Source organism: Triticum urartu, chromosome 6A (assembly GCF_056163025.1).
Source record: "Triticum urartu cultivar PI428250 chromosome 6A, HENAU_Tu73, whole genome shotgun sequence".
Lineage (NCBI taxonomy): Eukaryota > Viridiplantae > Streptophyta > Magnoliopsida > Poales > Poaceae > Triticum > Triticum urartu.
The window spans coordinates 306,606,138-306,678,226 of NC_141878.1; the positions used below are offsets into that span (position 1 = coordinate 306,606,138).

The 72,089-nt window shown below is 46.7% G+C and overlaps 1 protein-coding gene and 1 pseudogene across 1 annotated transcript; both read left to right on the forward strand.

Moving 5' to 3' along the window:
- Window positions 1–13,901: 13,901 nt before the first annotated feature.
- LOC125516222 (fimbrin-5-like) lies at window positions 13,902–18,924 on the forward strand. Its single transcript, XM_048681705.2, has 14 exons — window positions 13,902–14,413; window positions 14,518–14,691; window positions 14,798–15,045; window positions 15,166–15,337; window positions 16,099–16,137; window positions 16,258–16,332; window positions 16,415–16,531; window positions 16,767–16,978; window positions 17,216–17,368; window positions 17,440–17,639; window positions 17,738–17,895; window positions 17,981–18,077; window positions 18,156–18,247; window positions 18,380–18,924. Exons 1-14 carry the CDS (start codon window positions 14,330–14,332, stop codon window positions 18,638–18,640), a joined length of 2,082 nt encoding a protein of 693 aa, XP_048537662.2. The 5' UTR covers window positions 13,902–14,329; the 3' UTR covers window positions 18,641–18,924.
- A 27,955-nt stretch (window positions 18,925–46,879) lies between these two features.
- On the forward strand, window positions 46,880–47,404 carry LOC147965091 (uncharacterized; annotated as a pseudogene).
- The last annotated feature ends 24,685 nt before the right edge of the window (window positions 47,405–72,089 follow it).

Consider the following 72,089-nt stretch of genomic DNA (forward strand, 5'->3'; position numbering starts at 1 on the left):
GGCTTGGTAGGGCGTAAGGGTTTCAAGGATTCTAGTGTGCGAGTGAATGTTTATCATACCATCCTTGAGCATAGTTTCTGAGATGCCAATCGTTCTATCTAGTCTTCCAAACAATCACATCATGTTACCGAAAGAATCATCCCGTATAGGTCAACTCCAATCATCACTCATGTTATTCATATCCTCATGACTCCCCAAGGGGAGGTCTAACAAAATCATATACATGTCACTATCCCCAAACTCATATGTATGGCTACCCCTAAAAATCCATGGGTAGAGCATATAAGTTGCTAAGCTTGAATTTAATCACCACAATCCAAGTGCTCAGTCTATTGATCCAAGGTCCATGATAAAGCATCTCTATCCTAAGGAAACACGTCGTAAGCCACTCCAAGATCTTGTTTCCTTCCTATGAATCAACTCCAATAGCCCATTAACTTCCATTAATCACTACATAATCCATTAATTCTACAAATCCAATGGCTATGGTGTCTCACACGAATCTTCTAATGTCCTATAGTCCCCAAATACTTGAAAGGGCTGTCTTTACCATAGTAAGTCCACCAATTTCCATTATCATGGTCAAGTAAACTCCAAGGTCAAGCTTATATCAACTCCGACAATTAATCCAATCTCCTAGTTTATTGTCCTCCAAGAAACATGGTATCATGATCGAGATCATCAATCTAAATAAAATTTACTCCGAACCATGTAGAATTACTCTACATCCATACTCCACTAGGATAACGTATTGAATCCAAATCTCATGTCCAACGAGAATTCCTATCTATTCCCCCAAGTCATTGATACAAACTCATCAAGTCATTTGTCCTCTATTCCCATATCCTCAAACTGGTCTTCCCTATGGCATCATCAGTTCTGGTGCTATATTAGGATGATAATGTGCTCGTTCACTATGTCCACTAGTTCCATAATGAACCCAATGTTGTGCAAGGTTTACAGAGGCTTAACTGGTTCTCTTGCAATTCTATGGGTTAAGCACATGGTTAAGGACTCGAGCTGGGGTATCTCGTGAAGTCTCGAAGGGTCTAAGAATGGGTTTCTAGTCTGGGGGTTAAACATGACTCTACGGGGTTTTACTTGGTCGAGGAGGCTGTAGAAAAGTTCTTCAGTGCTAGTTGGTCGCCGAAGTAGACTCCTTGGTGCATCTTGTCTTGCTGGTATTCAGTTGAGGAGAGAGATGAGAGGGATAAGTAGCATAAAGGGGGATGCCTAAAGGGGGGTTCTATAGTGCAGGTGCAAACAACGGGTGGCAAAAAGGGCCAAACAAAATAAACAAGGTAAGGAAGGTGATATAGTCGCATACTTGTTGCCTAGGGCAAAAGTGCGACCTATATCAAAACACAAACAAATAAAAACAAGCAACACACAATCATGGTTCTATTCGAACCATCATACGGACTCGACTACGCATAGGGGGTACACGACTCATCCTACCCTAGGGGTTCTCGGACTCAGTAATCGTGCCTTGAGCCTCCTGCAGTCTTCTGAGTTTTCCTCAGGTGTTGCTACATCTCTTGTAGTTGTTCGATGAAACGATCCAGGTTGAGCCTGAAGATTCTTCAACAACTTCTTGCCTGTTGAAGTGATGGGGTGAAGGTGGCTCCTCGTAGCAGGCATTGACTCGGTCTTCTGTTGTCTTCTTATTCATGATGATCCCGTTTTGTCTTCTAAGGCGTCGATGGTACTAGGTAGGTAATCCTTTATGCAATGACATTAACAAGGCATAGTAGAGGTCCAACATGTCGGTTACGTTGATGACAACATCAACACCAAGAGCAGGGGATGAAGAGAACCATTTTCCTGCTCACTATAGTGAGGCGGACCAAATGGCGAGGTTCTCATCCACCGATGGTTGCCGATACAACAACGGTAGTGACAGGATTACTCTATTAGCGATGTATATCATGATCTTGCATATCCTATGCCATGATCATCATAGGCTAACGTTGCATCATCCTGGGCAAATTCAAAGGTGTCACCGTCCTCTGGGTCTTCATGTCCTCATTCTTCAAAGGCGTATCTTCTGTTGGCATCGTCTTGCTGTGGTGTTGCCAATCTTGTGTTCAGAAGAGGTGGGTGAGTGTTTGGCAAGATGTAATCCTTCTAGGCTACCCACGAGGATTACAAGGAATCCCGTGGTCAGGGGCTTGAGGGTGCTAGCGACCGTTTGCAATAGTTTTGAAGGGAAGAGATCGATAGGGAAAGTATACCTTAGTTTTCGAAAAAAAACTGAGAAGGGAAGAGAAGTATAGATAGTTTTGAAAACTAGTAATAGTTTTGGAAATAGTTTTACCCTAACTAACGACCATGCTAACTAAGGCTTCCTACAGTCAGGATGGCTCTGATACCAGCTCTGTGGGTACCCCGACTCATAAGTCGTGGTCACCGAATGCACGTGTACAGTGATCCCAGAGATCAATGCTCACTGGACACACAGAAGCTGAATAACAAGAGTCTTACATCCATACATACCATATTACACAAGTAGGACCATTATGGTCAAGTCTTGAGTATAACATCGCAGCGGAAATCTTCGTCGATAACTTGGACCCATGCCATCTGCCTTAACCCTACAGGCATTCTGACTGGGAAGCATCCTAGCTCGCATGTTCGTCACCAAGGTACTCTTCTTCATATCATGTTCTTTCATGCCTGGCCAATAAAATAACCAGTGGCAAGCCAATGAGTACTTTGAATGTACTCGCAAGCAACCCATGTTTTGGTTCAAGATACAACAATGCATGATATAGGTAAAAAAATTGCGGAAAGCTAGTTTTGAGTGCAATGACATGTTCAACAACTCGTAAGACTTGCATCAGGAGAATTCAAGTAACCAAGAGGACAGGTTACAGATATCAACACAAAGGGAGTGGGCTCCAACCCAACTCATCCATGTCAAGTCCTTTGACTTGACCCAAGTAGTTCTTCCCACACACACTGGTTTGTAAACAAGTGGACGTAGCCCAAGAGCGGTTACCCAACTGTCCTTGACCGTGGACACGGCTATTCGAATAGTTTTACACTCTATAGAGGTTGCACACTTTACCCACAAGATCTGGGGAACTTCCGTGTCATCCACGACCCACGGTACCTCAAGTACCCGGGGTAAGCACCCGATCACTATCTTTCCCTAGATGACACTAACATGGAGTCCACTCGATTGGTAGTAACCCCCGTGCCCAACATTTCACAACTTAAAAATTGTGGAGCCTTGCTCCCATATTCATCACATACCACTGGCACGGGGTACCAACGGTGTGTATGGTTCCCCATAAAAATGTTCTTGGCCGCCCTACCTGGCACGACCCCGTCCCGAGAGAGAGCACCAACTCTCCCCCATCACTAGTAATGCGGGCTCCAAGCTAGTATCGGCCTAGGTAATCAATAATGCCCTTTCCCATATAAGGGTAGAGTGGTTGCGCATGTAAGGTTGGAATAACGGTCGCAACTTAAACCAATCTGTTTTTGAAAGCAACACACACACTTGCCTCGGTACACCACTTCGTCATCAAGTGGCTACCCAACTCATCATCTCCCTCGGGCATAAGTGGCACCCGACGGGGTTTTTGAAAAGTCCTTTGAAAATACTTTGTCTCCATCACCATGCATATTCCCATCCCTTTTGCGTAGCACTACTTAGCATCCTATCTACTCCCACTGGCATAACCCTCATAAGGAGGTAGGGTCATGCACAATGCAAGTATAAATGAGGAAGTAACAGAGGCAACCCATCAAAGTGGTTACCATCTCATCATGATTCCGATGCAACACTAATAAAGTGCTATATGACATGCATAAAAAGGGTTTCATATATATGGTCAAAGGGCTGCTTGCCTATTTTAACAAAGTCTTCGAGGTCTTCAAATATCTCTGGTCCAACTCCAAGCATTTCGTCTACTTCATCAACTATCGTCGAAAGCAACCATAATAAGCAACACAACAAGCCAGGAAATGAAAGTGCTCTAAAAATATTGATTTGACTTTTCTAGGACATCTCTGGTTATATGAAAATTAACCAGAGTGGTTTCATTGGAATTGGGTCAGTGGATATTTCTAAACATTTGGATATGATGGAATCAAGGGGTTTATGGATTTGCAAGAGGGGTACAGAAATATTATTTTGAAAAATGAGCAAGGATACCCATTTAACAAGGCATGATTTTAGAAGCATCTAGGAGTTGGTTTCACTGGATTTGGAGTTCAAATGATTTCTCTATGAATTGCAAAGTTGGCTATATATGAAGGAATAGACCACTATTTGAGGTGATATATAAAGTATTAGTAAAAATGTTCAAAAACTAAGTTTTGAACTTATAGGCATCTAGGATTTTGAATCATGGAATTTGGATAAAAAATGGGCTCTCTGTGATTTTCTAAAGTTTATCACAGAAATGGAAAAATAGGATTTGCTAATTATTTGTGAAAGAAATATTTCTGTAAAAATGTGCAAGTAGCACCATGCGATAGGGAATGAATTTAGAAACTACTAGAAATTTGAATCATCAAATTTGGACACTGTTTGACTTGTTTAGAGATTTTTGAAGTTCACTGGATAAAGAAAATGAGAAAAAGGGTTTTATACCTAATCTCACGCGCTGAGCGTAATTTAGCTGGGCAGCGCACTGGGCCTGGCCCAGCTCCTCGCGGACACCCGATGGGAGGCCACGCCGAAGGCGTATTCCCCGGTGACGCTTTCGCCGAAGGGAAGCGTAGAATGGCTGGCCCGTCTCCACTTAAATGACGTGGCCGGCCGGTGGGGTCACTGACCTGCGGGGCCCACCCGCAGGGTCTTCTTCCTCCTCCCGCGCTCGTGACAGGAGGGGATCGAGCCCCGTCTGCGCGCCGGTCGGCGCCTTCCCCCGGCGACACTGGCCACCCCTGGCCAAGCCGCGGCCACCGGAGGGGTCGCCAGGGAGCGGCGCATCAGGGGCTCCCCGGGGATGGCAGGGATGGTGGCCGAGGCGCGGCGGGCACTGGCCAAGGAGGGCGGACACCCAGGCGATGATGGGCAGGGGCACAGTGCCCCGGTGGTCAGGGAGATGGGGGAAAAGGGTCGTCGGACCCTGGATGCTTTCCTGGTGAGGAGAGGAGGAGGGGAGAAGCCCGCCCTTGCCCGAATCGGAGTGGAGGCCGGCAGCGGCACTCTGACCATGGAAGGTGTTGGAGGGTATGAGGGGGGAGAAGGAGGATGTCTGGGAGGTGCACGAGAGAGAGGGGGACCCAACCGAGGCGAGAGAGAGCTCGGGGGTAACTTAAAATGGGCGAGGCCGCGGTGCACCATGGGCAGCGTCCATGGACGTGCTCGGGTGAGCTCGTGGAGGGATAAGGAGGGCGAGGGAGGAGGGGCCCGACAGTGTTGCGTGTCATGGACGCCGAGGCGGCCTCAGGGGACACGATTCTGGCGCCCAAGGTCGACGGGAGGCCTTGGAATGGGCGTGCTACAGTGCCAGAGAGCACTGTAGCATGCTCCAGAGCGCGAGCTCTGCACGCCATGGCATTGTTTATGTGCCAGGGGCATGTCCACTAGTGTCTGGGGCTTTGTGGGGTGAGTAAACAAAGGGGGGGTGGCGTGCTTGGGGTTGCGATGCTTATGTGAAAAAGCTTCAACCTGATAAGCTCGAACCCAAATCGGAGAAATGTGTCTTCATAGGATACCCAAAGGAAACTATTGGGTACACCTTCTATCATAGATCTGAAGGCAAAATATTCGTTGCTAAGAATGGGTCCTTTCTAGAGAAGGAGTTTCTCTCGGAAAAAGTGAGTGGGAGGAAAGTAGAACTTGATGAGGTAATTGTACCTTCTCCCGAATTGGAAAGTAGTTCATCAGAGAAATCAGTTCCAGTGATTCCTCCACCAATTAGTGAGGAAGCTAATGATGATGATCATGAAACTTCAAATCAAGTTACTACCGAACCTGGCAGGTCAACTAGAGTATGGTCCGCACCAGAGTGGTACAGTAATCCTGTTCTGGAAGTCTTGTTACTAGACCATGACGAACCTACGAACTATGAGGAAGCGATGATGCACCCATATTCCGTGAAATGGCTTGATGCCATGAAATCTGAGATAGGATCCATGTATGAAAACAAAGTATGGACTTTGATTGACTTGCCCGATGATCACTGAGCCATAGAGAATAAATGGATCTTCAAGAAGAAGACTGACGCTGATGGTAATGTTATTTTCTACAAAGCTCGACTTGTTGCGAAAGGTTTTTGACAAATTCAAGGCGTCGACTACGACGAGACCTTCTCACCCGTAGCGATGCTTAAGTCTGTCCGAAGGGGTTCTTGCCTGTATTGCAAGGTGTAAAGTTGAGTAAGACTCAAAACACAACCACGACAGAAAATAGAAAGAGAATGAAATCCATTCCATATGCCTCAGCCATAGATTCTATAAAGTATGCTATGTTGTGTACCAAACCTATTGTGTACCTTGACATGAGATTGGCAAGGGGGTATGATATTGATCCAGGGTGGATCACTTGACAGCGGTCAAAATTATCCTTAGAAGACTAAGGAGATATTTCTCGGTTATGGAGGTGATAAAGAGTTCGTCGTAAAGCGTTACACCGATGCAAGCTTTTACACTGATCTGGATGACTCTGAGTCTTAATCTAGATATATATTGAAAGTGGGAGCAATTAACTAGAGTAGCTCCATGCAGAGCATTGTAGACATAGAAAAATTGCAAAATGCATACGGCTCTGAATGTGACAGACCCATTGACTAAGCTTCTCTCACAAGCAAAACATGGTCACACCTTAGTACTCTTTGGGTGTTAATCACATAGCGATTTGAACTAGATTATTAACTCTAGTAAAACCCTATGGGTATTAGTCACATGGCGATGTGAACTAATCACATAGTGATGTGAACTGTTGGTGTTAAATCACATGGCGATGTGAACTAGATTATTGACTCTAGTGCAAGTGGGAGACTTAAGGAAATATGCCCTAGAGGCAATAATAAAGTTGTTATTCATATTTCCTTATATCATGATAAATGTTTATTATTCATGCTAGAATTGTATTAATCGGAAACTTAGTACATGTGTGAATACATAGACAAACAGAGTGTCACTAGTATGCCTCTACTTGACTAGCTCGTTAATCGAAGATGGTTAAAGTTTCCTAACCATAGACATGAGTTGACATTTGATAAACGGGATCACATCATTAGAGAATGATGTGATTGACATGACCCATCCGTATCTTAGCACTATGACCGCTTAGTTTATTGCTATTGCTTTCTTCATAAGTTATACATATTCCTATGACTATGAGATTATGCAACTCCCGAATACCGGAGGAACACCTTGTGTGCTATGAAACATCATAATGTAACTGGGTGATTATAAAGATGCTCTACAGGTGTCTCCAATGGTGCTTGTTGAGTTGGCATAGATTGAGATTAGGATTTGTCACTCCGATTGTCGAAGAGGTATCTCTGGGCCCTCTCGGTAATGCACATCACTATAAGCCTTGCAAGCAATGTGACTAATGAGTTAGTTGCGGGATGATGCATTACGGAACGAGTAAAGAGAGTTGCCGGTAACGAGATTTAACTAGGTATGAGGATACCGACGATCGAATCTCGGGCAAGTAATATATCGATGACAAAGGGAACAACATATATTGTTATGCGGTTTCACCGATAAAGATCTTCGTAGAATATGTGGGAGCCAATATGAGCATCCAGGTTTCTCTATTGGTTATTGACCGGAGATGTGTCTCGGTCATGTCTACATGGTTCTTAAACCCATAGGGTCCACACGCTTAACGTTCGATGACGATTTGTATTATGTGTTATGTGATTTGATGTACCGAAGGTTGTTTGGAGTCCAGAATGAGATCACGGACATGACGAGGAGTCTCGAAATGGACGAGACGTAAAGATCGATATATTGGAAGGCTATATTCGGACATCGGAAAGGTTCCGAGTGATTCGGGTATTTTTCGGAGTACTCGAGAGTTACGGGAATTCGCCGGGGAAGTAGTGGGCCTTAATGGGCCATACAGAAAAGAAGAGAAGGGTCTCAAGGGGTGGCCACGCACCCCGCATGGCAAGTCCGAATTGGACTAGGGAGGGGGCGGCACCCCCCTCTCTTTCCTTCTCCCTTTCCTACTGCTTCCCTCTCTCTCCTCTCTTGGAAAAGGAAGGGGACTCCAACTAGGATTGGGAATCCTAGTTGGACTCCCCCTATTGGCGCGCCCCTCCTAGGCCGGCCTCCTTTTCCTCCCTCCTTTATACACGTGGGCAGGGGGCACCCATAGACACATAGGTTGATTTCTTAGCCGTGTGCAGTGCCCCCCTCCATAGATTTCCAAGTCGGTCATATTGTCATAGTGAATAGGCGAAGCCCTATGTCGGTAACTTCATCATCACCGTCAACAGCCGTCGTGCTGATGAAACTATGCCTCGGCCTCGGCTGGATCTAGAGTTCGAGGGACGTCACCGAGTTGAACGTGTGCAGATCGCGGAGGTGTCGTGCATTCGGTACTTGATTGGTTGGATCGCGAAGATGTTCGACTACATCAACCGCGTTACTCAACGCTTCCCCTTTCGGTCTACGATGGTACGTAGACAAACTCTCCCCTCTATGCATCCCTAGATAGATCTTGCGTGATCATAGGAAATTTTTTGAAATACTGCGTTCGCCAACACTCAGAATCAGATGAAAGTTTGCGGAGATTTTTTATTGAATAAATAAAAAATGCCAGAACAAAGATCCACTGGAGGGGGCCACCTGCTGTCCATAGGACAACAGGCCACTCCTACCCCCAGGGCATGCCCTGATGTCTTGTGGGACCCATGAGGCTTCGTCTGACCTAGTTCCAACACCACAAATACCGTCTTCTCAATAAAAATAATAAAGGAAGTTTCATCATGTTTTACAATGCAGAGCCTCCCTGCGACCTCCTGTTCTTCATCGGGAGAGTTGTTCTGGAGTCCGTTAGGGACTCCGGAGAGGGGGATTCGTCATCTTCATCATTATCAACCTGTCTTCATCAACAATTCCATGATGCTCACCACTGGTAGTGAGTTATTATTTCGTAGGCTTGGTGGACGGTGATGGAGTTATTCGTTCATAAGCTTGCTGGACGATATTATCTCAAGGTATAGCAAACAAGTTTGGGTCGATTCAATATGATTGTTCTTGTGAAGTCATACTCTCAATGTTGTTTTAGGACTATCATTACACTTAAGGATATCCTAATATCCTCAAAACAAGATCACAAACAACACTTAAGCCAGTCTTAGAGGCAAGATTAGGAACCTATTCTTTACCGTTTATCATTTGACATGTACATATGAGTTTTCCAGTGGATCACATATTCCATGATCGTAGCATTTATAGCACGCAATATAAACTCTTAATTATGAACATGGAAATAAAATAATACAATATTATTACCTCTAAGGCATATTTCCAACAATAGATTATGAGGACACGTTTACTCTTGTTGTAAACGCTACTACTTCGTCCTTTTTTGTGTGTTGTTGTATCTAGAGGATGGATCTCAGACAACTACCCTTTCTAGTACTAATGTTGAGTACAAGGCATTGGCCAATGGAAGAACAAAAATTATTTGGGTACATCCATAATGAAAGAACTTGCAATACGTCATGAGCAAACTCCATGTCTTTGGTGTGACAATCTTGGTGCTACTTTTCTGCTAATCCAGTTTTTCATGCAAGGACAAAACAACATTGAAATTGACTTTTACTTTGGAAGATAAAATGCTCGCAAAGAGTTAGAAATACGGATTGTGCATTCAAAGGACCAATTGCAGATGGAGTCAAAAAATCATTGCCTACAAGGAATTTAAAATAGTTCAAGCATAATTCCAACTTGCAGCGTTATGATTAAGGGTGGGTGTTAGAATATGCAGTATGTAACATACATAGGGTGCATGCATGTGTATCTTTAGAGAGTTGTTAGGAGGTTTATCTCTTTACTTATTCTCCTCTGTCTTGTTGTGTAATCTCTCACAGCTTAGATTGTATACATGTATGCCGTGAGAGAGCCACGATTCAATTAGTATAAACCCACGCAACCTTCTCAAGATTGTGAGACGCTTCATCAACTTTGGCAACTTCCATGTTCTTGTGTCTTCAACCTTGGCAGAAATGAATAGGGTCACATGGAATTGAAGAATAGTCTCTTCCTTCCAGTCTCGCAGAAGATAACAAAGTTGTGAAGCCCAATTTGCTTCAGTGACCAAGCGCGGAATCAAAACAAGGCAGCTCATGCATCTCTTTCAAGTAAACATTTTGTCCTTGTGACAAAACACACTAGCATAGTAAGTTTGTCGTCCCATGGTCCAGAATTAAGTTGAAGTAGATCTCCTCTCTCTCTAAGATTGTGATTTGGACCAGTGAAGTACTCCTTGCCCCGATGAATGCCATCTCCTAAAATGCATGAGGTTCAGTGACATCTCTAAACTTGGGAATGAATGGTTCCGGGCACAGATCAACATCTTCATGAGGTGTTGCTCTGATTTTCTCTCACATGGAAATAAGTCTTGTGCGAGTAGCTATCCTATTGCGAGAAATTTGAGGGACAACAGCTGGAGTTTCGATGTCTTCACTGACCATTGCTTCAACCACATTTGTTTGAGGTACGTTAACTGTGTTAGCACCAAAATTTTCTTAAGCACTTGGTTCAACATTTTCTTCTAAAGATAATCCTCATGTCTCCTATACCTACACTGGTTAATCATTTGTCTAACCAACAATAGTCATTGCAGCCTCCTTAGCCTGTGCTTTTTGAGTATTGTCTTCATCTGCTCCACTTCAATGAAGAGATTTCTAGAGGTCCTCAAGGCAATTTGGTGGCCCTTTGATTTCTTCATTGATTTGACAAAGAAGCTTTTCATTGCTTCCAAGTCTAGTGGCTTCTTGTTAGCACCGGAAGAACCTATAGTAGTGTCAGAATTAATGTTGTACAGCTGAGACAAAGGTATATTATCTGCATCATTTCTTCATGTTGTGGTTCTTCATCAATAGGTGAGGCATTGTGAGGAGCATTTTCTTTACAAGCTCCATATGCAACAATATCTTCAGGTGCTGCAACAGTAGCATTTTCCCCAACAATGACAACATGCTCTGCTTCATCTATAGCTTGCTCAACTACATATGCTTCCACTTAAAGAGAATGTTGTGCACGATGATGAACAACTCTCTTGGTTTCCTACTTTTTTTGGAGTAGAAACTATTGGATTTTCTCCACCTGGAGATTTGGTGGACTCCGGGAGGGGTATCTTCTTGCGAAGGCATTGCCTTCCCCTTCTTTGTTTTTGGTTGGGAAGTTCCTATAGAAGCTTCTTGCGAAGACTTTACTTGTTGTTCTGCAGCCAATCTAGCAGCATTTTCTTTATCCTTTTGTTTATTCTCATTGTATTTCCTCTTTTCTCCATGAAACATATCAGTTGTGGACAATGTGAGATCTTTTACGTCTCGGTACGGGTGTGACATTTCAAACATGTTTATGCTTTTCAAATAATATACATGTGACATTTCAAAAAATGTTCACGTGTTTCAAGAAAATGTACAAGACATTTTTGAAAAATGTTACACAATGCGAAAAAAAATGTTTTGCACCATTTAAAAAATGCATGTTACATTAAAAAATGTTCACATGTTTCAAAAATATGTTTGTGACATTTTTAGAAAAACATTTATACAATCTCCACTACTTTTAAACAAGTGAGTTGTGGCAGAAACATTGAACATCAACCCTTCATTATCTCAGACCCGATGGCCTACATTGCTCTAATGACATTGTACCAATTAAAACACCATAGTTAGTATTCCAAAAAGAAACAACATACAATTAATCAACTCACCATAATTAGCATTCAAAAAAGAAATATCGTATTGATCAATCAAATAACCATAATTAGCATTCCAAAAATAACAACATCTCCAATAGAAGATGCAAATTTGGAGATGTAAAAGTTTACATCTCCAAAAAGTGCCTTTTACGTCTCCAAAAAAGAGGCAACTCCAACTGATGATGTAAATTGGTGATGTAAAAGTGCAACTCCAATAGATGATGCAAATGGAGATGTAAAAACTAGAATTGGGCGGCTGAGCGGCAACGACCATAACAGGATGTTTGAATCAGGGCGGCGATTGTTGGGCAAAAGTTGTGCGGTGAGGTGGAGGCGGGTGTGGGGGCTGGGCGGTGGCTTGGCAATGGCGGATGAGCGGCACAACAGCGGAAAGCGATGACGGGGACGAACTGGGTGGCGGTGGCGGAGCAGTAGAAAATATGGCCTATTCGCAGCATGCGGGCTGAGCCGCAGTGTAGTGGTGGCTGGGCGGGTGCTTGGTGGTCGGTTGGTGACTGCGGCGATGACGAAAATGATGGTGGGGATGAATGGCTCGGCGGGGCTGGAGCGGCGAAAAATATGGCCGATTCGCCAGTGTGCTGGTAGAGTGGCGACGCGATGGTGGAAGGGATAGGCCACGGGGTCGCGATAGGGTCTGTGACGCCCCCGATTCAATTGTACACTAATCATACACGCAAATGTGTATGATCAAGATCAGGGACTCACGGGAAGATATCACAACACAACTCTAGACAGAAATTAAAGTGATACAAGCTTCATATTACAAGCCGGGGGCCTTGAGGGCTCAAATACATCAGCACGAAAACAAACGAGTCAGTGGAAGCAAAAATATCTGAGTACATACATAAGTTTAACAAGTTTGCCTTAAGAAGGCTAGGATAAAAGCAACAGTGATTGAAAAGGCAAGGCCTCCTGCTTGGGATCCTCCTAACTACTCCTGGTCGTCGGCGGTCTCCGCGTAGTAGTAGGCACCATCGGGGTAGTAGTAGTCATCGCTAGTGGCATCTGACTCCTAGGATCCATCATATGTTTGCAAAAACCGGAAAGAAGAAAGTAGGGGAAAAGGTAGCAAAGCAATCATGAGTACTCATCTGAAGTACTAGGAAGCATCAAATCTATACTAAGTATGCATTGGTACTAAGGGAAGGGATGTATCTGTGGACTATACTGCAGAATGCCATAATAGAGAGGAAGGTCTAGCCTATCGAAGACTAGCATCTTCAAGCATCTTGCAGCATTTAGAAGAGTGCAAGATAGCATATTATATTTAGCAAGTAGGTTGTAGCATTAGCACCCGGAGATCCTTTCTTGACTACCTGTGAAAAAGCAATCCCGGAGCGATCATATCCATTTCACATCTCAATATCCAGTTTCTAGTTGTAAAGATCGGAATACAACTCTAGGTCGTCCTGTTACCGTCGACATGGCTACTCGAATAGATTAACTTCTCTGCAGGGGTGCACCACATTACCCGACACTCTCAATCACCTCTGGTCGGACACGCTTTCCTGGGTCATGCCCGGCCTCGGAAGATCAACACGTCACAACCCTATCTAGACTCAACAGAGAGGCCAACACGCCGGTCTACATCCTAAGCACGCATGGGTCTTAGGCCCATCGCCCTTTGCACTCCTGCATGTTGCGTGGACGGCTAGGATAAGTCCTGGCAACCTCCATTACAAAGGTGGTTGCTTTACGTGGACCACCCGGGCGCGCGCCGTTCAGTGCTGACGTTTGAAAATCACAGAAAAATCTTCTACTCCACGTTGTAGGCAAGAGCTATTACGCCCGCGGCGAGAAAAATCCGAGAGCCGTCCAAACCCGTGAAAGATGAGCATGTTGGAGAGAGAGAGAGAGAGAGAGAGAGAGAGAGAGAGAGAGAGAGAGAGAGAGATGGCACTCCTCCGTCGTCTCCATGGGAGAAGAGGAGTGGAAGCTTCACGTTCTAAGATTAGTTATCTACTTTTCTATTCTAGGCATCTGCGGGAGGCTGAAAAAGGAGGCACCATTTTAGCTTTTCCCTTTTTCTTCCTATCCTATGGCTCCCTGCAATCCAACCACACGTTCGCTTCCCCACAGTTCTTGGGGTCCGCCGCAGAGCTGGGAGCAATGCATGCGGAGTGAATATTTTTCGGGTGCTGGAGGAAGGAAGACAGGAAGAACGAAGATCAAACCCTTTCAAAAAGAATTTTTCATCGCAAAGGTTGGTGACGATCCGTTGGGGGGGTATTTTTCCCGCAAGTGTAATAATTCCATCAGTTTTGGTCCTATTCTTCTTGATGCATATACTGCAAACACAGTGCTGAATTTGATCAGAGAGGTTGGTGCTAATTAGTCCTAGCGATTCAAGGTCGTGGTTGGACTATCTTTATTCTAGGTCTCAATAACTGCTGAATTGGTGCAAGAATTAATTTAGCACGAGAGTGAAACTGAATTCGGAAGACAATGTCTAGCGTTGGTGTTCTTGTCTCTGATCCATGGCTCCAGAACCAGTTCACCCAAGTGCAGCTCCGAACGCTCCGAACAAAAGTAAGCACTCCTTGAGGCCATTCTTGATGCTTTCTGAAAAATCGTGTTGTTTCCTTTTCATAATTGTGTAATCACAATGCTACCTCTTATGTTCCACGGTATAGTTCACTTCCGCAAAGAGATCGGATGCCGAGCAGGTAACTATAAAAGATTTGCCGCCGGTAATGGAGAAGCTTAGGGGCATTCAAGAGGTTCTGACTGAGGAGGAGATCATAAGTTTTCTGAGCGAGTCTTACCCCGATATGGACCAGTCAATCGAATTTGAGCCATTCCTTAGGGTACATTCGATCATCTTGGCATACCTTCTGTTGATTCCACATTTTCACTTATGTATGAGTTTTTTTGTTTTTGTTTGATGAGCTGTACAATCTTGCAATATGTTAGGAGTACTTAAATCTTCAAGCAAAGGGAGCCAGCAAATCAGGAGGCAAAAAGAAATTGAAGGGATCAGTGTCATTTTTGAAGGCATCCACCACTACTCTCTTGCACGTCATTAATGAGTCTGAAAAAACTTCTTATGTCAATCATATCAATAATTTTCTCGGGGAGGACCCTTTCCTGAAGAATTTCTTGCCATTGGATCCAGCATCAAACGATATATTTAATCTTATTGGGGATGGTGTTCTACTTTGGTGAGATGTTCTTTTAAATGCTCACAGTATTCTTTTAGTACCACATCATCTCTTAATTTTGATTTCTGTTAACAAATTTTCTAAGGTAGTTATTCCCTTACCTTATTAATACTGAATCAGCAAGTTGATCAATGTTGCTGTTCCCGGCACAATAGACGAGAGAGCAATCAATACAAAGAAGGAACCGAATCCATGGGAGAGGAATGAGAACCACACTCTTTGTCTCAACTCTGCCAAGGCCATTGGTTGTACTGTTGTTAACATTGGGACACAGGATCTGATTGAAGCTAGAGTATGTTTCTATATTTTTATTGCATCAACACAGTTTATTACTCTATTTCTCAAGTTCTTCTTTTCCTTCTGTTCCTATTTAAGTTTGAACTAGCAAAACAGTACAGAAGTTGAGCTGGTTTTCAGGGAAGGGTAGATATATAATGACATTTCTTGACTAGGTTGTGCATATCTTGAATTGCACAATGTACGCAGTTGTACATTTTATTAAATGAATCTTTGGGGAGTATTATATTTTGAGGCTCTTAACTTTTTTTGGTATTGAGAAATTCTTGGACAGAAAAATGTTACATATCACTACTAGAAACATAACTGTGCTTTGCAACGGATAAAAACATAGCCGGTCGTGTTAAGGCTTTGTCATCGGCCTCGTCCAGTTCACAGAATGATTTATATATAATGTCTCTGCAAGCATTAGTTCTCAGCTCCATTTTTACTTGGAGATTTTTCAAGGAGGTGGTTAAATTGTTTATATAAATACAAGCTTTTGTTTTTTTTGTGTGTCAATTAGTTTTCTTAGTTGTTACAGGTTTTTTAGGAAGGTGGAAACGAGAGCATGCTTAATTTATTAAATTCTTGGAAGCCTGCTCGTATTTCAATAAGTTAGATTTTTAGAATTTTAGGATGGTAGAAAAAAATCTGATGGGATATCGGGTACTATCGCCAACTCACATTTTATGTGAGAGTAAAGATTCGTAGCAATATATTTATTATTGTTAAATCATTTTACTTTGTACTGCTGAAGTATTTTTCCTTTTTCAGCCTCATCTAGTTCTTGGTTTGCTATCCCAAATCATAAAGGTGTGTTTTCTACAACCACCATTACTGAGTTAGTTACTAAATAATTTTTCAACAATATAGTGTTACCTAGAACATTGATGAATGCTATCTTTCTAATTTGTTTCGTTGGACTTCTCTCAGATACAACTCTTAGCAAATTTGAATCTGAAGAATACACCTCAGTTGTTGGAGTTGGTGGCTGGTGATAACAGCAAGGTTCAAATCATCAAGAGAACTTGTATGTACATGCTTGTGCATTAGCAAAGTCTGGATAATTATGTTACATGATGTTATACAGGAAGCAGAGGAGCTTGTCACCTTAGCACCAGACAAGATGTTGCTCAAATGGATGAACTTTCATATCAAGAAAGCAGGGTACAAAAAAACTGTAACAAATTTCTCTACTGATGTTAAGGTATGTATATCAATTGTATGGATATTACAGAAAAACACCTGAAAAATGCACAACCACTAGGCAATTTTTTCATATCGACGGTAAATACTGTGACTTTTGTTTTTGCTTGGAGTAAACACTGAATTTTATGGCATGTTTATATAGATCCGTTAAATCATTCTATGATATTGACGACATTTTCAGAAATGCTAATGCAAAAGATTTCATTATGCTATATCGTATGATGTATTTGCAGGATGGTGAAGCGTATGCTTACCTTCTCAGCGCCCTTGCTCCTGAGCATAGCTCAACAACCATGATAGAAACTACAGATCCTAAAGAAAGGGCAAAGAAAGTCCTTGAAACTGCCGAAAAGCTTGATTGTACAAGATATGTAACATCTAAAGATATTAATGAGGGTTCAGCAAATCTCAACTTGGCATTTGTCGCACAGATATTCCAGCAAAGGTACTGATCTCTCCTTGTCCTCTCTTCTGATAAATCGGTTTTGCCACTTAGGGTTGTATGCAATGCAAGAAACTAATAGAAATGTCATCAGTTTGTGAGGATTTGTTCCACCTGTTATTTGTGTTTTAAAACACAAATAAATCAAAACAGCTATACAACTGTGGAAATGTCGATGTTTCAAACATTTTGTCCAGGTTAATTCATATTGCATTATGAAATGATTTTAAACCTGTGCAGAAACGGTCTATCATCGAACAACGTGGCTCGTGCCGTCCAAGATACTCCGGATGATGTTGAAGCATCGAGGGAAGAGAGAGCATTTCGCTTGTGGATCAACAGTCTTGGAATTGCAACTTACGTGAATAATTTATTTGAGGATGTTAGGACTGGGTTAGTCCCATTTCCACCAGCAGCTTCGCCTTGAAATATATTTTTGTCATCTAACAGAAGTTCATTTCCAGATGGGTTCTTCTGGAGGTGCTTGACAAAATTTCTCCAGGATCAGTTATCTGGAAACAAGCATCGAAACCTCCAATTATCATGCCATTTAGGAAGGTTGAGAACTGCAATCAGGTTATCAGAATTGGGAAGGAGTTAAATTTTTCTCTTGTGAATGTAGCAGGAAATGATATTGTTCAAGGAAACAAGAAGCTAATCCTTGGTAAAAAAAATTTACCCCGCGTATGCTTTAGTTGATCTTATTTCAGTTTCTAATCTTGAATTCTGTATAGTATTTGATTTCAAATAATACCCTGTCAGCTTTCCTGTGGCAACTCATGAGGACCAGCATCCTACAACTGCTAAAGAACTTGAGATCCCACTCTAAAGACAAAGAGATTACAGATGCTGACATTCTGATCTGGGCGAATAATAAGGTCAAGGAATCAGGAAAAACATCTCACATCGAAAGCTTCAAGGTTGATCGACATTCCCATTTTATTAAAGTTTAACTTGTGTTGTCATGGCCATGGCCTTAAGCAAGTGTGTTGATTGATTCTCTAGGATAAAAGCTTATCAAATGGGATGTTCTTCCTGGATCTTCTAAGCGCTGTGCAAAGTAGAGTTGTTGACTGGAATATGGTGAAGAAGGGGGAGGATGGTGTGTACCCTTGCTCTGATTCCAGAGTCAATTTCAGATTTTTCGCATTTCCGTTGTCATTTGCTTTTGTGGTTGCAGATGATGAGAAGAAGATGAATGCAACATACATCATAACTGTTGCTAGGAAACTTGGGTGCACCGTGTTCTGGTTGCCAGAGGACATAATGGAGGTAGCCTATGAAAAATTGTTTGTCGCGCTAACTTGAGAGATGAACAGTGACATTTTTTACAGGGATGAATAGTAACATTGGTCCAGTCATGGATCAAACAGTGACATTGCCTTTTTCATTTTGTTATGTCAGGTAAATCCCAAGATGATCCTCACTCTTACAGCAAGCATCATGTACTGGAGTCTGCAGAAGCATGGACCTTACGAAGGCCCCGGGCCAGCAGGATCCACAGCGTCACAAGAAGCTCTCCCAGAAGAGGAGGAGGAGGAGGAGGTGGAAGAAGAGGAAGAAGAAGAATTAGAAGCAGAAGCAGAAGCGGAGGCAGAGGCAGAGGCAGAAGCAGAAGTAGAAGAAGAAAAAGGAGGAGAAGAAAGCCTTGAAGATGGTGCCTAAAATAAAATCCGACCTGACCACATCAGGCAGGGGGTGGTTTCAGTACGGGAGGGATAGCAAACGACAGCGCAGGAAGTTAGTTTTGATCTACTCTTTGCGTGCAAATGCGCAGTGATGAGCTTCTACTCTTATATTTTTTTGGAAAAGGAGGCTTGCCCCTGGTCTCTTGCATCTGAACGATGCATACAACCATATTATTAAAAAAGTCTCAGAATATCATAAAGTCTTCAAAGTATTACAACTCACAAAAGGAGTGAAGAAAAATAAAAAACCGCAATGCCACAACCGGTATGAATTAAAGGACTAGGGCCCTAGACTCCTATCATGTTATGTGATCACCATCCAAACTGGTTGAATATAGCATGTGCTATCATCTCCCATTGGTTGCACCCATTAACCAGTTGTAACACCCACAATGCGGCTATATCTCCCACGTGTCGGGGCACGACTTAGAGGCATAGCCGCATGGTAGGCTTGTCGCAAGAGGGGTAATCTTCACACATCCCATGTACTGAATAAGAAAAGGATAAAGAGTTGGCTTACAATCGCCACTTCACACAATACATAAATAATCCATACATCATCCAAAGTACAATCAAAGGTCCGACTACGGAACCAAAATAAAGGAAGACAACCCCTAATGCTAGATCCCCGATCGTCCCAACTGGGCTCTACTACTGATCATCAGGAAAAGAAACATAGTAACGACCCGAATCCTCGTCGAACTTCCACTTGAGTTCGGTAGCATCACTTGCACTGATCTCGTCGGCACCTACAACTGTTTGGAAGTATCCGTGAGTCACGAGGACTCAGCAATCTCACACCCGCGAGATCAATACTATTTAAGCTAATGGGTCCGAGAAGGTAGTGAGGTGGAGCTGCAGCAAGAACTAAGCATATAAGGAGGCTAACATACGCAAATAAGAGCGAGAAGAGAAGTTACGCACGATCGAGAAGCTATAAGTGATCAAGAAGTGATCCTGAAGCTACTTACGTTCAAGCATCACACAAGACCGTGTTCTCTTCCCGGATTCCGCCAAAAAGAGACCATCACGGCTACACACGCGGTTGATTCATTTTAATTAAGTTAAGTGTCAAGTTCTCTACAACCGGATATTATCAAATTCCCATCTGCCACATGACCGCGGGCACGGCTCTTGAAAGTTTGTACCCTGCAGGGGTGTCCCAACTTAGCCCATCACAAGCTCTCATGGTCAACAAAGGATAATCCTTCTCCCGGAAAGACCCGATCAGTCTCGAAATCCCGGTTACAAGACATTTCGACAATGGTAAAACAAGACCAGCAAGACCACCCGACTGTGCCGACAAATCCCGATAGGACCTGCACATATCTCGTTCTCAGGGCACACCGGATGAGCAATCCGTCCAACTAAGACCAACCCTCAAGTTTCCCCGAGGTGGCGCTGCAAGGGGCTCTAGTTTGGACCAACACTCAGAGGAGCACTGGCCCGGTGGTTTAAAATAAAGATGACCCTCGGGCTCGCGAAAACCCAAGGGAAAAGGCTTAGGTGGCAAATGTTAAAACCATGGTTGGGCCTTGCTGGAGGAGTTTTATTCAAAGCGAACTGTCAAGGGGTTCCCATAACACCCAATCGCGTAAGGAACGCAAAATCAAGGAACATAACACCGGTATGACGTAAACTAGGGCGGCAAGAGTGGAACAAAACACCAGGCAAAAGGCCGAGCCTTCCACCCTTTACCAAGTATATAGGTGCATTAAAGTAAATAAGAAATAATAATGATATCCCAACATAATCCATGTTCCATCATGGAACAAACTTCATCTTCACCTGCAACTAGCAACGCTATAAGAGGGACTGAGCGAAAGTGGTAACATAGCGAAACAACGGTTTGCTACGAAGGAGGGTTAGAGGCCTGACATGGCAATATGGGAGGCATGATAAAGCAAGTGGTAGGTAGCGCGACATAGCGATAGAGCGAACAACTAGCAAGCAAAGATAGAAGTGATTTTGAGGGTATGGTCATCTTGCCTGCAATGTTCTCAGAGTTGTCGAAAGCTTGATCCTCGTTAGCGTACTCAACAGGTTCCTCGTTCGCGTACTCGTCTCCCGGCTCTACCCAAAGAAAGAACACAAGCAATGGAACAACAATCAATCACGGTGGAATGCACAAGCAACATGATGCAATACAAGGCATGATATGCAAGACATGATATGCAATGCATATGCGTGCTCCGAAAGGGAAAGAATGATCAAGGCATCAACTTGGCAAACCAAATATGCCGCTGGAAAGATGAGATGATTTTGGTTGAAATCGATATAAAGATCACCAGAAACGGATGCACGATTTGCAAATGGCAAGCAAAACAAGGATGACGCAAAACTGCGATTAACAGCATGATGCCATCTAGAATGCAACAAGAAACTAAGCTACTACAGTCCAACATAGCAACAAAGCATATGGCAGTGATGTACAAGAGATGCTTGACAAAACATGAACACTGAGATATGGCTAGATCACAGAAGAAAAGGCTCAAACAAGCATGGCAAAAGTGCAAAAGTTATCAGCTTCAAGGACTTTGTAAAAATACTAACATGTCAAGAACAACATCAGGAAGCAAAGTTTAGAGCAAGCAAACAACATGCTACATGAACATATCATAGCAAACAAAGGCATGACATGACTCTACTAAAGGCATAGAACAAAAGTCCCTTACTGAACATGAGCCAAAAAAGCACAGAAGATATGATGGCATCCATGTAAACATAGCAAGTTTTATTAACAGTTTCAGACTTGGCATGCTTGGCAAAACAGATTATGATAGCAACTTGGCATGCTTGTGTCACTCATCATAGTGCACCAAATGACATGGACTAAATACTATCATGGAGTAGGCATGAAAATGTAGCTAACCATGTGCCAAACAAACTCATAGCATGCTTGAAATAAATCACCCAAAAATGACAAAACAACATCATGGTGTAAAAATGGCATGTTCATGAACTTGCTCAAATGCAAAAACCTATGCCACCACTAGATTGGTGGGATTTTTCTACCCCAAATATATATATATATAATATGTATATGCTCCTATATGGAAATGCACACAATTCAATCAAAAGAGGATACTGCCACATATGGAAACCTCAGCATATGCCAAATCTGGCATGTTCTGAATTTGAATAAAACAGAAGACATGAGGGAATGGCTAGGTGTACCCAGGCTATCCGTAACCATAGGGGATGACCGGTGGGTCCCGAAGTGTGGTCAGTAGGTCAACTAAGACCGGTCAACAGGGGCCCTGGGGCCCAGATGTCATACTCCCATGTACAAAGATAACTGGCTAAAAAACCAAAATGGGGAACCTAGGATTTGATCCTTGGTCTCCTGCGTGTGTGCGGCAAATTTAACAAATTTGACCTATGGACGAAATCAAATTACAGAATGAACTGTTCGTGAAACTATTTCACGCGGCTGACCTTTTTGTGTGACGCCCGACACGAAGGCGCCACACTACACTGTGTAATGCCTCACAGATAGGCGTTACATGCCTAGCCAGCGTTGCACCCTAGACTGCCTAAAAAATGCTAAGTCATTGTGCAGAGCCTGAGAGCTAGGCGCTGCACTGTATAATGTGGCACCTAGCTCTTAGGCGATGCACTAGTGGTTGCACTACAAAATGAAGCAACCACTAGTGCAACGCCTCGAAGCTAGGTGCTACACTGTATAGTGTGGCGCCTAGCTCTCAGGCGCTGCACACTGACTTAGTAATTTTCGGATCACATGGGTGCGATGCTGGCCAGGCGTGTAGCGCCTATCTGTGAGGCGTTGCACAGTGTAGTGTGGCGCCTTCATGTTAGGCGTCACACAAAAAGGTCAGCCGCGTGAAATAGTTTCACGGGCAGTTCATTCTATGATTTGATTTCGTCCATAGGTCAAAATTTTCAATTTTTCCCGTGTGTGCATGCGTGGGGAACCAGCTGGGCTAGCGCTGGGCTCATGCTAAGAAGTGCAGCCCGCGTTATAAGCCCTATCTCTGCCAGGTCGAGCTTTGCCATGGCTGCACGGCGAACATCGGCGCCGGCTGTGACGAGTTAGGAGACGACGCTCGCGATGCAGAGCAGCGGCGGGGCTGCGGGATTGCTATGAGAGCGCGGGAGCGAATGGCCTCTACTCATGGGGGGTCGCACGTGCAGATGGGTGTGCGGGCGCGTGCGCTAGAAGTGAAGAGGCCGGGCTCGTGCGCGAGCACGGCTCGGCGCGGGCATGCGGATGCACCAAGGCATGAGGTGTTAAGGCCTGGGTGCGAGCAGGAGTGCGAGGACTCGAGGTCGAGCCGAAGCTCGTCTTGGGTGAGCAAGACACGGCGGAACAACATCACACCTACACCACAACAAGACTACAGCCCTCGGCGAGAGCGTGGCGGGAACCCTCTGGTAAGAACTGATCGGCACCCTCGCGGAGCTATCGGCGACAGGAACGAGCGGTGAGGGTGGCGCAGCTCACCTAGCGTCCAGAGGACAAAAGGATGAGGCCGAGGATGCAGAGGAACATCGACGACGAGCCGCGGAACTTGCTGGTCTTGGCTGTCCGTGAAGAAGGGGAGGAAGAGGACTACGGGGACATCGTGGAAGGAGCTCCGGGACCCATGTGGACGCGGGCGGCATCGAGGAAGACGACGGTGATGCTATTGTCGCTGCCGAGGAAGAAGACGGTGGCTGAGGGCTGGATCACGCCGGAGAGGAGCTCGGGCTCCTCTTGGCCATGGCGACGACTATAGCGTGGAGAGGTCTCACCTAGCGGCGGAAAGGGAAGGAGCGGGGCGGAACGGAGGGAGGAGGAGGACTAGGGCACCGGGGCATGTTATATAGGGGCCTAGGGGGCTCTCCGGCCGTCAAATCACTCGGGAGGTCGACGTGGCGTCCGTGGATGTCCTGCCATACAGGAGGAAGGAGATGAACAGGAGCGCTGGTGGACTGCTGCGGGGAGGGGCTGTTGGGCTACGCCTGGTGGGCTGCCACTGGGAGGCCCAGGTGGCTGTGGTGTTGCTGGGCTGGCTGCTGCTGCTCTCTTCCTCTAACTATTCCTCAAACATAAAAAGAAAAAGAAAAGCACCTAAGAGAGGAAGAGGAGTTTGAGAATAATGAAAATATCATCAAGCTCCTGGAATTATGCTCTGATTAAGAAACTTGATTTGGACCTTTTTAGAGGAAGAAAAATAATTCAAGTTTGAATCAAATTCAAACTTGAGGCATTTTTGAACCTAACCAAATCAATTCCAAAAGAGGTGAAATTTGGCAGGAGGCTTTATGGCATGGTGATAGAATATTGGGGCAAAGTTGAGCACTAACGGGTGAGGGAGTCCTGGACTAAGTGGTCCTCGGGCGTCCGGCCTGTTATCCATGGGCCAGACTGATGTGTTGTGAAGACATGAAGGCCGAAAACTATACCTGAGTCCGGATTGGACTCTCCTTGGCTTGGAAGGCAAGCTTGGTGACCGACTATGAAGATTCCTTCTTATGTAACCGACTCTATGTAAACCCTAGATCCCCTCGATGTCTATATAAACCGGAGGGGATAGTCCGGAAAGGATACATTCATTACCATAGTCATACAGGTTAGACTCCTAGGGTTTAGCCATCATGATCTCGTGGTAGATCAACTCTTGTAACACCCATATTCATCAATATCAATCAAGCAGGACGTAGAGTATTACCTCCATAGAGAGGGCCCGAACCTGGGTAAACATTGTGTCCCCTGTCTCCTGTTACTATCGATCCTAGACGCACAGTTTGGGACCCCCTACCCAAGATCCGCCAGTTTTGACATCGACATTGGTGCTTTCATTGAGAGTTCCACTGTGCCGTCAACGAAGGGTTCGATGGCCCCTTCAATCGTCTATAGCGACGCTATCCAAGGAGAAACCTTCCTCCCCGGACAGATTTTTGTGTTCGGCGGCTTCGTACCACGGGCCAACTCGCTTGGCCATCTGGAGCAGATCGATAGCTACGCCCCTGGCCACCAGGTCAGGTTTGGAAGCTTGAACTACATTGCGGATATCCATGGAGACTTGATCTTCAATGGATTTGAGACCGCAACGATCGCTCCCCCTCTCTCCGAGGAACATGACTTAAATCTGTCATCGGATCACACCCAGGAGATGGCTCATGTCGCTGCAACGGCCTTAGAACCGGAGCAGATTGCGCCATCCGAAGCCACAGAGTCCGCGGTGTTGGAGCCACACACGGACTCGACACCTCACAATATCTGCATCAATGGAACTTCGGATTCGTCTCCGTCTATAAGTTCCGGACCATATACGCCTGCGGACACCGAGCTGGATCGGCTATCGATTTTTGAATTTGCCACCGCAGACATCTTCCAGCACTCACCTTTGTGCAATGTGCTAAACTCTTTAAAGAACTTGTCCTTGGAAAGGGACTCACAGCCGAACTACGTTCTGTTCGAACTAGGGCTGATGATGGAGAATTTTGTTTCCCACCCGCCACCCACTTCATAGCCACTGTCAAGGACTTAACCGACATGTCCACTCCCGGCTCCGCAGACATCGACGATCCAGACGACGATGCAGATAAGGAGCAAGGCCAAGATCCGCTAGTATGCGGACGCAAGATGGCCACCCCTTCACATGACGTGTACATGATCGATACACTTAAAAAGCCTCGTGGCAAAGACAAGGGAGATCCAGTTAAAACTCTTGAGTCACAGTCTAAGTTTAGGCACCCAAGTCACACCGCAGCAACAATGGCACTGGAGAAAATAGTACTCCGGACGGTGCCGAAAGCAATGCAGACCCTGTGGGAGCAACATTCGAGCAGGAGTAACAGGAAAACGGGCAAGCCAGCCCCGACGAGCAGGCCCTGCCGAGCGACGGATCGGAGGACGACAACTACCTTTAGCTCTCCGAAGATGTGGAAAGCCTCGTCGACGAAGAATTCATCATACCCGAAGAGCCCCTCGAACAAGAGCGCTTCAAGCGCAGACTGATAGCTACAGCAAGGAGCCTGAAAAAGAAGCAGCAGGAGCTTCAAGCTGACCAAGACCTACTCAATGACAGATGGACCGAAGTCCTGGTCGCCGAAGAATACGGCCTCAACGGCCCAGCCAAAAGTTACCCAAAGCACAGATCGCTCTACCAGTCTGATGACGGGGCGTTGGAGCCCATGCCATCATCACACAACACGGCAGGTCATCGGCAACTCTGTCCGGATAAAAAGGCAACTCAAGCTGAACACCAGACCGCCCCACCTCACCGTAAAGGCAAAAACAACGCAGGCCACGATTACCCAGATAACCTATAGAGGGACTGGGACAATAGAGCAGGAAGCGCAAGACCGATCTATGGATCACGAAGACATTCTTAGACACGCAACAATGGCTACCTATTCGGACATGTCACACCTCACCGCAACCAGGACGAAAACCACAATGGGACTCCTCCGGAGTTACACCGCAGTGTGGCCCAACATAGAGGCGCCGCACATCCGCTTTGCTTCAATGATGAAGTAATGGATCATGAATTCCCCAAAGGATTCAAACCCGTCAATATTGAATCATACGATGGGACAACCGATCCTGCAGTATGGATAGAAGATTTCATCCTCCACATCCATATGGCCCGTGGTGACGACCTCCACACCATTAAATACCTCCCGCTAAAACTAAAAGGACTAGCTCGGTACTGGTTAAACAGCCTGCTTGAAAATTCCATAGGCAGCTGGAAGGACTTGGAAGAGGCATTCCTCAATAACTTCTGAGGAACACTTGTCCGGCCACCGGATGCCGATGACCTAAGTCACATTGTCCAACAGCCCGACGAATTAGCCGGGGAGCTCTGGACCCGGTTCTTAGTTAAAAAGAACCAAATTGTCGACTGTCCGGGCACGGAAGCCCTCGCGGCTTTCAGACACAGCGTCCGGGACGAATGGCTTGCACGCCTCCTCGTCCAAGAAGGACCTAAATCCATGACAACTCTCACTGCTCTGATGACTCGCTTTTGCGCGGGAGAAGATAGCTGGCTCGCTCGTAGAAGCACTAGCGCCAGCAGCGAGGGAACCTCCGAAATCCGAGACGCCCACTGCAAGCCACGGGGAAGCAAAAACAACAGTCACAATGACAATGAAAGATCAGGCGACACAGCGGTCAACGCCGGATTCAGCAACCCCAAGACCGGCCAGCGGAAGAAGCCATCCAAGGCGATTCGAGATGAACCATCCAACCTGGATAGTATTTTGGACCGACCCTGCCAGATTCACGGCTAACCCGATAAACCAACTAATAATACCAACAGAAACTGCTGGGTCTTTAAACAGGCCGGCAAGCTCAATGCCGAACGCAGGGGAAGGAAGCCGCCAAGCGACAGGGATGACGGAAAGGTTCACCAACGAAAAACCAGAGGTCTGAAGCAGTCTCCACCCGAGGATCAACTACCCCTAGACGGAAATAGCAGCCCGGCTTCCGCCGCCCACTCTGTACACCTACAAAGTTTGTACCATGCATACATCATTACACACTCAAGATACCATGGGCATCGGCGGAAGCACAATACGGACAAGCCTGCGAACACTCCAGTAACTTTTTCTATATATAATTATCTATTTTCCTTTTTTTCCTCTTTCGATATCCTTTAAAAAACAGGTGACGAACAGTTTAAAAATCGGAAACTGGCTCTATCGGAGTTCAGGTCCGTACACTTACCTAAGGGGCTATGTCCATAAAGGATTCCCCGCCAAGACCTAGCGGCGCAGATGTGCGACAGGAGGTCCAAAATAACTTTTTGTAGACCGCACTCACCATTTTTCGAGCCTGTACTGTGCCAGTTCCTCCGCCTCCAACCCCGAGCATGTCAAATAGCCGGGGGGGCGGCTTTTATATACTCATAAGTAATCATTGGCATATCGCTCAGTTACCAGTAAACAATATCCGAACTAAACATCCGTATGGTTTTCCCGACAAATATGGCTCCTACGGTTATTTCACAGAAATACCTTGGCCTAATTTGCCAGGGGCTCGGTGTGGGAACAAATGAGCTGCCAGTAAAAGTCTGAACAGCTATATAGCATACTTCAGCGTCGAAAGTTTGGCCTTATATGCATTAGATCCAAATCATTGTCTTGGGTCAATAGTTGGGTTGCCCGGCTCCTGTTCTTGCTACCCTACGTTCCACTCTATCGGCTAGGGTAGTACAGGGAGAACTACTGCGATTGTGCCCTGGTCTAAACTAGACGAGCACCTCAGTAGAGAAAGCCGAAAACTGACTGTCATGATGCGGCGTGAGCTGTTCAACCACTTGACGACTTATTGGAATCTTTAGCAATTATCCGTGTCACACGAGGGATCTTTTTCAGATCAAACATGTAAGGCACCATACGCCGCATACATACCAGGGGCTATGTCGTAGCCCCACCATAAAACTCCTATGGCTAAGTGAAAGTGTTAACGCCTTATAGTCCGACTGCCTGGTTCGCTGCATTATCACCTCCTTCATGGACCAAGACGTTGGATAAAGAGTGATTAAATGCTTTTCTGAACACCCTAGTACTTCCTATGAGGGGGTTGAAGCTGACGACTGGAAAACTTTTAGACTATATCAAAACGGTCGCATAGGAGGAATTCAAGCTTTCAAGCAAAACATAAATAGATTAACTATAAAATTGTCTTTTACAATTTTCAGTCGAACATTATGTCTTTCCAGCACTGACCCTCTACAAAGCGAGCAGCCTCTAGGACGTCCTCAAAATAATGTTCTGGTTCCAGACGGTCCTTGCCTTTGGGTGGACCATTCGTCGCAACATCGATGGCTTTCATCTTCCCCCAGAACGCCTTGACTCAGGCGAAAGCCATCCGTGCACCCTTAATGCATGTTGACCACTTCATAGCGTCGATACGCGGCACCACGTCAACAAGCCTTTGAAATAAACCGAAATAGCTGTTCGGAACAGGTTCGGTTGGCCACAGCCGAACTATGACGTCCTTCATGACAGCGCCGGACATCCTATAAAGTTCGGCCCATTGGGACATCTGTTCATTAAGCAACAAGTGGCGCTTTGACGCGCCAAACTATGACCAAAAAAGCTTCTCTGTTGCATATCCATCCCGCACTTGGTAATACTGCGCCGCATCGGCAGAACTCTTCGGCAAGTCCAAGAACTCGTCTGGAGAACTCCATACTTGGTTGAGCTGAACATAGTTCTGGTCGCCGAACTTAGTTTGCAGCAGAAAAGGCTTTCCAGTCGCAATCTCCCTCACCTATCGAACCTCCTCACGGGCCGCTCTGCATTCCGAGCGCGCTCCTCTTGCCTCTTTCAATGCCTTCTCTAGGTCAGCCGTTAAGGCTTCCCTCTCCTTCTCCAGAAATTCACAGCGGCCGGTAGCATTCTCCAGCTCGAGCGTCGTCGTGGATATCTTCTCCTCATCTAGGCGCCGTACAGCTCGTTCGGCTTCTAGTTCAGTCGATGCCTTTTCGGCAACAGCATTGCTACGCCGGGCCTGCTCCTTGGCCCGGGCCAGCTCCGCTCGAAGAACTTCAACAGAGGGAGCACCATCTGTAGCCAAATTTCAGCATTACGCTTATACCACCAAAATGTATGAGGATTGCCCCGAATACATACCTTGCGACTCATCAAGACGCATATTGATTAAAGAAAGATCATCCCCTACCACATCAAGCTTCCGCTGCAAATCGACAATCTCCATAGTCCGAGAGGTGGCCAAAGGGGAAGCAGCCTGCGTTCAAGGTTTATCTGGTTAGTCCTCAAAGGATCCTTTTTGGATCCTCCGTTTTGCTTCCTAGTGGAAGCCAACCCGAGTATCATGGGCTACTACCTATACACAAGTGTATCTTCGCAAATGAAACATAGCTGAAAACATTATGTTACAAACCTCAAAGCCCTTCAGTAGGCTCATGAAGGCTTCATTTAATCCGCTCTTCGCGGATGAAATCTTCTCAATCACTGTACCCATCAAGGTACGTTGTTCCCCCGAGACAGATGCTTTTCGCAACATGTCTCACAATATATCTAGAGTCTCCGGGCTTCCGGAAATTGCTCCAACAGCACGATCATCCTTTGAAGGAATCTGCTTGCCCGTCTCCAAAATCACTGTCGGCCGTGGACCAGACAGTCCGGGGCCCTTGTTACCATCAGCCCCGGAATCCCGGATGGTCAGAGGTCCACCTTGGGGTACCGCCTGTTCTGTCCCCTAGTCTAAAGGGACCCTCCACGATGACACTTCAGAGTCATCCGCCTTGTTGGGTGAGGAGGTTGGAGGAGGCGTCTCGCTCTCCATCATCTCTAGAAGGAGACTCCCCAACGAAGAGGATTGCCCAAAAAAACTCTGTGCCGACCTGTAAAAATGCATGAATGTGTTACGGTAATAGCAACGGAACAGGATGCTGTCAAGGTACTCCGGATTTTCTTATGGTTTGGCCAAGGGTTTGTCCCCTTGTTGGAGCTGCTCAACGGCGTCACCTTCCAATCCCAAGCCGGTCAACGGTGGCATCTTGCCCTTCTTGGAAGATCGCCCTCCCCATCTTTGGAGGCGGCCCTTTTCCTCCTGTTTGGATAAGGAACACTGAGTCCTTTCCTGCCTCCGTCTTCGGGCGAGGAAAGGTCAATTTCTCCGGACTCAGTGTCCAACTTACCTCCAGAACCAAGGTCATCTTGGGTCTTCTCGCCCTCCCTTGTCGATGCCTGGAACGGCGCCAAGGCCAGCATCCTTGTTAACACAGGAGTAGTTGAGTCTTCGGGAAGGGGAGCTGGACACCTAATCAATTCCACCTTCTTTATCCAGCCCTGAAAAAGGATGATACCATTGGTTTCCTGCCACTGGATATCTGACTGTAAGGTATTCGGTAAACGTGTACTTAACGGGGTGTCCGGATGGTTGTAGTCTAGGCTGTCATCTCTGGCAGTGTCCGACCATTGCCTTCGTTTTCCGAAGACTAATCTCCACATTCCTTCGGGCGTTGAGCCGAAGAAGTTCTGAAGAGTCCATGACCCTTCTAGATTGAACTCCCATAGGCGGAGAGGTCGTCGCTGGCACAGTAGGGGCCGACGAACTAGCATTTTATGAATGATGCTGGCTATGTCGATGTCCCTCTCAATGAGGCTCCGGATGCGACTTTGCAGAGTTTGCACATCATTCGTTGATCCCCAATATAGCCCCTTATTAATCCACGATGCAAGTTGAGTTGGAGGGCTGGGTCGAAATACGGGCGTAGTCACCCACTTGGAGCTGCAAGGCTCGGTGATATAGAACCAGCCCTGCTGCCATAGATCGGAAGATTTGGCGAAGGATCCTTTCAGCCAAACGACGCTATCAAGCTTGCTCACTGCAGCGCCGCTGCACTCGGCCTGCTCCCCCTCTACCACTTACGGCTTCACATCGAAGGTCATGAGCCACAAGCCGAAGTGCGAAGGAGTTCGGAGGAGGGCTTCACATGTGACGATAAACGTCGAGATAAGAAGAATAGAGTCCGGGGCCAAATCGTGGAAATCTAGCCCGTAATAATACATGAGTCCTCGGACGAAGGGGTTAAGTGCAAACCCCAACCCGCGGAGCAAGTGGGACACAAACACGACCCTCTCACTGGATCTGGGGTGGGAATGACCTGCCCCTCGGCGGGAAGCCGATGATGGATTTCAGCGGTCAGGTACCACGCTGCCCGAAGCTTTGCAATGTCTTCCTCCATGACAGAAGAGGCTACCCACCGGCCTTGGCGGCTAGATCCGGACATGATTGGGGCCGGTGGCGACTGAAGCTCGGGAGTTGGAGCTCGGGGTAGCAGGAGTTGAGGAAGAGGCAAGCATGGATGAAAAAGACGGGTCTGTACCCCTATATAAAGGCTGCAAATATCAAACGTCTCCACTCGGGCCAGAAAAACTTGCTTGTTTCCAAGGAGTTGTACCTAAGCGACGGTTGGGTTACCCACGTTCGGTCGACAGGAATCCCTTAAAAAAGGGAGGCATGATCTCCGTTTGGATAAAATACGCCATAATGCCACGTCTTGGGATGTGGGGCGACGGACCGGCTAAAACAGTTCGTAGGCAAAGGCCGGGTAGGCGTGGTGTCATATTACCAAAAAGTGGTCGGTGGATTGAACCCATGGAATATTATATCCTCTGCGGTTGTGCATACAAGTCTGGATACAATCGTTACATCTGAAGAACAACTAGGAGTTTGGAAGGGGGAACCTGCCTTGCAATGGCGAAGATAATCTGCGCCGGACTCCTTGTCATTGAAGCCAGGTTCAGGGGCTACTGAGGGAGTCCTAGACTAAGGGGTCCTCGGGCATCCGGCCTGTTATCCATGGGCCAGACTGATGGGCTGTGAAGATATGAAGGCCGAAGACTATACCTGAGTCCGGATTGGACTCTCCTTGGCGTGGAACGCAAGCTTGGCGACCGACTATGAAGATTCCTTCTTATGTAACCGACTCTATGTAAACCCTAGATCCCCTCGGTGTCTATATAAACCGGAGGGGATAGTCCGGAAAGGATATATTCATTACTATAGTCATACAGGTTAGACTCCTAGGGTTTAGCCATCACGATCTTGTTGTAGATCAACTTTTGTAACACCCATATTCATCAATATCAATCAAACAGGACATAGGGTATTACCTCCATAGAGAGGGCCCGAACCTTGGTAAACATTGTGTCCCCTGTCTCCTATTACCATCGATCCTAGACGCATAGTTCGGGACCGCCTACCCGAGATCCGCCAGTTTTGACACCGACAACGGGGGAGGGTAAAATGCCTCTTGTAGAAACATGGATGGGAGAAGGAAGTGGGAGGTGATGATGCAAGATCAAATGCATGGAGCATGCAACAACACACCATGTATGAACTCACACCGAGCACATGCTGAGGATGGATATGCATGATCGCCCAAGCACACACCACACTTGGCAAGATCATGATGCAAACATAGATGACAAGTGCAAAAGGATAAAGAAATGGCAACCAACAATAATGCTAGAAAGAAAACAACAAAATGATCCAAAATGAAGGAGCCCAAAAATGGAATTGATCATGTTGAAAGTTGGATATATTTCCAAAATGGGAAGTTTTGCATCTGGGGTGTTACAACACTCCACCACTACAAGAGGATCTCGTCCCGAGATCTAGGACTGAAAGAACTCTGGATATTCGGAACAGAGGTGATGCTCGCGTTCCCAGGTGGCTTCTCGGTCGGAATGGTGTGACCACTTCACTTTCAGGAATTTGATAGACTTGTTGCGAGTCTTGCGCTCAGTTTCTTCAAGAATAGGAACGGGATGCTCATGATAAGACAGATCTTCTTGGAGGTCAATCTCTTCGAAGTTGATAGTGCGCTCAGGAGTCTTGAAGCACTTGCGAAGCTGTGACACATGAAACACATCGTGCACGTTTGCGAAGTAGGACGGAATCTCAAGTTGATAGGCGAGGTCACCTCTTTTGCCAATGATCTTGAAAGGACCCATGTATCTAGGGGAAAGCTTCCCTTTTATACCAAAGAGACGAGTGCCTTTGATTGGAGAGACACGGAGGTAGTCATTGCAATCTTGAAAGCCAAGTCACGGTGCTTGCTATCATAGTAACTCTTCTGGCGTGATTGCGCGGCTTTGAAATTTTCACGGATGACTTTACACATTTCTTCAGCTTCTGTGATTAAGTCGTTGCCAATAAGTTGGTGTTCACCAGTCTCTGACCAATTGAGAGGAGTACAACACTTCTTGCCATAGAGAATTTTGAATGGGGCCTTGGCCGAACTCGCTTGGAAGCTGTTGTTGTAGGAGAAATCGGCATAAGGAAGACAATCTTCCCACTTCATACCGAAGGAAATGACACAAGCCTTGAGCATATCTTCAAGGATTTGATTGACTCGCTCGACTTGGCCACTAGTTTGAGGATGGAAAGCTGTGCTGAAGCGAATGTTGGTGCTCATGGCCTTCTGGAAGGAGTCCCAGAACATGGAGGTGAAAATGCTTCCATGATCTAAAGATATCAATTGCGAATACTGTGCAAGGAGACAATCCTGGAGGTGTATAGCTCTACCAGCTGAGCTGTTGTGATAGATTCTTTGATTGGAAGGAAATGAGCCACTTTAGTAAGCTTGTGATGACAACAAAGATAACATCATTTCCACGCTTGGACTTGGGAAATCCAGTCACGAAGTCCATTTAAATATGGTCAAACTTCCATTCTGGAATAGCAAGAGGTTGGAGGAGACCAGCTGGTCGTTGGTGTTCTGCTTTCACCCTTCTACAGACACCACATTCATTCACAAATTGAGCAATTTCTCGCTTCATTCGAGTCCACCAATACGACTGCTTGAGGTCTTGGTACATCTTCGTACTTCCAGGATGAATGGATAGAAGGGAATTGTGCGCTTCGTTCATAATGATTTTCCTTAGATCACCTTTAGGGACCACAATCCGGTCCTCAAAGAATAGAGTGTCTTTGTGATCAACGCGATAGCACTTGTATTTGGGTTAGCTCTTGGCAATCCCATGTTTCACCTTCTTCACCATGGAATCCAAGAGTTGTGCCTCACGAATTTGATCTTCCAAAGTAGGAGACACTTGGAGGTTGGCAAGAAAGCCTTGAGGAACAGCTTGGAGTTTCAGTTTGTGGAAAGCTTCACAAAGGTCCAGTTCGAAAGGCTTGAGAATTAAGCTATTGCAGTAAGCCTTCCTGCTCAAAGCATATGCAATGACATTGGCCTTGCTTGGAGTATATTCGATACTCGGATTGTATTCTTGAATCATTTCGACCCATTGAGTCTGCCTGAGGTTGAGGTTGGGTTGAGTGAAGATGTACTTGAGGCTCTTATGATATGTGAAGATGTCCACTTTCCTTCCCAACAAGAGATGTCTTCATGTTAATAATGCATGGACAACTGCCGCCAACTCAAGGTCGTGAGTGGGGTAGTTCCTTTCGTTGGGCTTCAGCTGACAAGAGGTATAAGCCACAATTTTCTTCTCTTGCATTAACACAGCACCGAGACCTTGTAAGGAGGCATCACAGAAAACTTCAAATGGCTTGGATTCGTCAGGAGGAGTCAAGACAGGAGCTGTGACCAGCTTCTCTTTGAGGGTGTTGAAAGCAATGTCACATTCAGGCGTCCAGACATACTTGACATGCTTCTGGAGGAGGTTGGAAAGAGGCTTTGCAATCTTAGAGAAATTCTCAACGAATCTTCGACAATAGCTTGCAAGCCCAAGAAAACTGCGGAGCTGCTTGACATTCTGAGGAGGTTCCCAATTCATAATTGCAGATACCTTCTCGGGATTAACAGCGATGCCCTTGGCGGAGATGATATGACCAAGGTAAAGAACTTCGTCAAGCCAGAACTCACACTTGGAAAACTTCACATAGAATTGATGCTCTCTGAGTTTGTCGAGCACCAATCTCAAATGCTTGGCATCATCCTCCTTATTCTTGGAAAAGACCAAGATATGATCTAGATACACCAGGACGAAATCATTTGTGTAAGGGTTGAAGATGAAGTTCATCATGCGAGAGAACGTTGGAGGAGCATCGACAAGGCCGAAAGACATGACAGTATATTCATAAGGTAATCGTTTGGGAACGGCGCACCGGCCGAACGCTCGACCGGTTGCGTGCGTCACACGCCCTCTAGATCGATCCACGTGTGCATAGGGGTCCACCTCATCGCCTCCCCTCGTCCCCTTATCCCTTTTCTAGTCAAGCGCAGCCACTCGTACACAATTCTTTTCCCCCAATCTATCTAATCCCAATATTCTCGCCTCCACCACCACTTCTTACCGGCCATGGCCAGCCACGTGCAAGTCAATCTTTGCCGGCGAGCTGTCTTGCTGCAGTGCTCGGGTAGCTGCTACGTCCCCCATGGCCCCATGGATGCTGTCCTGCTACGGTGCTCGGACACTCCTAACCCCCGGGATGCGAGAGGGCCAGCGGCCATGAGACAGTTTCTGAAATGGCCATGGCGCTAACCATTAATCCATCGGTGCTGCGAACTAGCAGCTGCCGGCGATGGAGACGACGCGCTTTGGTGCTACAAGCGGCTGGCTGTTTTGCTGGAACCATGCCGGTGAAAATCTACAACCAGCTTTGCGAGCGATGGAGACGACGCGCTCCGGTGCTACAACCGGTTGGCTGTTTTCCTGTTACCATGCCGGCGAAAAGCTGCAACCAGCTTTGCCAGCGATGGAGACGACGCGCTCCGGTGCTACAACCGGCTGGCTGTTTTGCTGGAACCATGCCGGCGAAAAGCTGCAACCAGCTTTGCCGGTTGACGACATGCTCCGGTGCTACAACCGGCTGGCTTTTTTGCTGGAACCGGCCGACGAAAAAGCTACATCCGCACCAACCATCATTTGTTGGAACTGGATTTTTTTGTTTTTCTACAACTAGCAAGTTTTTTTGCTGGATCAGTTTGATGCTTTGTTACAATCGTCGGTGATGATAACATCGTTTTTCTGCTGGAAGCGGCAACATTTTTTGCTGGAACTGTGTTTTTTTGCTACCATGGGATTTCTTGTTTTGCTGAAATGGGCACCAAATTGTTGCAATTTTGCTGCCACCGGCGCTTTGATTTGCTGGAATTGACACCAGTTTTTGCTAACACGATCATTTTTGGGTTGCTGGAACCAGTTGCTTTTTTCATTTTTTTGCTACCACTTGCCTTTCAGTTTGCTGGAACCACTTGTTTTTTTGCTACCACTGTTGCTTGCTAGGAGCCATGGCATCATCGCCCTTGATTCCGCAGGGGAGGAGGGGGAGGGGGGCAGCACTGGTGAGGGGCACGCGGGTGGCTACTGTGGACGGTGAGGGGACGGACGCGCACTTCGCGATTCAGCAGCGGTGGGGGCATCCGCCATGGCTCCCTGTGTTTGTTTTTCTCAGCTCAAAAAGGCGACCAGCAATGGCGGTGACCGAGGACAGCGCAGAGCGTCCCCGCCCTTGTTGGACCTGGCGGCCTCCATTGCCGCCTGTTTTTTATGTAGCTGGTATCTTTTTTGCTGCAGCAGAGACAGCGAGCCGCGGGCAGTGACAGCGAGCGACAAGGAACGCTGGGTGTGGCAGACAACGACGACGGCTAGAGTCAATGATGTGCGGTGGATGATGAAGACGACAACTGAGTCCACATCGAGCCCGTCTGATACGTGTGTGATCGAGCGGTTCCGCGCGCTCCGTGTTAGACAGATCCAATGGCCCATGCGGGACCAGCCGAAAGTTTCGGCCGGTGCGCTGGCGCCTATTAGCACCCTATTCATACGAACCATAGCTTGTTCTGAATGCTGTCTTGGGGATATCTTGTTCACGAATGCGAATCTGATGATAACCCATACGGAGGTGAAGCTTGGAGAATAATTTGGCACCTTTAAGTTGCTCGAATAGCTCATTGATGTTGGGAAGTGGATACTTGTTCTTTATTGTCTTCTTGTTCAATGGACGGTAGTCGACGCAGAGTCGTCCCGTTCCATCCTTCTTATTGACAAAAAGGACACCACAACCCCATGGAGATGAACTCGGTCTGATCAGACCCATACACTCTTATTCATCTAGTTGTTTCTTCAACTCCTTCAACTCCTCTAGTCCAAGCTTATAAGGACGCTTGCAAACAGGTTCCGTGCCAAGCTACAGATCGATAATGAATTCAACTGGCCGGTGAGGAGGCATTCCCAAAAGCTCTTCTGGGAATGACGTCTTGATATTCACAAACGACTGGAATCTGAGAGATGGCATTCAACTCGCCCTTCTCATTGAGAGAAAACAGTCGAATGGTTTCGTCACGAGCGGCATAGATGATCACATCCTCAGAAGAGTGAGTCAATTGAATCTGCCTGGCGGCACAATCAAGCTGAGCCTTGTGCTTAGAAAGCCAGTCCATCCCAAGAATTAGATCAATATCTGAGTCACCAAGAACAATTGGAGAAGATAGAAATTCATAGTTGCCGATCTTGATAACGGAATCCCGAACGAATACTCAAGAAGTCATTTGTCGAGCCAGAGAAACAATAGACAAAGGTCTAGGCAATACTTGAGTAACCAAATCATGCATAGCCACAAAAGGTCTTGAAATGAAAGAATGCGATGCACTAGAATCGAATAAGACTTTTGCAGGAAAGTCATTAACAGGAAGATTACCCATGATCACTTATGAAGAATCCTCTGCCTGAGCTGCGTTCATCATGTTCACCTTTGCAAACTTGGAATTATGCTTGACCACTTTATTGATGGAAGATCTCACGGGAGGAGGAGGCGGAAGGCGCCTTTGGTTGAAGCACTTGTTAGCATAGTGCCCTTTCTGCTGACACTTATTGCAAGTAACCTCTGAGAGCGGACGATGATAAGGAGCACTTAACCTTGGAGTTTGAGACTGAGCTTTGTTCTGATAGAATGGGTTGGGTGGGTGGGAAGATCCATTGACACCTTTTCTCTCCTGCTGGTAGGGCTGGTGAAACGGAGGAGTAGGCAACCAGAACTTATGTTGCTTAGCTGCCACTTGTGATGAAGAAGAAGATTGAACTGCATCCTTGACTCTCTTCTTAGATGCCTCACACTTGAGCTGAGCAGCTTCTTGCTTTAGTGCCATGTTATAGAATTGAACGAACTTGGTCGGCTCAAGAAGCACGAGAGCTAACTGCAGATCTTCTCTGAAGCCACCTCTGAATTGACAGATCATACTCTTATCATCAGGAACGTCTTGTTTAGCGAAGTGAGCAAGTTTATGAAACTGGATATTGTATTGATACACGGACATGCTGCCTTGCTTGAGATTGCGGAACTCCTCACGCTTGCTCTCAACAACACTTGGTGGGATGTGTTGAGCTTTGAAGTCTCAGCGGAAATCATCCCAGGTGATCACACGACCTCCTCTGAAATCTTTGTATTGTTGAAACCACTCAGCGGCTTGATCCTTGAGTTGAAACGAAGCAAACTTGACAAAGTCCTCGGGTCTGACATTACTACATTCAAAATGCTTGCAAATGTCCACGAGCCAATCGCCGGCGTCTGTGGCCTCGACACAGTTGCTGAAGAAATTCGGCTGGTTTGCGAGGAACTGGTTGAGGGTAGCAAACTGAGGCTGATTGTTGCCTTGGCCTTGATTTCCTTGGTTGCCTTGCCCTTGGTTGCACTCTTGAAAGAGTTGCAAAACCATCTAAGTGTTGGAGTTGGTGGCGTAGGGTTCGACCGGTTCCCATCATTGCGGTCCGGATTCTGATGCGTTGGAGGAGCCATCCTGAAGAGGGTGGCATCTGTTAGAATTTTTGAAAGACAGATATTCAAGCTGAATCAAAGTGCAACATAAAGTCTTCACAATAAACATTCGAACAAAGATGAACAAATGAATTCCAAAGTAAATCATCACACGTCCATTAAGTTGAGAAGACACTTACATAAAGGTAGATGAATAAAGCAACCAGGTATGGATATGAACAAATAAGTGGTAAGGATTACCCAATCTCAAACCAAATATCTGCGTGAAGAAATACTAGAACTACTTGAATTCCCACCTATGAAACTCCTGAAACTTTCTGGTTATGCAATCAGGTGTTGGGGATATAGGGGAAGCATAATATCTATCTCACCCAAACTAACAATTCCTACATCCAGCTGTATCCATCCTTCAACACATAACCAAGAAACCTTCGGAAATCATGTACCTCAACCTTCGAAAAGCATCTGTTATACGAGTTGTGGCAATACTCCCGAACTCCCACCCTAGTACTGGGTGGCGTCGAGGTTATCTCACCAACAACTGCATAAAAGAGATTTTCAATGTCGGCGAACTCATGTATTCCAGAACTGCAATGAAAAAATTGTGACGACAACACCTCAGAGCTCAACTCCCCGGGACACTGCCACAACCCCTAAATGTCAGGAGGCACCAAGAACAACGTTCTCGTCACAAGACTATCGGAACGATTCCAAGATACCCGCGTGATACTAAAAAAATATATCGATATTTGAGGAGAGGAGAGTCAAAACTTCTTCGTCAAGAGGCCTCACCAGAGCGACGAAGGGACTGAGGAGTAAAAAGAATCCTAATCTCCAATATATATAATCCTAAGCCTCAAAACTTTTTCTTCTAGACTCAACAACGTGAGCGATTCGATCAAGCAGGGGGGCTCCTAAGTCGGGGATGGCTCTGATTACCAACTTGTAACACCCACAATGTGGCTATATCTCCCACGTGTCGGGGCACGACTTATAGGCATAGTCGCATGGTAGGCTTGTCGCAAGAGGGGTAATCTTCACACATCCCATGTACTGAATAAGAAAGGGATAAAGAGTTGGCTTACAATCGCCACTTCACACAATACATAAATAATCCATACATCATCCAAAGTACAATCAAAGGTCCGACTACGGAACCAAAATAAAGGAAGACAACCCCTAATGCTAGATCCCAGATCGTCCCAACTGGGCTCCACTACTGATCATCAGGGAAAGAAACATAGTAACGGGTCGAATCCTCGTTGAACTCCCGCTTGAGTTCGGTAGCATCACTTGCACTGGTCTCGTCGGCACCTACAACTGTTTGGAAGTATCCGTGAGTCACGAGGACTCAACAATCTCACACCCACGAGATCAAGACTATTTAAGCTTATGGGTAGGAGAAGGTAGTGAGGTGGAGCTGTAGCAAGCACTAAGCATATAAGGAGGCTAAGATATGCAAATAAGAGCGAGAAGAGAAGCTACGCATAGTCAAGAAGCTATAAGTGATCAAGAAGTGATCCTAAAGCTACTTACATTCAAGCATCACACAAGACCGTGTTCTCTTCCCGGACTCTGCCGAAGAGAGACCATCACAGCTACACACGCGGTTGATTCATTTTAATTAAGTGTCAAGTTCTCTACAACCGGATATTAACAAATTCCCATCTGCCACATAACCGCGGGCACGGCTCTCAAAAGTTTATACCCTGCAGGGGTGTCCCAACTTAGCCCATCACAAGCTCTCACGGTCAACGAAGGATAATTCTTGTCCCGAAAGACCCGATCAGTCTCGGAATCCTGGTTACAAGACATTTCAACAATGGTAGAACAAGACCGGCAAGACCACCTGACTGTGCCGACAAATCCCGATAGGAGCTGCACATATCTCGTTCTCAGGGCACACCGAATGAGCAATCCGTACAACTAAAACCAACCCTCAAGTTTCCCCGAGGTGGCGCTGCAAGGGGCTCTTGTTTGGACCAACACTCAGAGGAGCACTGACCCGGGGGTTTAAAATAAAGATGACCCTCGAGCTCGCGAAAACCCAAGGGAAAAGGCTTAGGTGGCAAATGCTAAAACCAAGGTTGGGCCTTGCTGGAGGAGTTTTATTCAAAACGAACTGTCAAGGGGTTCCCATAACACCCAACCGCGTAAGGAACGCAAAATCAAGGAACATAACACTGGTATGACGGAAACTAGGGCGGCAAGAGTGGAACAAAACACCAGGCAAAAGGCCGAGCCTTCCACCCTTTACCAATATATAGGTGCATTAAAGTAAATAAGATATAATAATGATATCCCAACATAATCCATGTTCCAATATGGAACAAACTTCAACTTCACGTACAACTAGCAACACTATAAGAGGGGCTGAGCAAAAGCGGTAACATAGCCAAACAACGATTTGCTAGGAAGGTGGGTTAGAGGCTTAACATGGCAATATGGGAGGCATGATAAAGCAAGTGGTAGGTAGCGCGTCATAGCGATAGAGCGAACAACTAGCAAGCAAAGATAGAAGTGATTTCGAGGGTATGGTCATCTTGCCTGCAATGTTCTCAGAGTTGTCGAAAGCTTGATCCTCGTTAGCATACTCAACAGGTTCCTCGTTCATGTACTCGTCTCTCGGCTCTACCCAAGGCAAGAACACAAGCAACGGAACAACAATCAATCACGGTGCAATGCACAAGCAACATGGTGCAATACATGGCATGATATGCAAGACATGATATGCAATGCATATGCGTGCTCCGAAAGGGAAAGAATGATCAAGGCATCAACTTGGCAAACCAATTATGCCGCTGGAAAAATGAGATGATTTCAGTTGAAATCGATATAAAGATCAACGGAAACGGATGCACGGTTTGCAAATGGCAAGCAAAACAAGGATGACACAAAACTGCGATTAACAGCACGATGCCATCTAGAATACAACAAGAAACTAAGCTACTGCACTCCAACATAGCAACAAAGCATATGGCAGTTATGTACAAGAGATGCTTGACAAAACATGAACACTGAGCTATGGCTAGATCACACAAGAAAAGGCTCAAACAAGCATGGCAAAAGTGCAAAATTATCAGCTTCAAGAACTGTGAAAATACTAACATGTCAAGAACAACATCAGGAAGTAAAGTTTAGAGTAAGCAAACAACATGATATAGGAACATATCATAGCAAAAAAAAGGCATGACATGACTCTACTAAAGGCATAGAACAAAAGTCCCTTAACGAACATGAGCCAAAAAGGCACAGAAGCTATGATGGCATCCATGTAAACATAGCAAGTTTTATTAATATTTTCAGACAGTGAAAAAAACAGAGCATGGCAAAACATATTATGATAGCAACTTGGCATGCTTGTGTCACTCATCATAGTGCACTAAATGACATGGAATAAATACTATCATGGAGTAGGCATGAAAATGCAGCTAACCATGTGCCAAACAAACTTATAGCATGCTTGAAATAAATCACACAAAAATGACCAAACAACATCATGATGTAAAATTGGCATGTTCATGAACTTGCTCCAATGCAAAAACCAATGCCATCACTGGATTGGTGGGATTTTTCTACCCCAAATACATATATAATATGCACATGCTCCTATATGGAAATGCACACAATTCAATCAAAAGAGGATACTGCCATATATGGAAACCTCAGCATATGCCAACCAAATTTGAATAAAACAGAAGACATGAGGGAATGGCTAGGTGTGCCCAGGCTGTCCGACGCCATAGGTGATGACCGGTGGGTCCCGAAGTGTGGTGAGCAGGTTAACTAAGACCGGTCAACAGGGGCCCGAGGATACTGCCATATATGGAAACCTCAGCATATGCCAACCGAATTTGAATAAAACAGAAGACATGAGGGAATGACTAGGTGTACCCAGGCTGTCCGACGCCATAGGTGATGACCGGTGGGTCCCGAAGTGTGGTGAGCAGGTCAACTAAGACCGGTCAACAGGGGCCCCGGGGCCCAGATGTCATAATCCCATGTACAAAGATAATAAATGAGTGTGGTGAGCAGGTCAACTAAGACCGGTCAACAGGGGCCCGGGGCCCCAGATGTCATAATCCCATGTACAAAGATAATAAATGAGTGTGGTGAGCAGGTCAACTAAGACCGGTCAACAGGGGCCTCGGGGCCCAGATGTCATAATCCCATGTACAAAGATAATAAATGGCTAAAAAAACCAAATACATATATAATATCACTGGATTGGTGGGATTTTTCTACCCCAAATACATATATAATATGCACATGCTCCTATATGGAAATGCACACAATTCAATCAAAAGAGGATACTGCCATATATGGAAACCTCAGCATATGCCAACCAAATTTAAATAAAACAGAAGACATGAGGGAATGGCTAGGTGTGCCCAGGCTGTCCGACGCCATAGGTGATGACCGATGGGTCCCGAAGTGTGGTGAGCAGGTTAACTAAGACCGGTCAACAGGGGCCCGAGGATACTGCCGTATATGGAAACCTCAGCATATGCCAACCGAATTTGAATAAAACAGAAGACATGAGGGAATGGCTAGGTGTACCCAGGCTGTCCGACGCCATAGGTGATGACCGGTGGGTCCCGAAGTGTGGTGAGCAGGTCAACTAAGATCGGTCAACAGGGGCCCCGGGGCCCAGATGTCATAATCCCATGTACAAAGATAATAAATGAGTGTGGTGAGCAGGTCAACTAAGACCGGTCAACAGGGGCCCCGGGGCCCAGATGTCATAATCCCATGTACAAAGATAATAAATGGCTAAAAAAACCAAAATGGGGAACCTGGGATTTGATCCCTGGTCTCCTGCATGTGTGCATGCGTGAGAAACCAGCTGTGCTAGCGCTGGGCTCATGCTAAGAAGTGCAGCCCGCGGCATAAGTCCTATCTCTGCCAGGTCGAGCTGTGCCATGACTGCACAGCGAACATCGGCGCCGGCGGTGACGAGTTAGGAGACGACGCTCGCGATGTAGAGCAGCGGCGGGGCTGCGGGATTGCTATGAGAGCGCGGGAGCGAGTGGCCGCTACTCGTTGGGGGTCGCGCGTGCATATGGGTGCGCGGGCGCGTGCGCTGGGAGTGAAGAGGCTGGGCTCGTGCGCGAGCACGGCTCGGTACGGGCGTGCGGCTGCGCCAAGGCATGAGGTGGTAAGGCCTGGGTGCGAGCAGGAGTGCGGGGACTCGAGGTCGAGCCGAAGCTCGTCTCGGGTGAGCAGGATGCGGAGGAACAACACCGCACCTATGTTGTTGGAGCTCTCTTTCACTTTAGACGACAGTGGGAGAAAAAGGGGAGGTAGAAGAAGCAGTACAGGGACAGATTATTTCCTTGACGACGAACGCCACCGGCTGCTCGTACAGCCCCGAGTCTAGCTCAGCTCCAACTGCCTCACAGCTACAGGCACAAGCATAACATTTAAGTAGTAGATGCACACGCACAGCTCATCGGCCACACCGGCCATTAATCTATGCACCTACGCACGACCCGGCCTCACAACCGGCCACTAACCGCACGTACTCATCCACTCCTAAAAGAGTTCACCTAGCTAACTAACTCAGCCATGCATGTAGGAGTAGCAAACTTGGCCAGCACACTCGCCAACGGCCTGCTCTATGTGCCAGACTGAGTACACACGCTACACACATACGCCACGTTGCTGCGTCCCGCACGTCCCGTCCGTCCCGCGTGCCACCGACGCGCCCGACGAACCCGACGAGCTCGACGGCACCAGTATGTCCCGCCCGTCCCGCGCGCATCCGGCGCGCCCGACGAGCCCGACCACACACGCCGTGGCTTATTCCAACACACACCCCCTAAGCCACGACCCAGAGGAGTCCGTCCTCGTCGACGTTGTAGCCGCCACCGCCCTGATGTCGCTGCCAAGCCTGCCACCGTGCCGCCGTGCCCTTCGCGCGCAGTCCCCACGTCCCCGCGCTCCCGGCCCGCGCTCCCGCCGCGCACATACGCGATCTACGCAACCAGGTCCAGCGCCTCGACGCGGTCCACTCCCGCGGTCCCGACGCGCCCGACGCATCCGGTGCGCACCCATAACACGCACTGGTCGCGCCCGGCTCGCCGCCGCGCTTATTGCCCTGCACCGCTGCGCCGTCAACCGCAGTGCCGTGCCTCCACGGTCGTCGCGCCGAGCCGCCGCGGCCTCTGCGACACCACGCAGGTCCTCCGCGACCTCCTCGTCTCCGCGACCGCCGCTGCTCGTCGCGCGCACGGCATCACGCCACACCGCCGTGGACTCGCCGCGCGTTACCGACGCCACGCGCTCGCCGCACGCCGTTGCCAAGACCTTCATGTCCACCGCGCACCACGGGCACCGCGGACGCCGCCGTGCGCCACGGCCGCCCCTCGAATCTGGCTCTGAATACCAATTGTTGTTGCAGCTCTCTCTCACTTTAGACGACAGTGGGAGAAAGAGCGGAGGTAGAAGAAGCAGTACAGGGACAGACTATTTCCTTGGCGACGAACGCCACCGGCTGCTCGTACAGCCCCGAGTCTAGCTCAGCTCCAACTGCCTCACGGCTACAGACACAAGCACAACACTTAAGTAGTAGATGTACACGCACAGCTCATCGGCCACACCGGCCACTAATCTATGCACCTACGCACGACCCGACCTCACAACCGGCCACTAACGGCACGTACTCATCCACTCCTAGAAGAGCTCACCTAGCTAACTAACTCAGCCATGCATGTAGGAGTAGCAAACTTGGCCAGCACACTCGCCAACGGCCTGCTCTACGTGCCAGACTGAGTACACACGCTACACACATAAGCCACGTTGCTGCGTCCCGCACGTCCGGTCCGTCCTGCGCGCCACCGATGCGCCCGACGAACTCGACGAGCCCGACGGCACCAGTGTGTCCCGCCCGTCCCGCGCGCATCCGACGCGCCCGACGAGCCCGACCACACACGCTGTGGCTTATTCCAACAACCTACACCACAACAAGAACCCTCTGGTAAGAACTGATCGGCACCCTCGCGGAGCTATCGACGACAGGAACGAGCGGCGAGGGTAGCGCAGCTCACCTAGCATCCAGAGGACAAGAGGATGAGGCTGGGGATGCAGAGGAATGTCGACGACGAGCCACGGAACTTGCCGGTCTTGGGCTGTCCGTGAAGCAGGGGAGGAAGAGGACGACGGGGACGTCGCGGAAGGAGCTCCGGGACCCGTGTGGACGCGGGCGACGTCGAGGAAGACGACGGTGATGCTATTGTCGTTCCCGAGGAAGAAGACGGTGGCTGAGGGCTGGATCACGCCGGAGAATAGCTCGGGCTCCTCTTTGCAATGGCGACGACTATGGCGTGGAGAGGTCTCACCTGGCGGCGGAAAGGGAAGGAGAGGGGCGGAATGGAGGGAGGAGGAGGACTAGGGCACCGGGGCATGTTATATAAGGGCCTAGGGGGCTCTCCGGCCGTCAAATCACTCGGGAGGTCGACGTGGCATGCGTGGATGTCCTGCCTGTTAGGATTAACCACGTATATGGGTGTCGTGCGCGCAGCCGTGGCTGGCTAGCTACATGCATGGCGGGTCGTGTAGAGCTGGCCGTGTGGACATTGGAGGTTGCGCAACGGCCGCATAAGCATCGATGAGTTTGTTAGCAGCCAAGTATTGCGGTTGTTGTGGAGAGATTGCATGGGTGGTATACGTGCACCTGCATGTAGGTAGATTAGTTGGGTTAGTGGCCGGGCATGGCGGCTGGCTAGTGTGCGTTGAGTCTTGTACTTGGCTATATAAGTTGAGCAAATGAATGAGAAAAGTGAGCCAAGAGGGCTGAAGAAAAATGTAGCCATCGTGTGTACACCAAGGGGCAGGGCCTCTACGCAAAGCTCTTGTGCTCTTCCTTGATGTGTGTGTGTGTAGAGTTTCTCCATGGTGTGTGTTCATGCGAGATGAGAGGAAGAAGAAGAGCGGCGCTGCGAGGAGAGGCGGCGTCAACAATTGGTATTCAGAGCCACAAGGGTCGAGGGGCGGTCGTGGCGCGCGGTGGCGTCCGTGACGGACGCGGCGTGCACGACCGACATGGTGGCATCGGCTGCGGCGCGCGGCGAGTGCGTGGCGACGGCGACGCACGGCGAGTCCGCGGCTATGCGGTGTGATGTCATGCGCGCGAAGAGCACGGTGGTCGCGGAGACGAGGAGGTCGCGGAGGACCTGTGTGGTGGCGCAGAGGTCGCGGCGGCTCGGCGCGACAACCGTGGAGGCGCGTGGCACGGAGCCGCGGCGGCCGCGGTGGACCTGCGTGGTGGCGCAGAGGCTGCCGTGGCGCGGCGTGACGGCATGGAGGTGGTGCGCTGCGGTTGAGGCCGCAGTGGTGCAGGGCAATTAGCCACGGTGGCGAGCCGGGCGCGACCGGTGCGTGTTATGGGTACGCACTCGACGCGTCGGGGGCGCGTCGGGACCGCGGACGCGCGTACGAGCATGTGGTTGACGATGGGTGGAGCCGTATGTCGCTGTGGTGCTCGAGTCCGTGCTCGAGTTCGGCTACATCCTTCCGGCATTTGTCGCTGGCGGCTGCCATGGCGGACGCGGAGGCGGCACGCGGTGAGCGTCTGGTGCTGTTGGGCTCGTCGGGCGCGTCGGATGCGCGCGGGACCTGCGGGACACACTGGTGCGGTTGGGCTCGTCGGGTGCGCGCGGAACGTGCGGGGCGCCGAGGGACGTCGGGCGTGTGTCACCGGCGGAGAAGGAGCTCGGCGTATGTCACCGGGTCGTGACGGAGCACGGTGCGACCGGCGTCGGTGCGCCAGGTCGGGTCCATGGTGGTACGACCAGCGTTGGTGCGCCGGATCGGGTCCGCGGGCTGGGTCATGGCCGTGACGACGACAATAACGGGCGCTGCAAGAACTCCGATGACGGCGACATCGTGGTTTAGGGGGAGTATGTTAGGATAAACCACGTATATGGGTGTCATGCGCGCAGCCGTGGCTGGCTAGCTACATGCATGGCGGGTTGTGTAGAGCTGGCCGTGTGGATGTTGGAGGTTGCGCAACGGCCGCATAAGCATCGATGAGTTTGTTAGTAGCCAAGTACTGCGGTCGTTGTGGAGAGATTGCATGGGTGGTGTACGTGCGCCTGCATGTAGGTATATTAGTTGGGTTAGTGGCCGAGCATGGCGGCCGGCTAGTGTGCGTTGAGTCTTGTACTTGGCTATATAAGTTGAGCAAATGAATGAGAAAAGTGAGCTGAGAGGGCTGAAGAAAAATGTAGCCATCGTGTGTACACCAAGGGGCAGGGCCTCTACGCAAAGCTCTTGTGCTCTTCCTTGGTGTGTGTGTATGTGTAGAGTTTCTCCATGGTGTGTGTTCATGCGAGATGAGAGAAAGAAGAAGAGTGGCGCTGCGCGGAGGCGACAACAACACTGCCGTACAGGAGGAAGGAGATGAACAGGGGTGCTGGTGGACTACTGCGGGGAGGGGCTGTTGGGCCGCGCCTGGTGGGCTACCACTGGGAGGCCCAGGTGGCTGTGGTGCTGCTGGGTTGGCTGCTGCTGTTCTCTTCCTCTAACTATTCCTCAAACATAAAAAGAAAAAGAAAAGCACCGGAGAGAGGAAGAGGAGTTTGAGAATAATGAAAATATCCTCAAGCTACTGGAATTATGCTCTAATTAAGAAAATTGATTTGGACCTTTTTAGAGGAAGAAAAATAATTCAAATTTAAATCAAATTCAAACTTGAGGCATTTTTGAACCTAACCAAATCAATTCCAAAAGAGGTTAAATTTGGCAGCAGGCTTTATGGAATGGTGATAGAATATTGGGGCAAAGTTGAGCATTAACGGGGGAGGGTAAAATGCCTCTTGCAGAAACATGGAAGGGAGAACGAAGTGGGAGGTGATGATGCAAGATCAAATGCATGGAGCATGCAACAACACACCATGTACGAACTCACGCCAAGCACATGCTGAGGATGGATATGCAAGATCGCCCAAGCACACACCACACTTGGCAAGATCATGATGCAAACATAGATGACAAGTGCAAAAGGATAAAGAAATGGCAACCAACAATAATGCTAGAAAGAAAACAACAAAATGATCCAAAATGAAGGAGCCCAAAAATGGAATTGATCATGTTAAAAGTTGGATATATTTCCAAAATGGGAAGTTTTGCATCTGGGGTGTTACAACACTCCACCACTACAAGAGGATCTCGTCCCGAGATCTAGGACTGAAAGAACTCTGGATATTCGGAACAGAGGTGATGCTCGCACTTCAAGATCAAAAGTTGATCCATAATCTTCCTTACATTGCACAATTATAAAGGCTTGGATATTGTGTGGCTAATGGCGTCTCCCCTAGCCACGTGTCCTCACAAAATCTTGTTGTCATCCCATTGCCAACAAGGAATTTGGCCCTAGGAAAGAACAAGTCTTTCGTTCTCATAAGTCCCTTCCAAAAAGGCGAATCATTCGGCCTCGCTGTGCCTTAGGCAAGAGTTTTCGATTGTAAGTATTTGTTGTGTAATATCCGTGCCCACATACCGTCATTCTCTACTGATAACCTATAAAGCCATTTACTCATAAGGCATTTATTCTTAATTTCTAGGTTCTCAATACCGAGCCCTCCCTGATCCTTAGGTCGACATAATATATCCCATCGTGCTAGGCGATATTTCTTCTTGGCCTCATCTGACTGCCAAAAGAATTGAGATCGAAAAAAGTCTAGCCTCTTCCGTACCCCCTTGGGTACCTCAAAGAAGGATAGCAGGAACATCGGCATACTAGTAAGTACTGAGTTAATAAGCACTAGCCTATCGCCGTAGGACATTAACTTGCATTTCCACTCTTTATTGGAAATTTTGCGATGGTGAATCGGTATACCCAAATAACTAAAGGGCAAAGAACCTAATTCACACCCAAATAATTTTCTATAAGTGTCGTGCTCCACTTTGGCCCAACCAAAGCAGAACAATTCGCTCTTATTAAAGTTGATTTTAAGCCCCGACAATTGTTCGAAGAGACATAAGGATAATTTCATGTTCCGAGCTTTTGCAATGTCATGCTCCATGAAAAGAATAGTGTCATCCGCATATTGTAAAATGGATATTCCCCCATCAACTAGATGAGGGACAAGTCCATCTACTAGGCCATTTTCCTTTGCCCTGCCAATAAGAACGGTCAACATATCCGCCATTATATTAAATAAGAGGGGCAACATCGAATCCCCTTGTCTCAAGCCTTTATAAGTCTGAATATAGTGACCGATATCATCGTTAACCTTAATGCCGACACTACCTTTTTGGACTAGAGAACCCACTTGGTTCCGCCATGTCTCATTAAAACCTTTCATCCGCATTGCCTGCTGAAGAAAAGGCCACTTAACTTTATCGTATGCCTTCTCGAAATCCATTTTGAAGATAACCCCATCTAGCTTCTTCGAAAGGATTTCATGGAGCGTTTCATGGAGAACAACTACCCCTTCTAGGATGTGTCTCCCAAGCATGAAGGTTGTCTGACTAGGTTGCACCACCGAATGGGCGATCCATGTTAGTCTATTAGTCTCAACTTTTGTGAATATTTTGAAACTCATGTTCAGAAGACAAATCGGCCTAAACTGCTCGATACAAACCGCTCCTTCTTCCTTTGGAAATAACGTAATCATACCAAAGTTAAGATTAAATAATTCTAGATGCCCGTTAAAGAAATCATGAAACATAGGCATAAGGTTGTCCTTAATAATATGCCAACATTTCCTATAGAACTCCATAGGGAACCCATCTGGTCCCGATGCTTTGTTCGGTTTCATTTCTGATATTGCATCTAGAACCTCCTTCTCGGTAAAAGGTGCAGTGTAACGCCCCGAGTCCGATGCGCCAGGTGTCTTCCAGTTATTCGTCGTTGTTGCCATGTCATCTGCTTGCATGTTGCACTTTGCCATGTCATCATGTGCATTGCATCCTCATGTTTTTCAAAACTTGCATCTGGTCACTTTCTCCGTTGTCCATTTCGGCATCCGACACTCTCACATGCACCCATTGCACCTTCCAGATCTCGTTTCGTGAGGGGGAGAAAAACCTTCTCGGAATGGGCCGAGATTTGTCGAGTGGTATTGGTATATCATGGGTAGACCGCCTGTCAAATTTCGTTCCATTTGGAGGTCGTTTGATGCCCCAACGGTTAACCGTGTTAACGAAACCCTCCTTCTCTTTGCAGCCCAGCACCCCCTCCATAACAGCCCACTAGCCCATCTAAACCCCATCCATGCTCTACATCGTTGGATCACAATCGTGTGGACGAAAACCACAACTCATTTGGACTCTCCTAGCTCCCTCTACCTATAAATTAGCCCCCCTCCGAAATCTCGGGGCAAACCCTAGATCCACCCCTCCCCGCGCCGCCGGACATGCCGCCCGGCGGCCGAACACGTCCACTCGCCCCTGCAGCCAATCCCGTGCCTCCATGTCGCCCTCCCCACCGCCGTGGCACGCGGAGCCCATGGCCGGCCCACCCGGGCCCGGATCCCGCCGCCGCACGGGCCCGCGGGCCCGATCGCTGCTGCCCACGTCGCCCTAGCCCCTGCCGCCTGGCCTCGCCGACCCGCCTTCTCCAACGAGCTCCGCCACCGTCGTCGAACGCCGCTCCACCGCTGGACCTCTCCCCCACCGCCTCTGGTGGCTGCGCTGCTCCCCGTCCCAGGCCCAAGCACCCCTGAGCCGCCGCTCCCCTCGTCCCCGAGCTCCAGGGGCAGGAGCTCCCGCTCCAGGACTCGCCGGTCGCCTCCGCCCCATCTCCGGTCAGATCTGATGCCCCCATGGCCGGATCCATTCGTTCCTCCACTCATCGTCACCTGCCGTCGCCCGAGCCGGAGCTCCGCCACGCCGCCTCCCTGCCATGGTCGCCTCCCTCTTGGCTGCTCGTGCGGGCGCACGAGGAGGAGAACGAGCTCCGTGTCTGTCCCCGTGGCCCCCAGCCCAGCCGCCGGCCCAGCGCGCTGGCTTGCTACAGGCCAGCCGACCTACCTCCTCTACTTCCTGGGCCTCGGCCCGCTATGGTGAGCCCCGCTGCTAAGTCCTGCCCTAGGCGTAGTATAGTATATTGCGCTCAGTTTCAGACTGGTATTTTTTTTGGCTAAGTCCCTGAGATTCAACATCATATAGGCATTTTGGGGAGCTTGTATCTTTGTGCATGTTGATCCGAATTGAGTGTGTAATATGCCGAATTTTTCTTCGTTGAGTGCTCTAGAAGCTAGTGTCATTTGAATGCATGTTACTGTTTATCTTGATGCCTCAATCATTGTTGCAAAGTGCTAATTGATATAACATGCTGAAGTTTGTCATAACTTGCTGAATTCTCTTTTTCATAGCATTTTGTGTGTTTATCTTTTGAGCATCATGTCTACATGTTTTAGGAGCATCTTCGTGCCATCTTTACTGTGGTGCAATCCATGTTTTTTGATGTGCCTTGTGGTGACTAGCACAAGCTTGTGAAGTGTGCTACTTGATGTTGCTGATTTCTGAGACTTAATGATTTTTGCAAAGTCTGTAACTGTTATGTGATGTTGCCATGTTAACTTGAAGCTACCATCTATTCCATGCATAATCTGGAGATGCCTAGTTGACATGTTTTGATGTCCATCATATGCTCTATCATGCCATGCCTTTTGATGCCTCATATATGTCCTGTAGCATATGATTTCATTTCCATGAACATGCCTAAATTATGTTCCTGTTTTCTGTTAAATTCATGATGCCATCTTGTGAGCTTGTTATTGATTAATATATGCCTATTTTGGAGATGCTCCAGTCACATGATTTGAAGTATGCTATCAGTATTTTGATCACATGCCAAGTTTGTTAATTTTGGACTTCATATGACCTTTGTTCCAAGCTTGCAAACATGCTATGCTGATGTTGCTATTTTACACTTGCTGAAACTGTTATAACATTCAAACTTGTCTTGATGGTTCCTACTAGTATATGAGCCATATGGTTATGATGCGTTGATGTTCTTTGCTCTTTGTTATGTTTAGTTTGATGCCACACCCTTGGTTGCCATATAACTTGTTGTAGCTTGTCTCTTTCTTGCTGTCAAGTTGCCATCATGCTAAATCTGTCAACATGCTAACATCATGTTCCTTTTTGCAAGTGTCATAGTAGTTACTCCATGCTTCATATGAACTTGTGTCCTTGGACTAAGTTTAAGTATATCATGTCTAATACATGTCCATGTATTTTGCATATTTATTAAAGTTGCTATGCTTGCTGTTATGTGCCTCCTAAGTCAGCATCATAATGTTATTGTTTTGCATTCTCAGATTTTCTCCAAGTCTGAGAATCAGCTTATATCATGTTGCATCTTGTCTTGTGGATTGCTGTTGATCTAGGGGTCATATGGAGATGCTTAGTAATCATGTTTTGCCATGTTTAACATGTACTTTAATGCCAGGCTTTTGATTGTTATGTTCTTGCGCTGTAGCATCATTGTTTCATACCTCCAACATGTCAACATGTTATTTCTGCTCACATGTGTGCCCTGTTTTTCACTAGTCATAATCTGTGTTATTAAGTTGCTTTTTGCATTGATCATCTTGGATAAATCTTGATGCCTATGAACCTGAACCTTAATGATATTTGAAGCATGTTATCTCTACTTTGAGTTCATGTCAAGTTTGTGTCCATATGGTTCCTGTAGCATGTTGTTTCCTTGCTTGCAAAGTGCTTAGTTGCTGTTTTGGGCAGATTGTGTTTGAAACTTGTATGGAGTGTATGTGTTGAACCGTGGCTTTGTTTGGAGTATGCTCTATATGAAACTTGCTTGTTTTTCATGTAGTTTCATGTTACCTTGTTGCATCCATGTTTTGGAGTGTTTGTGATGTTGTTTTGCTTGCATTTGCATTAATGTCATGTTTAACTTGTTTTGCTCATATCTTCTAGGCTGTAGCTCCGAATTAAACGAACTTTATATGTAATTTGACTAGAAAACTGTGTAGATCATCTTGGGGCACTTTACCTTGATGTTTAACAACTTTAACATAATGTTTTGTTCAGATCTGGACCAATTTCGAAATTTGCATATGGGGACTTACCGGAATTGTTATATGTTGTTTCCGGCCTTCTTTAAACTTCCTTTGATGTGTTGTTCTTGTATGCATCATCTCTTGCCATGACTAGCATCATGTAACCTTATCATGCATCATACTTGGTTGAGCGTCATGTCATGATATGTGTTGTGTGTTTATCATGTTGATTGCTTCATTCCGGTTGTGCTCCACCTCGATTGTTCTTGTTTCGTTGCGATTTTGAGGATTCATTCGACTACATGGCTTCATATTCTTCATGGACTCGTTCTTCTTCCTAGTGGGATATCAGGCAAGATGACCGTCACCTTGGATCTCACTACGATCTTTGCTATGCTAGATGTCTCGATGCTATCGTTATGTCGCGCTACCTACCACTTGTTTATCAAGCCTCCCATATTGCCATGATAGCCTCTAACCTTTTCAACCTTCCTAGAAAACCGTTGTTTGGCTATGTTACCGCTTTGCTCGGCCCCTCTTATAGCGTTGCTAGTTGAAGGTGCAGGTGCAGGTTGTTCCATGCTGGGACATGGATATCATGGGATATCACAATATCTCTTATTTAATTAATGTATCTATATACTTAGTAAAGGGTGGAAGGCTCGGCCTTATGCCTGGTGTTTTGTTCCACTCTTGCCACCCTAGTTTCTATCATACCGATGTTATGTTCCTTTATTTTGTGTCCCTAACACAGTGAGGGGTATGGGGCCCTCTTGACAGTTCGCTTTGAATAAAACTCTTCTAGTAAGGCCCAACATTGGTTTTAACATTTGCCATAATATTACTTAAACCTAATAATTAATTGGCATAGGGCGTCATGAACCCGAGGTTTTTCTACATAGCAGGGGGGCCAGTGCTGATGGTGTTGGTCCCAAACGGGTAGACTGCGGGGCCACCACAGGGCAACCCGAGGATCTGGTTTTACTCGTACGATGTCCCATACGGACGTGGCCTGAGATGAGATACGCGCGGCTAGTATCAGGGTGTCGGCACGCCGGGAGGTCTTGCTGGATTAGCTTTACCATTTTCGAAATGTCTTGTGCACCGGGATTCCGAGTCTGATCGGAGGGTCCCGTGATGGAGGATTGGCTCCGAGAATCATGAGCTTGTCGTGGGCTAAGTTGGGATTCCCCTGCAGGGTTTTAAACATTCGAGATCCGTGCCCGCGGTTATGTGGTAGATGGGAATTTGTTAATATCCGGTTGTAGAGGACTTGAAGTAAACTCAATTAAAATACACCAACCGCGTTGTGTAACCGTGACTGTCTCTTTTCGAGGAAGTTCGAGAGGAGAACACGGTTGGGTCATGTTTGAACGTAAGTAGTTCATGATCACTTCTTGATCATTACTAGTTTGCAACCGTTTGTGTAGTTTCTCATCTTACTCTTGTACTCGTAAGTTAGCCACCATGCTTTACTTAGCCGCTGCTGCAACCTCACCACTTATCCCTTCCATACCCATTAAGCTTTGCTAGTCCAGATACCCATGCAATGGGATTGCTGAGTCCTCATGGCTCACAGATTACTACACAATAGTTGCAGGTATAGGTAATGCGATGATCATGATGCGAGACTTATTTTGGAGTTCTTCTTCTTCGTCGATCTTGGGTTAGGTTCTTGGTCGGCAGCCTGGGCTAGCAGGGTGGATGTCGTTTGAGTTTCTATTTGTGTTTCATCCGTAGACGAATGCTGTTCTCTTGTATGATGTCGATGTATTCTTGTGGCATTTTATGCCTTCTGTATGTATCCCCAACGATTATGTAATGGTTTGATGTAATGATATCCACATTGCAAAAGCGTGTCAATATGCGGTTCTATCCTGGGTGGGACCTTTGAGTCTCTTTAAGATAGAGTCACATATTGGGCGTGACAAGTTGGTATCAGAGCCTGGACCGACCATAGGAACCCCCTTGTTTGATTGTATAGTTTGGCTGTTGTCGAGTCTAGAAGAAAACTTTTTTTGGAGTCTAGTTATATCGGAGAGTAGGAATTGTTTTTACTCCTCGGCCCCTTCGTCGCTCTGGTGAGAAACCTTGACGTAGGTGTTTTGAACTACTCCTCTTCACCTTAATTTTTTTAGGATCATGCACTTAGTTTTTGTTCGTTGCGATGTTCTCTCTTTTCATCCGGCACACCTCTCTTCAAGTCGGTTCGATCGTCTTCATCTTTTGCAAGGCCGATCCTCAGTTCTGTCTCAACAATGTTGTTCCCCCATGTGAAGTAGTTTTCTTTTACCACCTTCCCACCCTTTTCTTCTCGGAGCCGGAGTCCATAATCGAGTATCCATCCTACTCGTGTGAAACCTTTGCATTCTTTCCTCAATTATTTCAACCAGTGCTTTTCTATTCAAGTTATTCGTCGGTTCGCCGTCCCAAGTTGCCTTCGTTTTACCCGCCCTCCCACCCTTTTATTCTTGGAGTCTAAGCCTCTATTCGAGCATCAATTCCATTCATGTGGAGTCTCTTTAGTCTTTCTTCAATTGTCTCAACCGGTGAATTCTCATCTAGTTAATCATTATTCGTCACGTTTTCCTTTTCGGTGGATCCAATTCCAGTTTCGATGTTGTTCATATTCCTTTCCTTCGCTCAAATGTTTTCCCTTTGCTCGTTCGCCTCTCGCCAGTTATCATTCGGGAGTGATGAAGATATCATAGAAGATTCAAGTTTCCATTCTTAATCCTTTCAAGCAATTTTGCGATTGTTATCGCATTCAAGTCATTCAAATTCAACCCGTGCAATCTCTCTTTCAAACAATCCTTTCCAACGGTGTTTCTTTTCAGTGGGCCGTAACCCACAAGTTTTTCCCAAGATCTTACTCGACTCTTCTAATTTTCCCGCAGTTATTCTCGAATTCTTTTCGAAGTTTGACATAAGAATGAATATCATCAGTCGGCTGCTTTTCCAAGACCGATTTCACATTATTTTCATTGTTGGTTCAACCTCTTCGCTTTTCATTCTCCCGGAGTATCTCAACAATTTTGGTGGTGTTCCTCGTTGTCATTCTCAACATTTGAAGACCCAAGAAGAGTTTTCCTCTAAATCTTGTCCATTCTCCTGGAGATTTGTGGTGCTAGCGTGATGTTATCCTCCCAAATTGTTTCCAATCATGCGATTCTTTTCTTAACCATCCGGAGTATTTCAGGAGTTGTTTTTCCATTTCGATTATCCGGAGGCAATCATTTCAGAATATTTCTTCATTCCAAGTTTTCAGCTTCGTTCTTCAATTATTCTAAACTGATGCCACTTTGCTCGTTCTCATGTTTGTATCGCTGCTTCGTTCAAGCACTCTTTAATCAGTTCGCGATCTCTTCGTTCTCTTGCAACTTGATTCACTCAAGTATCTTCGTTGGTTTTCTAATTCTTTCCGGTGATTCGTTCTCTTCTCTTCGTTCGTTTTCATTCTCATAGTGGTTCGTTTAAGATTTTCACTTCCGTTCTTATCATATCAATTCCAACCCGCATAAGTTGTATGCAATCCATTGCTTCTCATAAATTTAATTGGTGGAGGATTAGCATAACATAATTATTTTTCTTCTTTCATCAAGTTGTTTAATCTCTTCTTTTCAGAGTTTGTTCATCATATCACATTCTCGGTTCGAAGTGTTTCATCTTTTCTTTTCCGGAGTTCCAAGTTTTTCTAGCTTGTCTCATCGCGAAGCTCCATCTAAATCATCGCAAGGCTTTAATCTTATTCTTTTCATCCTTCAATTCTTTCTCATCATCCTTTTGTTACCGGAGTTCTTCATGGTGGTTCAGCAGGATTTAATTCATTCTTCAAGTGTTCATCAAGATTCTTGTTGGGGGAGCGCAAGTATCTTTCCCTCTTGCGTCTTGAAGTGCAATTAATCCTCCGTATACTTTTGAAGTGGAGTTTTGCATTTCTAAATTCTTCTCAGCTATTCAATCATTTGGTAGTGGTAGAAATTCACCTCAAGTTTTGAGATGTTTACATAGTCCCACAGAAATCAATTCTTTCGTTGTTCAATTTCCAACAACTTCATTCAACCCTTCTTCGTAAGGATGCTCTCAAACACAACTGTGGCAGAAGATGCCATTTTTCTTCTTCGTTCTTTTCACTCAACTATTTCAATTCTTATGGGGGCATTGTGATGTTCCTCTCGTCAAGTATTGTCCCATCTTCTCAAGATCATGTTCTATTCTTTCCATGTCAACCGGGTTGCTATCTAATTCTTTCATTCTCTATCTTCTTCTAACCGGAATGGTTTCAGAGTCTATCTTATTCTTTGAGCTCTTGATTTTTGTCATAATTATCGTTTCTCTTTTCTACATGAGTGTTCTCGACCTTGGTCATCTTCTCTCTTGCGCTGTTGTTTTACCTTATCCTCTTTTCTTCCGTCTCGTTCCTAATATCTCAGGACGAGATCTCTTGTTAGTGGAGGAGAATTGTAACACCCCAAGTCCGATGCGCCAGGTGTCTTCCAGTTATTCGTCGTTGTTGCCATGTCATTTTCTTGCATGTTGCACTTTGCCATGTCATCATGTGCATTGCATCCTCATGTTTTTCAAAACTTGCATCCGATCACTTTTTCCGTTGTCCGTTTCGGCATCCAACACTCTCACATGCACCCATTGCACCTTCCAGATCTCGTTTCATGAGCGGGAGAAAAACCTTCTCAGAATGGGCCTAGATTTGTCGAGTGGTCTTGGTATATCACGGGTAGACAGCCTGTCAAATTTCATTCCATTTGGAGGTTGTTTGATGCCCCAATAGTTAACCGCGTTAACTGAAACCCTCCTTCTCTTTGCAGCCCAGCACCCCTCCATAACAGCCCACTAGCCCATCTAAACCCCCTCCATGCTCTTCATCATTGGATCACGATCATGTGGGTGAAAACCTTACATCATTTGGAATCTCCTAGCTCCCTCTACCTATAAATTAGCCTCCCCCTCCGAAATCTCGGGTGAAACCCTAGATCCACCCCTCCCCGCGCCGCTGGACATGTCCGCCCGGTGGCTGGACACGTCCACTCGCCCCTGTTGGTGTCAAAACCGGCAGATATCGGGTAGGGGGTCCCGAACTGTGTGTCTAGGATCGATGGTAATAGGAGACGGGGGACACGATGTTTACCCAGGTTCGGGCCCTCTCTATGGAGGTAATACCCTACTTCCTGCTTGATTGATCTTGATGAATATGAGTATTACAAGAGTTGATCTACCACGAGATCATAATGGCTAAACCCTAGAAGTCTAGCCTATATGGGTATGGTAATGAGCATATGTGTTGTTCTTTCCGGACTATCCCCTTCGGTTTATATAGACACCAAGGGGATCTAGGGTTTACATGGAGTCGGTTACATAAGAAGGAATCTTTGGTCGCCAAGCTTGCCTTCCACGCCAAGTAGAGTCCAATCCGGACATGGTGCATCTTCGGCCTTCATGTCTTCACATCCCATTAGTCCAGCCCATGGATAACCGGCCGGACGCCCGAGGACCCCTTAGTCCAGGACTCCCTCAGTAGCCCCTGAACCTGGCTTGCAATGACGAGGAGTCCGACACACTGATTGTCTTCGGCATTGTAAGGCGGGCTCCCCTTTCTCCGAACTCCAAGATAGTCTTCGGATGCAACGATAGTATCCTGACCTGTTAAGCACACCATTGACAACCGCAGAGAGAATATAATATTTGCACGAATCTAATCTGTTGACAGCTTTTTTCCAACATGACATCACGTCTGTCCGGTTATAATTTTGAATCGCTTTTCTTCTGCTAGTCCATGCTTCAAGACGCGGTTTCTATTGGCACGTCTTGTCGAAACAGAGATCGTGCCCCCCTTATTGCGGGATTCTCATCAATGCGGGCATGGGTAACTCAACCGTGCCGTTTATACAGCCCTAGGGAACAGGCGAATCCTAAGGCGAGTGAGGAGGTGTTTCATATTTGCTGCCTTTATAAGGGGATAAGGATTCCCTCTTCCTCTCCTCACGCTCTCTCTCTGTCTCCGCCTTTCCGATCTCAAGCTCCAGCGCCCAAGTTCTCATCTCCTTTCCACTCAAGCAACCATGTCCGGATCTGGTGGTCAGGGCAAGTGGATGGTCTCCTCCGTCAAGGAGGAGGACATTACTAAGCTTCGAGCGGCCGGATATTTGGCGAAGGAGATCGCCCATCGTCTACCAGCCGAGGGACAAGTCGTCCCCACGCCGGAGCCCACAGAGAGGGTAGTATTCATCCTCAATTTCTTCCGCGGGCTAGGGTTTCCACTCCACCCTTTCGTCCGCGGGCTGATGTACTACTACAGGATAGATTTCCATGATCTGTCCCCGAATTCCTTCCTCAACATCTTGGTGTTTATCATCGTGTGCGAGGCCTTCCTCCGCATCCATGCCCACTTCGGGCTGTGGCTCAAAGTCTTCAATGTGAAGCCGAAGGTGGTGGATGGCCAGCACGCGGAGTGCGGAGGGGCCATGGTGAGCAAGCTATCCAATGTCTCCTGGCCCAAAGGCACCTTTGTGGAGATAGTAAAGGACTGGCAGAAGCAGTGGTTCTACATTACAGAACCTCGCAGCACCACCTGGGCCGCAGCTGCCGAATTCCGCTCCAGTGCTCCCATGCGACTCACCTCTTGGGTCAGGAAGAGTCCGGACTGGTGTTCACCTGACGATTTGATAGCGCTATAGACGCGCGTTCAAAGCATGGTGACCAAGGACGTCAAGCTCGTTGACGTTATCCAGGTGATGCTAATTCGCCGGATTCTTCCGTGCCAGCGCCGAAGCCGCCCTTTATGGGAGTTCAATTCAAAGAAGCACCAGAGCCTGAAAAGGCTCTGCGATACTTCTCACGAAGGGGCCTGGAAGTTGCTCTTTAAGGGCAACGAGAAGCCACCGACCACGGACTCAGACCGTGGTCACAATTGTAACTGCCCCGCCAGCGAGGTATGTTACTTTTGACGTATTCCCAACTTAGCTGTTTCGAGGATGATGTCTGAGATCTTAGTATTGCTCTCTCAGGACTGGGTGGAGAGGGTGAAGCGGATCTAGTGTCCGGCTCCGTTGCCCGAAGAACCAGTCATCCCGCGCTTGGCGAAGATGCTGGTACCGACGCGGTATATGGCGCCGGAGAAGAAGGCCAAGAAGAAAGCCAAGGGTGCCAACAGTGGCCCCCGTCACAAGGGCACTTCAGACGCGACGTCCGAAGACGACGAGGCCCATTCCTCTGTCCGTGAGGACAACGACAAGGAAGAGGAGGAGGAGGAAAACAACCCTCCTCCCGAGGATAAGAAGAAGAAGAAGAGGGTGGCCTCGGCATATCTGGAGGCGAAAGCGCCCAAAAAGGGGAAGGGCGCCCCAGCGGTCGACACCGCGTGGGACGTTGACAGTAGCCCGGAACGTCGCCCCCGTACTAGGCCCCAGGCCGCATCGTAAGTGACATGGCTTATTTATGCGCACATCTAGCCCTTTGTTTTTATTATTCTAACATGGTTAATCCACACTATTGCAGTCCGGCCCGTGACCTTATCCAGCAATCCTCATCTGGAGATTCGTTGGCTCTGTCGGAGATGGCGAGCATGTCGCCACCGCCTGCTTACTCCCCCGGGGCCAGGGACGACACCGAAGTGTTATCCCAGAGGACCGCTTCGAAGGGAGGAGCCCAGGACGTTGTCCGGGAGGCACCACAAGGCGGGACCTCCACTGCCGGACACATGAGGGAGTCAATCCCCATGGGGACTGGCAAAGAGGGCCGTATGTAGTTCGGCCCTCAGCTGAATAAGATTCCAGAGACCAATATGGTTTCGGAGTCAGGCGAGCAGCACCCTTTGAAGGAGGGGGGGTGCGTCGCCTCCACCGGTGGCTCCTGTCCATCCAGGAGCACCAGATGACCTGATGGGGGCACTACGAAGCGCCTCCGTCGTGGACGAGCACCGTATCCTTATGGGTGCGGTGATCGAGAAGGTTCAGTCCACCAAAAGCGGACTGAATGAAGCCTGCAGCAGCCTGTTAACAGGTTTCGAGGTAAGAAGGAGAAAAAACCCTGTATGGTCCGTAGCCCCTGAGACACTGTCCGGTGTTCGGCGAGGAGAACCGGACAGGGGATCAATCCTTAATTATAAGAGGATGACCGAATATGTATCGATAAGGAGGCGTCCCTGTTGGCCACGACCTCGCATGCTGCCGAGGTCTCCGAGCTGAAGCGGAGGCTGGAGCGGACCGAGAACGAGCTCGACGAGGTTATGGTTCGGCTCCAGGAGAAGCAAGGTGAGGAACGACTTGCTATATGTTCGGGAAAGGATAAGCGCTGTATATTGAGAGCGATATTGTGATATATGCAGAAGCCGCGACCGAGGTCGAGGCCCTGAGGAAGGCCCTGGGCGAGGCCGAGGAGCAGGCTATCCGGCGACAAGCCGCCCGTAAGAAGCTAAAGGCCCGGGTCAAAGAAGTCCACCAGCTCCAGGATGCGATGAAAAAATGCGAGGCCTTGGAGCATGATGCGTCGGTTCGAGGGACCGAACTTGCCAAGGCTCGTCAGAGCATGGAGACCGCACGGAATGAGGCCCAGGCCGCCCTCCAGGAGATCCAGGAGGCCAAGAAGATCACATAATTTAAGGCATTTAAGATGCAAAGCAATTATGTAGAGAAGCAGTACCTTTTACTAACCCGGGTTCGGAGTTTCCTAGGGGCTTTTGCGGATTTGCCACACAGTGTATCAGACGGCGTGGAGTTTTATCGAGCCGAAGGAGGGGGTTCTTCGGAGAGGCTCTTCTGGTCACAGTATGTGGCACCAGAGCACCCCGTGTCCTTCACCGATCAGCTGAAACAGGTGGTGGAGCTGCATAGGGTAGCCGAACTAGCCATTAAGGATTTGATCCGACTGTGGCCAGCCAAAGCTATGCCTAGCAGCTACTTCGGACTCGTGAGGCGGATGGTGAACGCCTGTCCTCGGCTGGATGTTATCAAGCGCTCCGTTTGTATTGAAGGTGCCCGTATGGCCTTCGCTCGCTGCAAGATGTGGTGGGTGAAGATGAATGTTGTTGAAGTCACCAGCGGGCCGCTGGAGGGCAAGGAGCACCGCACACCCGAGCGATATTTCGAGGATGTCGTAGAAGGGTCTCGACTTATAGCGGCACAATGTTCGCAGGACATTGTATTTGAATAATTGTATTCATGTTGCCTTTGTCTTGTATTATGGGAACAAAGCCAGTTTTTGTAAAGTAATTTTATTATGCTTTGAATTGTTTCCTCCTGTACGGTCGTGTTGTCTGTAATCTGAGGGTTGGCCAGTCGTCGGCTTCTGCCCTCACATAGATAGTACGGAGGTGTTCGGGATGGAATCTAAACAATCTTGATCCAATTACATGGTCCTTGAAGGAGTTGTTTAGCGCAACGAACAAGGCAATCAGACTTTAAGGCTTTAACGCCCTCACTTAGCCATAGGAGTTTTATAATAAAGCATGGGCGCAGCCCCTGGTTTAAGACAGAGTACTGTCAGCATCTGATCGGGAAGTGCCGATCTCTCGCGTAATGCGGAAAAAATCTCCAACAATTTGTAACCCTCGAGTAGCTGACCGGCTCTCGCCATATCATGACAGTCAGTTTTTGGCTTTCTCTACTGAGGTGCTTGTCTGGTCAAAGCCAGGGCACAATCGCAGTAGTTCTCCCTTTACTACCCTAGCCGATGGAGCGAAACGTAGGGTAGCAAGCACAGGAGCCGGGCAACCCAACTGTTGACCAAAGACATGATTCGGAGCCAATGCATATAATGCTAAATTCGGGGTGCCGAACTTATATATAAGAAGTGTTCGGACTGTGTTGCCGTATTGTGGGGCGAGAGGTAGCCCCTGGCTAATATGAAACATAAAAGAGTGTCGATGCAGCAAATAAGCGGATCGAAATAAAATGAAGTAAGAAGCAAAAACCACAGAAACTGGGCCACGAACATTTTATTATAACTGGATGGATACGTCAAGGTGTATCTTGTACAGATGGTGCGAGAAGAATCTGGCCATTTAACATGCCGGAATCAATAGGGTGCAGCGTGCGGGTCCTGAGAAATAAGTATGAATACCATCAGGAAGAACGTATAAAGGTTACCCTACACACCTGTGTTGCTTGCCTCTGTTGTATTCCAGTCCTTCTAAAGGACTTGATATCAGGCCCGCGGAAAAAAGGTGCCTGAAACAAGAAAAGGAAGTGAAAGTATGTGTGTCCGGGATCGGTTTTGCCGAATTGTAGACCCCGAGATATCTTGTGCCTCCATCGATGTCCATGGAATTTTGAGTGCATAATTGTGTACGCGTGGTACAAATGCCACTACCTCCTTGGGGCTGGGATGGAGGCCGAATTGCTAGTCGACCTCTTGACAAGCTGCGCTGTCCTATTGTAGTGTAGTCCAGACCCTCTTGATCGTGTCCAGGGGCTCGACAGCTGGATTATAATGCTGCTTGAGAAGGCCTCTCTGTACTTCTGCTGCTAGGGCACAGTTTGCTGCTCTGTTTGGAGGGAGCGTTCCATATTGCCATTGACCGTTATGACGCCGCGTGGACCGGGCATCTTGAGCTTAAGATACACATAGTGTGGCACTGTGTTGAATCTATCAAACTCGGTTCGTCCGAGTAGTGCGTCGTAGCCGCTGCGTAAGGGGACGATATCGAAGATTAACTCTTCGCTTCGAAAGTTGTCCGGAGAACCGAAAACCACCTCCAGCGTGATTGAGCCCATACATCGGGCCTCTACACCTGGTATCACTCCTTTAAAGGTAGCCTTTGTTGGTTTTATTCATGAGGGATTAATACCCATCTTCTGTACTGTATCCTGGTACAGCAGGTTGAGGCTGCTTCCACCATCCGTCAGGACTCGTGTTAGGTGGAATCCGTCGATGATTGGGGCAAGGATCAGTGCCGCCGAACCACCATGGCGGATACTAGTCGAATGATCTCGTCGATCGAAGGTGATCGGAAATGACGACCATGGATTGAACTTTGGGGCGACTGGCTCTACCGCGTAGACATCCCTGAGTGCTCGTTTGCGCTCCTTTCTGGGGATGTGCGCGGCGTATATCATGTTCACCGTTTGACTTCGGGGGGGGGGATTTCTTCTGTCCCCCGGTGTTCGGCTGCCGGGGCTATTCATTCTCGTCCTCACTTTTTGATCCCTTTTCTTTGTTTTCGGCATTCAACTTGCCAGCTGCTTGAAGACCCAACTATCCCTGTTGGTATGATTGGCTTGCTTATCCGGGGTTTCGTGAATTTGACACGGACGGTCGAGTATGCGGTCCAGGCTGGAAGGTCCTTCATTGTTTCTTCTGTAGGGTTTCTTCCGTTGGCCGGACTTGGAGCCACTGAATCCGGCGTTGACTGTGGTGTCCTCGGTGTTGTCGCTATTGCTTTGACGTTTGTGTCTATTGCGCCGGAGCTTGCCAATGCTGATCTTGGCCTCGGTGGGGCCTGCCTCGCTAGATGTGTTTTTGCTACGAGCCAGCCAGCTGTCCTCGCCCACGCAAAAGCGGGTCATGAGTGCCGTAAGGGCTGCCATTGACTTTGGCTTTTCTTGTCAGAGGTGGCGTGCTATCCATTCGTCACGGATGCTGTGCTTGAAGGCTGCTAGGGCCTCGGTGTCTGAATAGTCAACGATCTGGTTCTTTTTGGTTAGGAACGTAGTCCAGAATTTCTGGCTGATTCTCCGGGTAGTTGAACTATGTGGCTTAGGTCATCGGCATCTGGTGGCCGGACATAAGGTCCTTGGAAGGTCTTGAGGAAAGCCTCTTCCAAGTCCTCCCAGCTGCCGATGGAGTTCTCAGGAAGGCTATTTAACCAGTGACGAGCTGGTCCTTTGAGCTTTAATGGGAGGTATTTGATGGCGTGGAGGTCGTCTCCTCGGGCCATGTGGATGTGGAGAATGAAATCCTCGATCCATACTGCAGGATCGGTTGTGCTATGATACGTCTCCATCGTATCTACTTTTCCAAACACTTTTGCCCTTGTTTTGGACTCTAACTTTCACGATTTCAATGGAACTAACCCGGCTGACGCTGTTTTCAGTAGAATTACCATGGTGTTATTTATGTGCAGAAACAAACATTCTCGGAATGACCTGAAACTTCACGCAGCAAATTTCTGGAAAATATAAAAAATACCTGCAAAAGATGAAGGCCAGGGGGCCCACCACCTGTCCACGAGGGTGGGGGCGCGCCTACCCACCTAGGGCGCGCCCCCTACCTCGTGGGCCCCCTGGAGCTCCTCCGACTCCAACTCCAACTCTATATATTGTGTTTCGGGGAGAAAAAAATCTGAGAGAAGAATTCATCGCGTTTTACGATACGGAGCCGCCGCCAAGCCCTAAAACCTCTCGGGAGGGCTGATTTAGAGTCTGTTCGGGGCTCCAGAGAGGGGAATCCGTCGCCATCGTCATCATCAACCATCCTCCATCACCAATTTCATGATGCTCACCACCGTGCGTGAGTAATTACATCGTAGGCTTGCTGGACGGTGATGGGTTGGATGGGATCTATCATGTAATCGAGTTAGTTTTGTTAGGGTTTGATCCCTAGTATCCACTATGTTATGAGATTGATGTTGCTATGACTTTGCTATGCTTAATGCTTGTCACTAGGGCCCGAGTGCCATGATTACAGATCTGAACCTATTATGTTTTCATCAATATATGAGAGTTCTTGATCCTATCTTGCAAGTCTATAGTCACCTATTATGTGTTATGATCCGTTAACCCCGAAGTGACAATAATCGGGATACTTACCGGTAATGACCGTAGTTTGAGGAGTTCATGTATTCACTATGTGTTAATGCTTTGTTCCGGTACTCCATTAAAAGGAGGCCTTAATAGCCCTTAGTTTCCATAAGGACCCCGCTGCCACGGGAGGGTAGGACAAAAGATGTCATGCAAGTTCTTTTCCATAAGCACATATGACTATATTCCGAATACATGCCTACATTACATTGATGAACTGGAGCTAGTTCTGTGTCACCCTAGGTTATGACTATTACATGATGAACCGCATCCGACATAATTCTCCATCACCGATCCATTACCTATGAGCTTTCCATATATTGTTCTTCGCTTATTTACTTTTCCGTTGCTATTGCTATCATCACTACAAAATACCAAAAACATTACTTTTACTACTGTTACCTTTTGCTACCGTTACCACTACTATCATATTACTTTGCTACTAAATACTTTACTATAGATATTAAGTTTCCAGGTGTGGTTGAATTGACAACTCAGCTGCTAATACTTGAGAATATTCTTTGGCTCCCCTTGTGTCGAATCAATAAATTTGGGTTGAATACTTTACCCTCGAAAACTGGTGCGATCCCCTATACTTGTGGGTTATCAAGACTATTTTCTGGCGCCATTGCCGGGGAGCATAACTCTATTCTTTGAGTCACTTGGGATTTATATTTGCTTATCATTATGAAGAACTTGAAAGATCTGAGAACTAAGATTTATCTCTTAACTACGAGGGGAGGTAAGGAACTGCCATCTAGCTCTGCACTTGATTCACCTTCTGTTTTAAGTAAGCTTGCGACACCTAAACCTGCTTCTGCTATTCGTTCCGATATGTCGCATGTTATTGATGACGCCACTTCTACTATACATGATAGTTATGATGAAACTACTTATATGCTTGATACTACTGTGCCACTTGGTCAATTTCTTGATGAACAACTTGCTAGGGCTAGAGAGATTGAAAATATTGAATCTGATAATACTGATGAAATTGATGATGAAGACTTGCCTGTTATTCCTGAGGGTTATGTTTTTGATAAAGAAGCTTCTTTAGCTATTTTAGCTTGCAAAGATAGATACGAACTTAAGAGGTTATTAGCTAAATGGAATAAGCAATCTCTAAATGCTAGAATGAAACCTGACCCTGCTTTTGCTACTTCACCTATCTGTGTTACCGATAAGGATTATGAATTCTCTGTTGATCCTGATATAATTACTTTGGTTGAATCTGATCCTTTTCATGGCTATGAATCTGAAACTGTTGTGGCACATCTTACTAAATTAAATGATATAGCCACCCTGTTCACTACTGATGAGAGAACTCGTTACTTTTATATCCTTAAAATATTTCCGTTCTCATTAAAGGGTGATGCTAAAATATGGTTTAATTCTCTTGATCCAGGTTGTGTGCGTAGTCCCCAGGATATGATTTATTACTTCTCTGCTAAATATTTCCCTGCTCATAAGAAACAAGCTGATTTAAGGGATATATAATTTTGTGCAAATTGAAGAAGAGAGTCTCCCACAAGCTTGGGGGAGGCTTCTCCAATTACTTAATGCTTTGCCTGATCATCCTCTTAAGAAAAATGAAATACTTGATATCTTTTATAATGGACTAACCGAAGCCTCCAGAGATTACCTGGATAGTTGTGTTGGTTCTGTTTTCAGGGAAAGAACACCAGATGAAGCTGAAATTCTATTGAATAATATGTTGACAAACGAAAATAATTGGACACCTCCGGAGCCAATTCCCGAGCCTATTCCTAAACCCACTCCGAAGAAGAGGGGTATTCTATTTCTCAGTCCTGAAGATATGCAAGAGGCAAAGAAATCTATGAAAGAAAAAGGTATTAAAGCTGAAGATGTTAAGAATTTACCTCCTATTGAAGAAATACATGGTCTTAATTTACCGCCTGTTGAAGAAACATATGATCTTAATCCTTTACCTATTGAAGAAACTCATGGTCTTGATAACCCGACACAGGTAGTAAAGGTAAATTCTCTCTATAGATATGATAAAGCTAAAATCCCATTTACTAAGTTTGCTAGCCCATGCTTAGATGAGTTTGATAAATTTATGGCCAAGCAAGAAGATTTTAATGCTTATTTTGGTAGAAAATTGAAATACAATTCAAATATGCTTGAAACACTTGGGTGATTATATGGCTAATGTCAAAGGTGAACTTAAACTTATTAGTAAACATGCTTCTATGGTTACCACTCAAGTAGAACAAGTACTTAAAGCTCAAAATGATTTGCTCAATGAATTAAATAGTAAGAATAATGATGATGCTGTTAGAGTTATGACTAGAGGTGGCAAAATGACTCAGGAACCTTTGTATCCTGAAGGCCACCCTAAGAGAATTGAGAAAGATTCTCAGAGAAATAATATAGATGCACCTAGTCCCTTCTAAAAGGAAGAAAAAGAAAAATGATAGGACTTTGCATGCTTCTAGTGAACCTATTACTGAAACACCTGAGAATCCGAATGATATTTCTATTTCTGATGCTAAAACTTAATCTGGTAATGAACCTAAAACTAGTGATAATGCTAATAATAATGTTCATGATGATGCCCAACCTAGTAATGATAATGATATGGAAATTGAACCTGCTATTGATCTTGATAAACCACAATCAAAGAATCAACGTTATGATAAGAAAGACTTTGTTGCTAGGAAACATGGTAAAGAAAGAGAGACATGGGTTCAGAAACCCATGCCTTTGCCTCCCAAACCATCCAAGAAAAAGGATGATGAGGATTTGGAGCGCTTTGCTGAAATGATTAGACCTATCTTTTTGCGTATGCCATTAACTGATATGCTCAAAATGAATCCTTATGCTAAGTATATGAAAGAAATTGTTACAAATAAAAGAAAGATACAGGAAGCTGAAATTTCCACCATGCTTGCTGACTATACTTTTAAGGGTGGAATACCAAAGAAACTTGGAGATCCCGGTGTACCAACTATACCATGCTCCATTAAAAGAAACTATGTTAAAACTGCTTCATGTGATCTTGGAGTCAGTGTTAGTGTTATGCCTCTCTCTTTATATCGTAGACTTGATTTGAATAAGTTGACACCTACTGAAATATCTTTGCAAATGGCTGATAAATCAACTGCTATACTTGTTGGTATTTGTGAGGATGTGCCTGTTGTAGTTGCAAATGTTACTATTTTAATGGACTTTGTTGTTCTTGATATTCCCGAGGACGATAGTATGTCTATTATTCTTGGAAGACCTTTTTTTGAATATTGCAGGGGCTGTTATTGATTGCACTAAAGGCAATGTCACTTTTCATGTTAATGGTAACGAGCATACGGTACACTTTCCGAGGAAACAACCTCAAGTTCATAGTATCAACTCTATTGGAAAAATTCCATCGATTATATTTGGAGGTTTTGAATTTCCTCTTCCTATTGTCAAGAAGAAATATGATATTCTTATTATTGGGGATGTGCATATCCCTGTTGAGGTAACATAGTGTTATTCGAAATTTCTCCGGTTCCATGTTATTCAGAATGAGTTCGTTAGCAAGACTTGGTCAACCTTGTTAGTGGATTCCTTTTGATGAGCATGAGATGGATGAAACTAGAAGGCACAACCTTCTGTACCCTCCTTTTACTTTCTGTTATTTATATTAAATAAAATAAAAATAGTATTTTTCTGTCTGTTATCTGATTATCTGTGCAATATAAAAATACCCCAAAAATAAAAGTTCTCCAAATGCCCTGAAATTTAAATAAGATTTTTTCTAGAATATTTGAGAACATTTGGCACTGAGAACATAGCAGGGGGGTGAACCACCTGCCCACGAGGGTGGAGGGCGCGCCCTACCCCCCTGGGTGTGCCCCCGTGCCTCGTGGGCCCATGGTGGCCCTCCTCCACTTATCCTTTCACCCACACACTCCTTCTTCCTCCCCCAAACACGAATATCCAGTTCATACCCGAGTCCAAGCTCGTTTTGCTGCCATTTTCGATCTCCTTGCTCAAAGCACCTCTCACAAAACTGCTTGGGGAGATTGTTCCTTGGTATGTGACTCCTCCATTGGTCCAATTAGTTTTTGTTCTAGTGCTTTATTCATTGCAAATTTTTGCTGCCAAGTGACCATGTTCTTGAGCTTGCATGTCAAATTTGTATGGTTCCAAGTAGTTTTGATGCATGATATAGGCCCTTGGCACTTGTAGGTGTAGTTGCTATCAATATTATTGAGTTTGGTTTACTTTTATTTTGAAGTTACTAAAAATTTCGGAATTTTTCAGAAAATGATGAAGAGACTTTTGAGGGGCTCATCGAGCCGAAGCTCGAAGGAAAAGGCATCGAAGCCTAAGTATAATCTGCCTCGCACCGTGGAGGTTCGGGCGTGTGATTGGGCTTCCGATGATTTCTTGAGAGCAGCCGGGATTTATGAAGATTTTCATGAATTGGCTAAGAATGCAGGACTCACGGCTTTCCTCCACGACCAACGCGATTAATATCTCTTACTCACAAATATCTTTGTGCAAAACTTTCATTTCCATTCTAGGAGCTCACCACCTACGGTGGAGTTTCATTTATATGATGAGCACAAGGAGATGTCACTTTATGATTTTTGTCGGGTTTTTTTAGTCCCTTTTGAGGGAAAGACAGAGGAACCACATCGCGAGGATGTGGATGGGTTTATTGATACTATCACTATAGGGGAAACAAGGAAGGTTTCTGATGCACGAATCACTAGCATACATTTTCCTGTTTTACGCTATTTTGCATTATTTGCTAGTCGTTGTTTAATTGGTCGTGGAAACTATGGAAACCTTAGTTTCCTTGATATTATTATTTTGCTCCACGGTTTATACGGTGATAACTCTGTTAGTATGTGCGGCATTATTGCTAAACGGTTAAGTCTGAACCGTACAAAGGGGCCCATCTTTGGAGGCATCTATGCTTCACGCCTAGCTGTACATTTTAACATACCCATTAGGCATTATGAGAAGGAAGAAAGAGTGCTGCCTCGTGTTTATTTAGATTATAAAAGTATGGTGGCACATGATTTTATTGTTAAGAATAGGGAAGGAGAGCTTAAATACAAATTGTTCTTTGATAAACATCATCCTGAGACTATTACCCTACCTGATCCTTCTTTGTTTGATTTATCTGCAGGCTAGTACCTTGTTTCATTAAAGGCTATTCACGCCTACCGGAACCCTGCACCAGCCATGGAGCCAGAGCCGGAACCACAAGTTGATCCTTCACGACAGACTAATTACCAATGGGATCCGGAGATGATTGCCAGCCAGTGGCAATCAGAGTCTTCTTCTTCATCGCAGTACGACCCCAGCTACTATTATGGATATCCGCCAGGCTAGCCGTGGCCATAGAACAACTTAGGCCAAAAGCCTAAGCTTGGGGGAGTACGTATTTCCCACCGACATTACATTTATGTTCACACACTTATTGCTAGATGTCGGTGCTTATACTTTTTCATTGTATCATCCATGCTAGTTTATTTTCTTTTTTATGCTTTCTTCTTGTGTGTTTAA

Bases quoted from the DNA above. Each gene is read 5' to 3' on its own strand.
- LOC125516222 (XM_048681705.2), top strand. From the start codon at position 14,330: ATGTCTAGCGTTGGTGTTCTTGTCTCTGATCCATGGCTCCAGAACCAG. The intron at 15,338-16,098 runs GTATGTTTCTAT...TTCCTTTTTCAG, and splicing joins AGGATCTGATTGAAGCTAGA to CCTCATCTAGTTCTTGGTTT. The intron at 17,640-17,737 runs GTAAAAAAAATT...ATACCCTGTCAG, and splicing joins AAACAAGAAGCTAATCCTTG to CTTTCCTGTGGCAACTCATG.